Genomic DNA, 72,089 nt, shown 5'->3' on the forward strand with positions numbered 1-72,089 from the left:
TTATTGGGGGTGTATAGTGCCCGTAGCTTGTTGTATTCCAGGATGCACTGACTTTGTTTGCATCAAAGTTAACTAGGAATAGACCATTGAGTGTACGCAGACGTGAAAGTGCTATGTAACTCATACCTTATTTAAAGACTGTGTTGTCAATGTCAATCAATGTTTGATCTAGGGTTAGACCTTGTGATTTGTGAGTAGTGACAGCACATGCAAGAGATAGAGAAAAGAAGAAAACTTGCTTTTGTCCAGCCAATTTAGTGGATGTTGACAAACAGAATGTTGTTGTCATGTGGTTATGTTTGGAAGACAACAACTGTACCATTTGCTCCATTGACTAAACCTTGTTCTATGCCAACTTTACGTTTTAGAATACAGTCAATATTTTCTCCAATCCAGCTGTGTTGGAGATACATTTTTCTAAGCTATTTAGTTGTGCTATTGCTTGTTGTCACATAGGAAGTGTCATGCCCTGCACTTCTAGTTTGTCTGTGGGGCTGATTTGCAGTATGGGTTGCATTTAGTTTTTCAACATTGTCTCATTGAATTGACTACAGCTTGCAAGGGTTGGCATTATGGACACACATTTTAGATTTTTTCGAGTTAATTGTTCCATGACATCAGGAGCAGATGTGTTTCATCCATATACCTCATGGATTAGTCTACTAATTAAGATGTATTTTGCATCTTTAGTAAGCAGACCACTTCCAATGCTCTTTGAAATGTTAGCATAGGTGAGGTCTACTGGTGGATGTTTTGAGTTAGTTCTCTGTAGTGAAAATGTTGCCAGAGATTTACACTTCCAATGCTGCTGGGGGTATTGCAGCATTGTTTGTGCCCTAATGTTTTGAAAAAGGGTTCACCTTTCACTGGTGTTAACTGTATCAGGTCTCTGAAAAGAATAACATGTTTTCCTACAAACAGTTATTTGTAGTTGGTTTTTAGGACTTCTTGCATTCTGAGATAAATTAAAGCCACCACAAGGTTGGACACCATGCTTACTTCATCTATCAGGAACACTTTCATTTGTTTTAGAATTCTGTGTACTTCAATAGCTGCTTCTGCTGATACTTTGTAGTAGTCTAATTTGTTTTGGTGTTCTACAGGGAGGAGCAGTAGTCGGTGTAAAGTTACACCTCCTATGTTGTAGGCAACTAAACTTGAGGGGGCTGTTAGTACAACTGAAAGGTTGTTGTTTGATAAGTTTTGTAGACATGTTCTGATTATTTTAATTAAGCAAGTTTTACCAGAACCAATTTCACCATTTTCATACATGAACAGAGGTTTATAATTTTTAGAGCTACAGGTTTAGTTTCATGTTTGAAACTATGTACAATTTCTTGAGTGACTTCTAGATAAATGGTGAGTTGTTCATCATTTAGCTGTGATTCCAGCACTGACAAGTCTTCCTCATTTTTTTTAAATATTAATAAATGTTATTTTCTACCTCAGTGATGACTATTTCTGCTTCATTTTGAATAAGTAGTTCTCCAAGTGGTTCTTGGCTTCCTGTAAGGGAAGGTTGAATACCCTCAGGATTGTCTTTGTCTACTTGAGCTTCAATGTCTTCCTCTTGTTGGCTTTCTTTGTCCAACATGTGCTTGTATTGTTTGAAATTGTCATTTCTTAAACTGCTTTCATTTGCTTTGAAATTAGCTTCAAATGCATCATAGTCACCTAATAATTATTTTTCTTTTCTCCAAGGTTTAAACAGTTGGGGTTACGGCCATGTAATACAGTGCTCTCTGTTGTGGAAAATTAAATTATAACTTTGTATATGATTGATTAGACTGGGTTTGATGAGTTTCACTAGGCTTCCTTCACAAGTTGAGATTGAATATTTTCCATTCATGTCATTTGGTGTGACATTGTTTTTGTGGGTGCAGTTTTGGGCAATGTCATACAGACACATGTTGTTCAAAGCAGTGCTTCTGTTTGGGTAGTATGTGGCTATTACATTGTTCTTTAAAATGTCCTCGCTGTTGGGATCTTTTGTGGCTAAGTTTTGATTTTAGTATTCTTTTTCGGCTTGAAGCTGAGTGAGGATCTCCCTACCTGTGCAACCCCTAAATTCAGTTCAAAAAGACTTTTATTCGACACAGAGTCGTATTGCCACAGTTATATATACAAAATCACAGTTTTACCTTTATAAATAACACAAGTATACAACCATTTTTATATTCATTGGTCAATATTGCAGAATCCAAATTAGTTAAATCCATTTGAACCATATTAAGAGGAAATACTACCAGCGTTGTGTAAATTCGAGTTCATAAATGTCCCTTTTGAATATTATGGGCTCCACCAATACACACTTTTAACTTTTTCGCCCTCACTCGCAAGACTTGAGTCAGATATGTGGCAACACAATAAACAACTTTTATTACATCACATTTTTTTGAGAAAAGGAGTGCAGAATCTGTGTTGTGTATGTCATTGTCATTCAGTAGGGAAACTAAGAGTCTTCTTCTGGGGACTTCATAAACAGTACAAAAAAATAAAAAATGGGTCATGGTCTCTCCTGCTACCAAACACGTGAGGCATAGGCCACTCCAATGTAGGGCCCACTTCTTTATGATGCTGGCCAAGTTTAGATTAGAAATTCTAAATCTTATGTAGAGATTACACGGGTATTGAAGCGTTATGTCCTAATAGCTCTCAAAACCTGGGCTTAACTTCCCAGCTAAGTAGATGGGACCCCTTGAGAGTAGCTGGCATTTATTTTCCAATTCAACTTCTAGCACAGATCTAGCGAGATTCTTAGCTTCTGTGTGGTGTGCTCTAGTGATGCCTGGGGATTTTACCATAAATGGATTGAGCCCAATTTCTGCAAGGTTTTTGTAACATGTTGGAACCATGGTAAGGATTTACCTCCTTTGGTCTCCAAGATGTGCAGAACATCATCTTGGTATCTTTTTAACTCATTGGTTGACAAGAGCATCAACCAGAAAAATACCGGCCTGAGGTTGGCCTCTCTGGTTCGGTCTCAATCCCAATTCAATATATAGGGGAGGGGTTGGTGTGGATATAGGAGCCCCAAGAGCTTTCTTTAAAAAGGCTCTCTTCACCAACCCTTGTTTGTTACAATCCCCACTACCCCAGACCTCGGCCCCATACAAGGCTGCAGATTTAGCCTAGGATACAAACATTTAAATGGCTGGTGAAATCAGGCCTTGGTCATGTAGGTACAAAAATCTGGCTATCCCTCTCCATATTTTTCTAATTGTAAGGATGATTTCCCCACTTGGAGAGGCCAGGGCCCCAGGTCTTTAAACTGTATGCTGAGATAGTCATACTCCTGAACTTGGTCAAGGAGAATGCTGTTGATCAGCACCATTAGTTTAGCAGATTTGCTCTGTTTTGGACAAAAGACTAGCACCTTGCTTTTTGCCATGTTCATCGTTAGGCAAAGTTCAGAGCATTTTGTTACAAAGGCCTCCAGGGTAGGACTGATCCCCCTTGGTGATGTAGCTACTATGACAGCGTCATCAGCGAAGAGCAGTACGGGGAAGATCTCAGAGCCCAACTTGGGGGTGTCAAGACAGTTTCTTCGTACGTACCTTACCACCCCATTGATATATATCAAGAAAATGAGGGGGGGCAACATACAGCCCTGCCTTACCCCTCTTGAGACTTCCAATGAGTCAGTTAATTCTCCATCTAATCCCATCCTGACCCTGGCTGTATTCCCAGAGTACAGCTGAATAATTATCTGCAGGAGAGCGCGAGGGATGACCCTCCCAGCCAGGATTCCCCATAGGACCGGTCTTGACACAGAGTTGAACGCAGTCTGGAGGTCGACAAAGGCTGAATAGACCCTCATCTTCCTCAGGGCCGTATACATCTGTGTGACAATATGCAGGCGAAGAGCCGGATCTACAGTGCTAATTCCAGGCTGAAATCCTGCCTGAAGATGGTCGATGATATCATTTTGTTGGTCCCAATCCTGGAGGTGCACAGAGATGGCTTTTGCAAAGATTTTCCTGACACCATCCAATAGGGAGATAGGCCTAAAGTTAAATGAGTCATTTATACCTCCCTTTCTTGTAGATTTGAATGATGATGGCTGTTTGCCAGGAGGGTGGGACCATGTTTTGGCTTAAGCAGGCATTAAGAAGGAGCTTTAACACACCTCCCCATTTAAGCAGCTCATCTTTGAATAAATCTAATAGGATGTAGTCTGGGCCAGGGGGTTTCCCCCACTTTTGAGTATTAATAACATTGCAAATTCCACCCAAATCAATTTGAAGCAGTCCCGCCCCTGTCCCATCCACCAAATGTGCTTGGGACTCTGGTTGGTCCACTGAGCCCTCAACCAAACCATACAGCTCCCAAAAATGCCTAACCCAAGCATTAGGACTTATTTCAGAAACCACCCCCTTATCCCGCACTGCCTCCTAGCAACCCTTGCACTTGGGTCTGTATCTGCAACCCTCCAGCCCCCTTACCTGCAATTATCGACACCCTTGTCTGTGCTTAATTCCTGCACTTTCCACCTGCTGGTCGCACAACCTTTTGTTGTTTTGATCAAGTGTTCAGCACTTTCCACTCCTCCCCTGCCCCTTGCACTTTCCCCCTTCCCTCTCCCCTGCACTTGCGCATTCTCAAAGACACTGGGCCTAGTAAGATTTTTGTTATTTTCTCCTTTGTACCCCTCCCTTGCCTCATCACGCCTTGAAACACTTATGTATGGGTGCAATATAAATAAAATATAATATCATATCACGTCCATCCTCCAGGCCACTCACCAACCTCCAAAATGTACGGGAGTCACCTGATTGGCCTGCCTCATGTTGGTTCTCCCATTTCTGCCTATTGTGGGCATCTTTTTTTAGCATTTGTCAGGGATTTAAATGTTTCCCTAAATTTCCTAAATTCTCGACTATCTATTGTTGGTTTGTTATTTAGGCAATTTCGAATCGCAGTCTTAGCTATCCTGCAATCCTTGTCGTACCACGGGCAGGTTTTTAAAGCATGCTTTTGTATGCTCTTACAGGGTTTCGTGACATGAGGTTGGATAATTTCTAAAAGTCTACTGATAATGGGCAAGATCTCAAAGTCTCCCACGTCCATCTTGGAGCAGTGCCCTAAAAATGGCAAGATAGTGGCATACATCTGGGGTTTTATGTGACTTAAGTCTAGACCTAACCATTTTATTCTTTGCTTTGATGAACCTTGTATATCAATGGACACACTATTCACAGAGGGTCTTTAAAGTGATCTTTATGCCCGCCATCCCAGCCAGATGACTTCAAGTATAATGGTTTGTGGTAACTCCCTTGTATGTCTAAGACTTCAAAGTCTATGATTGTATTCCACAACTCCATTGACACAAAGATGTAATCTATATACAAGGAGCCCCCATGACCTATAAAGGTCGGCTTCGGGGGCTGATCCTTGTGAAAGCACAGATTGCAGTCCCTAAACCCCAAACCCAACAGGGTCGAGGAACAGCCTAGAGCCAACGGGTGGAGTCTCTATCTGGGGGCGGGACCAAGATTGAAATGTTCTATGCCTTAAGGTCCCTTCCATATCTTTTTTTTTTTAATTAAAATGTTTTAGTTTAAATTTTAAACTTTTCATTCATTGCTCATACATAGAACCTAGTTACAATGTGTTAATGTAATATGTCCATTTACTCATCAATCTTAATTTCATGATTATCATGTCCTCGTCGTTATTTTGCGTTTTTATGCTGGTTCCATGGTTTTGTCCCAAAATTTAATAATGGTGAACACTAGTTTTCGGTTGTTTCCCAATATAATTTGTACCCAACATTCTTCAAGTTCCAGTTGATTGCTCGAATTCATAAACATTTCCCGGAAAAGGTTAGTTCTGTACATTCCATTATTATGTGCTGTAAGCTTTCTATACTTGTGGACAGAACTGTTGGGATTTCGCTATTTGTCTCCTTTTCGCCAGCACTTCCCAGGTGGGCAAGATATTTAGGCGCAGTCTCATAAAAGTATCTCAAGTCTGTCATCCTGGAAAGTTCTTTAAGTAATTAGGGGGGTTGTTAAGCACTCTTATCTTATGTTTACAGGGAAGGTCGAGCTGATATTTTGACTTTAGGTGGATCGTATTTATCCAGTCATTATTGGCCATTTTCCTATTCACTTGTTGTGGACGATAGATGAGCATTTTGATAGAAATCCCGGCCTCTATTCTTTTGTTTTCTATGTAGCTTTTCCACTTGTTTAGAGCTGTGTCATTACTTTGGTAACATAACGGGTGGAGTCTGTGTCTGGGAGGCGGGACCAAGATTCGAATGTCCCATGCTTCACGTTCCTTTCCATGTCATTTAGGGGCTCTATTTGGATATTCAGGTTCCCCACAAGAATGATATGATGGTTTGGTAAAAAATGGCTGTGCTATGTCAGAATTAAGTCATGGGCCTGATTGACGGCACAACTCATGGCCTCGGGGTCAGCTCTATTGTAAAGATTACATATACAAATTGGGTTGGTAGTGCTGTGACTCAGCACTAAACACTGGACTCCCAGGGAACCAGTATCTATAGGGTGGATCCGGAGGTCCAGTGCTGCGTGGACCCATGTCACTATTCCCCATAAGGTCTTCCCCTAGGTCCCTTGCTAACCAATACCTCAAAAGCCTTGCATCCCTACAACCTTTCACCACTATAAAGTATTGAATGACTTTATTAGTCAAGACTTCTGGATTTTCTTGTGTCCCTGGTGCCAATTTTCCCACATCTTGAAGGATTATCGAGGGTCTCTCCTTGTCAAATTCCATGGGAGTGCAGGGGCTGCAAAGAACTTGCCCTCCCAAACTTGGGCAGATAGCCTCCCCATGGTGGGGCCCGAGTGGGATAGAATTTGGCTCAGAGATCCCCTGCCTTTGCCACAGAGGATGGAGGGGAGGATGGAATGTGTCTCTTAACCACTCTGACATCCCAGCCCTCCAATCTCGGTGAACCTGCATGGGACCGCTTGAGGTGTTACTAGAGTCACCCATCTGGGCCAACCTTATAACCCTTGCAACATTCTCCCTTGGTGGGCCATTCAAAGTACCATGGCTGTCCCTAGGTTGGGTGCTGGGTTTCTCAATTTGGGGAGGCAGAGTAGTTTTAGGTTCAGTCAGGATCCGCTTATCAGAACTCGCAGTGCAACCGTTTGCTCCAATGCCTGCAGACAACCATGCTCTAATAAATGCTAAGTCTGCGACAACCTGGGCCAGGTTACTTTTAAATATAATTTCCACCCTATCACATATCTGGTAGATCAAGGCTAATAGGACTGCCAGCACCTCTGTACCACTCATTACGCCTTTGTTTACAAAAGGAGGGGAAATCTACTCCATCCGTCTGTGTCCCCATATCTATATGCTTAAACTTGGCCTTTGAGATACCCAACCTCTGTGATTTGTGATGGGCCTCTTTACTGAGATGAAGAGGGGGGGGGCGAACAGGTTAGTGTTGGCTACAGTTCCTCCCTTAGACGAATCCTCTCCCAAGACCAAATACTGGTTAGAGTTGGGCGCCATAACTGTGCAGGGATTCATTTACTGTGATTATATTATCCTCAGTCCTGCTCGCACCTGGGTCAGGGCCTGCAGGCTTCTCTTTCCCAGGTGAAACCACTAGGCTCTGGATGATGGAATGTTCTATGGGCTTGTTATGTAACTCTATAACTTGTACAGCTATTTCACCCTGTTGGGCAGTTGGCAGAACGTAATTCTCCCCCCACCCTCCTGTTCCTCAAAATGCCCAATTTCATATTTACTCAATGGGACCTGCGGTCTTCACCAATCTATTTTTTTTAGTAGTTTGGGCCTGCACCATTGATTTTAGGATGGGGTAACAGATTCTGAAAGAATTTCAGTATCTTCGAATTCCAAAAAGCAGTTTTCGGCAGCTGCTGCCTCTTTGGTTCTGGAATTTTCAGAATCTTGGCCATAGGACCTTCAATATCATACAAAAAGCCCTTAATTTCCGTAATGAGAATATTAACATCATCTAGGGGTTATAATAATGTATGAGCCATTTTACTACTATCTGACATTGAGATAGATTGCTCCGCTTTACGCTTAGACATGTTAAATGTGGTGTGTAAAGGATGCTAATTCAGAAATATGTATGGTTTTAGGTGATGCAAAGGTGTATGTCTGTGTAAGTTGGACCAATCACTCAAAAGGCAGTACTCAAACCAACTAAGACCATATACGCTCTAAAATTGCTGGAGTACCGTTTACAAGCACGACAAACATATAAAACACTATAAAAGATGCTTTTTTAATAAAAAATCTTAAAAAGTCATAAGAAGTGATTTGATTTGATGAAAACAAAGTTTAAGATTTGTTAAAGTGTGGGTACTTAAGATCCAAATGGACCCAGGTTTGTTGGGACTCTATAGATCAACAAGGGCTTCCAATTGCCCCAGCTGCAAAGCCAGAAGCGTCAACACACAGCTGTCAAATCATTGATCCAGGGGAGAATCTATAGGTGGGCAGGGCACACCTAGACATCTTGAGGAGTTGCCAGAGTCCGAGTCTTCTCCCTGCCCCGCCTTTTCTACTCCTGTTCAGTCTCCACTCTCTACGCTAAACAAAAATATCCACTGTGGAATGGATCAGAATGTACCACAGATTTCGTGGGAGTGCCACACTGGTAACAGCCACTGGAAAATAGCAGAGAGAAGAGCAAACTGTAGTGGTCAAATGGGAGGAAGTAGCTGATGTATAAGTCCTACTTTAATGTTGTTGTGGAGTATGACAAGGTCAGCAGAAAGTCTGGTAGGCAATCATGTCGTTTGTGGCCTCAGGTGTTTTAGGAGAGTGGTTCTAGTGCCGAGGAAATTTGAAATGGTTTGGCCGCGGGAGCACAAGCGTTAACATTCACAAGGCAGGTCAGGAATTGCAGCAATAAAGTTACCTATAGCCGCAAACATCCACAGACAACCTGTGCCCATCTGTGGGCTTCCACCAAAAGGATAAGTGTGTGGGGGCTATGTACCCTCCTCTTCCTCCTCTTCCTCAGTCACAGAAGGAAGGGGCGTGGCTAAGCTCAAACTAGCTGCACAGAGACCCAAGGTACCAGGACAGCCACATAGAGCCTGTGCCCTTCACCTGCGGGCTTCCGATGCAAGGGTAGACATGTGGGGTTTATGTACCTTCCTCCTCCTCCTCTTCCTCAGTCACAGCAAGAAGGGGCCATGGCCAAACTCAAACTGGCTGCACAGAGACCCAAGGCACCTCGACAGCCACAGACAACATGTGCCCTTCACCTGTGGGCTTCCGCTGCGAGGGTAAGCATGTGGGGGTTATGTACCTTCCTCTTCCTCCTCTACCTCAGTCAAGGCAAGAAGGGGGGCATGGCCAAACTCAAACTGGCTGCACGGAGACCCAAGGCACCAGCAACAGCCACAGACAGCCTGTGACCTTCACTTGCGGACAAATCGTAAGGAAAAGTTAAGGTGTACCATGAGTTGCATTTTACAGCCCATTCAAAATATGTTCATTAATAGTCTGCTTCTCTTCCTACAGATCCCACTACCGCAAAGTACCTGGGAAGCCACTGGGGAACAGGATCCAAGATGAATCCCTGGATGAATCCTTTTGATGGATGATGCTCTTCCTCATCAAAGTATCTTTGGTACCTTGTTAGGCCAAGTGATGGAGTTTCTTGGCTTTACTTGATGAGACCCCTTGAGGATGGACCCACCTTGGAAGAAGGCGTCGCTGGGATGTTGGTGTCAAGAAGAAGAGAACCAAGCAGTGCCTGAAAGGCAGCAATGCAGGTCTTTCACAGTCATCTCCGATGTCGGATTGCTACGCCGGCTGTGGATACCCCACAAAGATGAAACTTGCTGTGGACCTCGAAAAGGTCTGGCTGAACAAGATATATCCTTTGGTGGTCATTGGTGACCTTTGATTGTGCACAAGTAGAAGTAGGTGTCAGATTTGGGGATTTTGCAGTTCACTGCCTTTTGGTTCTTCGGTGCTGCAGCTGCATCACAGACCTTGGGATGTCTTCTGGCAACCTGGAAATGACCATTTGACAGGACTGCGGATCCTCACCAAGTATGGGTACTAGGGATGTGTTCTTTGGTATTTGGTGGTGTGAAACCCACCAGCAGACACTTCTGTGCAGGCAGTGACCCTGGATCTTCTCCGGCATAGAGAAATGGATAGATGTCATGGCAGAGGTGCCCCTTGGTGATTTGGATGGTTGGAACATTGGAAGCTCTGGCTGTCGGGCAATGGTATGCTGGGGTACCCCCTCCTCTGGGTGATACTTAGCAACTTGGCTTACAGGGGTCACAAAAACTCCTCTGGACCCTGGGTGACAGAGATGGACTCCTTGGTTTCAAGATGTCCAGTCACTCCTCTTCTGGAGCCATGAAGATCCCTTTTCTGGACAGCAGAACTGGCTTCCAGGACACTTTGGGTGAAAAGCAGCAGTTGCACAATGTCCCCTCGTAGCTAGGGGAAGCGGCCACCTATCCACATGCTCTCTAGTTCAGTCCTTGAGTCAGCACAACAGCTTTTGGATTACTTGAAGATTGGCAGCCACCGACTTCTTTCTCCAGCTGGACCCAGGATACAAGCTTAAGATGACTTTAGATTCTGCATTTCTTGTTTCAACTTCTGACAAGGAGGTGAGTGTGAGGTCTCCAGTGATACAAAGCACTCCCCATTCACTCAAGCTGAACCAGGCACAGCCAGCCAATCACACACAAGTGCATTCATGCAGGAAGCATCCAATCAGGTTCACAGGCATTCAGACCATTCACCCAAAACCACACACCCACAACACAGTATGTGGATTGGGGATTACTCCCCTGCCCTTCAGAGCACTACACTGCATCCATTCCAGTTTCAGTCACGGTGGACTCAGACATTGTGTCACACAACTAAAACCAAACAGCCCCAACACAGAATGCACATTGACTCCATACTACATTCATGCAGGCTCCACCCCAAGGGTGGACCCACAACAAGCAATCTCTGGGAAGGCTCCAGCCAGTAAAACAACAAAGGCAACATCGTCATAAGCAGTAAATTTGCATAAAGCATCCACAATAGAGGTAGAACATGTCCAATGTTTGAGGAAGATGGGGCAATGCCGTCTCCTCCTTGGCTTAGCATACACAGGGCAAATCAGCCAGAAGTACATGCCAGATTCAATTTCCATGGTGCATAATGAGCAAAGGTTTACCATTTATGAGTAAATGCTGCAACAGGGAAACGATTATGTATACATAGGATGTATAGAGCTACATTTGAGCTTGGGAACATGCATTTAAGGAAGGTTTCAGGATCTGGGTTGGTTTTGAATATCAAATAACCTGAAAAACTTAACAGATTGATAAATTCAAAAATCAAATTTTCCAAAAACAGAATGTCAAGTTTAGATTGTATTACTACTCTCTTGCACTCTTCTGTGATAGAAGCGTGTTCTGTTAAGTGATGCAGCATCCCTAGCTTTTGCAGTATATTATAAGATGTCTGTATCCTTTTCCGGATTTGTAATTAGAAGATTCTACTACATCTCTAAATGCCTCATTTTATGAAGCTTGATTAGACAAACAATTCAGGTGTAGCCAAAAAAGGAGGGGTCTCGAGAGGGCCATGAGTCTAAGTACTCTGAAACCAGTTTCCAAGAGTAGCAGAATAGCATGGGTGCTGGTAAGAATATTTAAGGTTTTCTTTACAAATCTAATTTCTATCATGGATCAAGAGGGGGTGACATCCTGCCCCCAGATTTCGCTGCCATACAATAAAACGGACTGTGCCTTGGCTGAGTAGACTTCTAAAATGGTGAGTGAGCGTCAGTATCCTGTTTGAGTATTTAGAGTATAAATAGCACCCAACCATCTTAAGAGTGAGCTTTTATTCAATTGACCAGACCATTTTGCATTATCTTGGAATCTCACGTGCAGGTAGTAATAGAAACTGACCTGCTGGAGCCACTCTCCTTCAATGGTGACGTTAGTGGACATATTGTGTGAGGCATGGCATAGCATTACTATGGTATTAGAACAGCTTATTGAACGTTTTCTTTCCTTATAGATCTCTGTCAATAATACAAGTTGTTTTAAAATGCCTATTTTTGTCTTTGATATTTAAACCATGCAGGGACATACATTTCACCAAAATGGCAGGGCTAGTGAAAGTGACATCACATGACCCTTGACCTCGGATGACATCACATGTCATTGGACCCCACCCCGAAGTGACATCACAGGAAGCAATGGGAAACAACCGCTTACCCCTTGACAAAACAGGAAGTGGTCACGCATAGTGTTAGGCAGAATTGCAGGCAGTACCCTCTGGGGCCACTACACTCAATTAGGACTACAGGTGTTAGCCAAAGCAACCTTTGGTATAAGTCTGTACCACACAGTTTTTGGTAGCAAGGTGAGGAGGCAGGCATATCTCATGAGTAAATGTGAGCAGTACAAGTAGTTACACAGAGGACTTTCAATCACAGTAGTTCAAGTAAGCACTTATACTCAAGGTTTCTTGGTAAAACACTTAGGCCCTCATTAGGACCCTGGCGGAGTGGGTTTCCGCCAGCGCTAATCGCGGCGGACCCGTCCGCCGTACTACGAGTTCCCTTAGCGCCATGGAGGTTTTCTCCGCCTGGTTTTACCGGGCGGAGAAAACCATGGCGCTAAGGGACCTCATTGTTAATTACGCCGCCGTACTTTACGGCGGCGTAATTAACTCCTTCCCCACTCCCATTATACCCTATGGGGCAAGAATGGGAATGGGGAAGGGTAAAATGGGGATTGGGGATTTACCGCTCCGCCAAGGTCGGCATGGGGTGGTAAATCCGCCAACCCCCATGGCGCTATCGACGGCTTTCCGCCGTGCTTCGCGGTGCATTTAGCACCGCGAAATCCGCCAGGGTCGTAATGAGGGCCTTAGTAATTTATCACACAATCATTTAGAAAACATTTCACTAGAAGAAGACAACTTAATATTATAAACCAATACACTTCAGTACACAATTCTAAGGTTTTGAGAAAATTTGAGCTCCCCTGGAATAGAAGCCAAATGGAAGTTCAGTTACTTAGGAGCAAAAGGCACAAGGTAAGTAAAATAGATCATATATACTTTTTAGACAGTGCACATAGTTTCAGTTCACCTCAAGAGTTCAGTTCAAGTCAATAGGTCATGCCAAAGTCAATGGGCTAGTGTTCAGGATAGGAAAGAGCAGTTCTGGTATCAAAGGTAAAGTCTTTGTGAAAGTTCTTAGAAGTAGTTTAGGCGAAAAAGAATCATATGTCGGGTCACAAGCTGATAAGGCTTGCAAGTTGGGAACGTTTCACGAACTTTCACCCTAAGAGTGGCGTTCTCTCAATCGGGTTGGCACAGTACCTTTGTATGAAGATACAAATGCTGCTGAAGTTGTGGTTCATGGCAGGTCCTGCAGATCTCCCTGTTCCTGAGCATCAGTTGTGGTACAAGAGGGAGGACATCGGGGGACTTGTGCACTACACAGGATTGTTGAAGAAAGCAAACCAGATGGAGTCACTTCAGTTCCAGTAGCTGTAGATTCAAGAACACAAACTGGTGTCCATCTCCCTGGTTAATCCTAAACAGCCTTGTGAATGGTATTCAGGTGTCATATGAGTTGATTGGTCCCACCAACTCAAAGGAAGAAGCCGTCCGTTAAGGAGCTTCTCTGGTGAATGAAGTTTGGCAATTTCGGATCTGCAGCAGGGCTTCACCGGGCAAACCAACAGCATACGAACAAAGGGACCAAACCTAGTTTGGCACACAGAGACAAACACTAGAAGGACATTTCCAAAAATAAACGCCGAAAAAAGAAGACCGGGACCTGTTTAAACAAAGGGGCTTAAGGTGTCATTTTGAAAAACATGGCTCCCGTGATTTTTAGCTACCGGTGTTCGTGTTTGGGAAAAATCATGATAGTTCATTGTAAAACCACTGCAACCAGCCCTTTCAATAGGAAAGGGTAGCATTTGACTGCTACATGAGTATTTAGACAGAGGGGATACTGTGTATCCCCTCCAGCACTGCATTGTAAGATGGTGTGTCCTGGGTTTAGGAATTTGGAAAGACTAGTGTTCCAGAGGAGAGGAATTCACTGACGGGCCCATAGGTCAGCGCTCACCCTCTAGAACTTGTAAGACAAGATAGCTGCACCCTGTGAGGAATGGGGGTGCAGGAGTCACATACTCCAACACAACTCAATAATAAGGTCTCAGTAAATTGGCAAAGGGAAGTCCGTTTAATGACAAGTACATCAAACAGAGAAACAAATGGAAATCAGCAGCATTGCCATCACCTGTCTCGCTCCGACTTCCTCGAACTTCAGTTGAACAGCAACTTATATGCATCAAACTCGTCATCATTGACGTCTAACTCTACAAAACTCGTCATGCAATATAATTGGTTAGGAAAGGTAACTTAAGTGTAGGTGCTATATCTGTATATGGTCACAGAGCATGCGGATTGGATAACTCTTATAGGGTGGGCGTCTACATCCAACCCTCTACATCACGCGTGATAGACGTCACTATAACTACGAGATCCCAGTGGTTCTACGATCTATAGGACCCCAGAAAACTTGGTCCATTGTGATTGGGCGGGTTACACCCCTAGACATAAATCCCCATTTCAATTAGCAGCATGCAGAGTGGACACCCAGGTGCCTGGTGTCCCAAGTTTCACCCTGCCTCCGTTCCATAAATCAGTATTTTAGGGCTATTTGTCAATTAGTTGGCTGGGTATGGCCTCGGAACTGAAGCCTCTTATCAGGAAAAGTCATGGCATCCTCGGGTTCTGGATGACATCAGGCGATGGTACCTCTTTGCGCCTGGCTGGTCACATGTCTATTCACCATGAATCTGCTTCAGTTTCCAGTTTGTATTGTATTTAATTCTGCTTCGGCCCTGCCACCTGCCTGGGCCTCCCATATCTTGACTTTCACGGGCAAGCTGGAATGTTCCGAAGTTTGATTCTTGCGAGTTGGCGCTCTCCTCCCTTTCTCTGGGTGACCTCGATTTCCCAAGCATGAGCCGCTCTCTGTTGAGTTTCGATTCCACTCTTCCTCTCTGTTCTGGCTGGGTTGTGAACTGGGCCATTTAGGCCTCGGGCAGCCTGGGCACATGTCTACTTTACAAAATGGAGTCGCACTTGTATAATGTACTTCTTGAGGTAGATATATATTTGGCACATGCCGCTTCTATTATTCTACTAAGCATAGCAAGCAGTATCGTTTTCTTAGCTTCTTGCGTTCCAAGCCTATTTACACATGTTTGACTGGTTGGTTATTTTCATCCTGTCCTGTAACACGTTTCCTTACATTTTAGCATTGTCTCTCTCCTGTGTCCATTACATCTATTTTCATAATTGCTCGCGCTGGAGTGTTATCTTCGATAGCTGTTTTGTTAATTTGCCAGTCAGTTCAGGCACTTATGTCACTTCTACTCGCCTTCCATTAAGGCTCTTGGGGTCTCTTCGCTGACCAGGTGTAGGTACTCCTCATTTCGTATCAGTGGCTGGTATGGCTGTCTGATAGGGTACCGTGCTGCCCAGGGTTGTCTGGTTATGGGCACTTCAACAGGTACAGATCTTCTAATGTACACTTGGCAGAGTCCCAGTGCGGCTCTCTGTTGGTTCATTTGCTCTTCATACATCACGTACCTGGCGAGTACCTTCCTGGTAGTTCGAAATGAGGGGCTGGGGTGCAGGTCATGTCTGGGACCTTCTCTACACTTCCCCCTCTGTTCGGATCATCGACCACTTCTGCTTCATTTTTCGTCTCTACTTCTTTTGATTCTTCAGTGTTTTGCTCATCGTCTTCAGGGTTGATACATGATGGCGTGAACATGTGCGTCTTTGCTGTCCATATTTTTATCACGCCTTTCAAACTCCCTGCTGTCTTCACATGTCATTAGCTGGCATCGTCCATTTGGGCTGCAGTAGATCCATTTTCCTTCATACCTTCTTCGTTTCTTAGGATATGTGAACCTTGTTCCCTCTGGTGCAAATTTGCTGGCTTTCACAAAGTCTCTTATTTCTTCATCAGTTAGGTCTCTGGGCTTCCACCCTGGCTCGACATCAACCATTATTTTCATCCCCAAGGCCTTTCTTCGCAATTTTCTGGCACTGTGTAATGATTATCTTGATAACACAGAATCCTAGCAATACCATTGCTAGTAGAGCTCCCAGAAACTTGAATACATCTGCCATCGATTGTGGGACCCAGGAGAATCGGTCTCCAAACCAGCTGTCATCGTCCACTTCATCACTTTCATCGATCATCTGGTTTTTCAGGCTTGTCAACATGCTTATGGCCTCTGTTAGGGTTCAGTTTTCTTCATCGTGTGATGATACAAATGTGCAACATGATTCTCCGATTTTTGCACAAACACCTCCATCCACTGCAGTGATCATGTCAAGCACATATCTGTTCTGGAGGGTCATCAGTCTGATTGCTCTCAGCTCTTCTTTGATCGCGTTGAACCCTTTTATAGTGGTATTGATGGTCTGCAATAACTCCCATCTGGTTATCTGCAACCATTTAGTATTCACTCCAACTTAAATGTGGGGCAGGAGCAACGTTGTGAACACAGTTGAGGTAAGGCTGAATGGCCTGTGTTCATATGGGATTGCATGAAATGCCTCTTCTGATTTGGCAGAAAAGTAATTTTCTCTTTTCATTCTGGATACTAGTTCCGCAGATCTCCTTCTCCTTAAATGAGCATCTGCTTTCGGAAAAAACTGTCCAAATTTAGGTCATTCTTGGGGATCACTAGTGCAGGAACATGGACATTCACCAGTGTGCATATACCTCCCCAATTCTTTGGTAGTCTTATGCATGCCATGGATCCACACTCCCAGTAATGGTCCATAATCACTGCAGTTCCATGTACCATTCCTGGGCCGTCAAAGACTCGTCCACAGTTCTGATTGTCTCCCATCTTCCTCGTGCCATTTTTTCTGAAGCATAATTTTGGGTTCTTCAGTGGCACTATCTGCAGGGGTCCCCCTCTGTCTTCGACCCATGTGAGTAATTTTGCAAGTTTTGGCCATAATGGCTTGCATCCATACCGCACTATGTTGATGTTAGGTTCGTATTGACCAATGACCATCCAGGCTCTGCAGATCACCACTCCTTTCTCCCATCCATCTGGTGAAAGTACTGTCCCCCAAATCTGCATTTGGCCTCTGTTCTTCCAACTTCGAGCCCCCTCTGGAGTTTTTCCTCGAACGTTTAGCATCTGATTCACTTCCCATCTAATTCCAGCCCCTTTTACTCCAGGGTTCTCGTACCTGATTACATGATTCTTGGTATGGGCTCTGTTTCTTGTCTTGAACATAATCATCCTCGTCGGGGTTTGTTGCTTCAGTTGCCCATTTCAGGGAGGCATCACTGCCCATGAACTGGCCTCTGGTCTTGCACATTGCTACATGTGACATGCAGTGTGCTGTTTGGACATCAATTTCTACAGCCACAAAGATCTTGGATTTTCCCATACTGTATGGCAGGAGTGCACAGACAAAGCATTCTCCTTCTGACTGCCTTTGTCATACTTCCTTCATGTGCTGGTACCATATGTTGTTTCCAAGATGGGCTGTGCTGTCCAGGTAATCGTTAAGATCATTGTTATCTTCGTGAGGGCTTCTCTTGATCCTTAACGTTCTTCTGTAGTTTGCTATGACTATGTCTCTAAATGCATCTGTGCTGCTTTTGCACTTCAGGTATCTCGGTGGAGTAGGCTGTCTCGACTGCATCGCGGTAGTAGGAGACGGTTTTGTGCTTCCTATCCTTTCCTTTTGTAGTCTGTCATAAACTTCCCCTAACCACCATTTTTTTGCCAACCTCCCATCACGTGGCTGTGTCGTAGGCCTGCGGCTTGTTCCTTGCGTTGGAGCAGGTGTGCTTGCTGTCATAGTTTCGATAGTCCTGTTTTTCAGTTCCTCGTGCAGTTTCTTTGCTTGGACTATGAATGGGAACAAATAATCTATTAGCATTTGTGTCTTCTCTGTGAATTCTTTCGTGGCCACTTCTGTTCTCTTGAGGGATTTTGCTATTTCCTCTGTCTTTGGTATTTCACTTGGCTTTTCTTGGTCATTTCCACTATTCTCTGGGATTGATTTTTCGGCAGGCAGTCTCTCTTTCTCCGCTGCCTTCGTTGTAGGCCTTGTAGCCATTGACCCTTGCCCTTGTTTGTGTGCATTTTGTGTGTGGGTGCGTGCCGTGGTCGGTGCTACATTATCATTCATTCCGTGCTGACTCTGTCTCCAGCTTTTCTCTCCATTCATCACCTCAAGTGTGTATGTATCACTACTAATTATGTTTAGTTTTAGTTCGTTTGTTTTATCATCAGCCTTTCTGGGAACTGGTATCACTATATAGGGTCTGGGTGCTTTCGTAGGACCCAGGCGTTCATTATCCAGTGGGTGTACTGATAGTGGGACACTTTGTGCACCAATAAAGAAAGCAGTTCTGATTGTTAATGACAGAAAGAAAATAATAATCACTGTACATATGCACATTATCATTCGGAACGACAATTTGCAGCATTTTCTTCCAGGGATGTGGGGACACCCTTCTGCGGGGGGTAAAACTATGTTACTGTTCTGGGCCCCGATTTCGACCGAGTCCATAGTCAATTATTTATTCTTTTCTTGCTCCGATCTCACAGTTCAAAAGTTTATTATTACTAAAGTGACGAGTGCTTTTCACGTGTCCCCCCTCTTGCGGGTGATGACGATAGTCTCTGGGTATGCAGCACGGTTCTGTTTGCTAGACTATGGAAAAAGGTTAGGCTAGCAACTTTGGTACATCACATTCATGTAAGCATATCTATAGTAGGTGAGGTCCCAGTGAACCCCTCAAATTTGCTTTGGTCCTGAGGACATGCTGGAACCTGTTCAATGCGAAGGAATGAAAGGATGGAACTGCTAAAAATCACACACAAATAAAATGTTGTAAACATAAGAACAAAAATAAAAATAAAAGTGAACATATGAAAAAATATGAAAAAAGGAGAAAAATGAAGAAAAAGAAAAATAAGATGGTGAAGTTCTTGTGTCTGCTCCTTTCGCTCGGTCTCTTGGCGGCAAGTTGAAGAACAGCATCTCTCTCTCCTTGATCTGCTTCACGGCGGAAATATGACAGAAGGATAATAAAAATAGAAGAAAGCAAAAAATAACCTAGGGACAAGATGTCGTAATCCTCGTTTCTGCTCTTCTCAATCTGTCCTTGGTGGAAAGTCTCATTGTGGATCTACTCCTTCTAAGGCTCTCCTCAGCAGTGGATGACCATAATTACTTCTCAGTTGCGCTATGATGGCGCTCAGGAGTTTGTTTAATTGTGCGTTCTTTACTGCGTCTCTGAGGAATGTGGGTATGTCAACATTGTTGCGTCTACCCACTAGTTCTGGAAAGTTCTCAATGAGGTGGAAGAAGACATGGTATGCATATCTGCTATCTTCTGGTGACAACGACATTCGCTCTGATTTTTTGGTCTATAAATCACAGGCCTTTCTTGTGACGTGAACAGTCTTTACACTTTCCTGCTACATGGATTATGCCACGTGATTCAGTTTGTACCACACTTGGTTTAGGAATTTGTTGTTTCTTGGATCTCTGATAAAGGATAAGGTATCTGTGGTTCTCCCGACGAGTCCTGGGCATTCCTCTATGATGCGAAAAAACAAAGTGTATGTCAGTTCATCGATTATTACTTGAGGTGGAAGCATTGGTATCCTTATTCTCCGTACTCTGGCAGATCAATGAAGGCTTCCGTGATGACAGTCAGTAGTTGCCAGATTACTTTCCTGTTGGCAGGATCTTGAATAAAGTCTGTGATACTGGTAACTCTCCCTACAAGCGATGGTTATGTCTCTAATACTAGCCGGAAACAGGAAAGCACATCCTCTGTGATGTTTCTACTGGGGGATACCATAAGTTCCGTGAACACAGTCTCAAGACTTATAGCTTCAGGATACTGTGTTAGACTCTCATGCAATGAATGGGCCTCATTACACGGAAGGCGGTGAGCCATGGCGCTATTAGCGCCATGGCTCATGCCGGTAAAATACCGGCACCGCCTTGGCGGAAAGGGGATTTACCGCCCCATTCCAAGGTTGGAGGGGCGGTAAATCCCCTTTCCGCCATTGCCCTTCCCCATTCCCATTTCTGCCCCATAGGGCTCTATGGAAATGGGGAAGGCGCTAATTACGCCACCGCATTTTTGCGGTGCCGTAATTAGCTCCGAGGTCCCTTAGCGGGTTGGATTTTAACGCCTGCAAGAAGCAGGCGTTAAATCCTCCAACCCGCAAAGGGACCTCGTAGTACGGCGGTAAGGGTTAACGGTCACCGTTGCCATTAACGGTGACCGTTAACCCTTACCGCCGTCCGTGTAATGAGGCCCAGTCTTATTTTCCACTTATCAGAGTCTTAGGGCTTTTCAATGCTTTGTGTGGCTTTAAAAGTTCATATGAGTAGTATTACTGCAGCTTTGGATGTGCGATTTTCTTCTTTACCCTGCACCTTTGGCTGCACAGAGTGTCCATTTTATTGTCTTTTATCTCTTTCAGTGCTTAGAGGAAATGTTCAGTGTAAGGCCAAGATTTTTAGAAGGAGCTCTCTCATCTTGTCTTTTCTGCTCATGCATCCTTCTTCCTCACCATGGATCTTGTCTGCATGTGCTGAGGTTCTTCCCCGTGGTCTGTAGATTCTTCGCAGTTGGATGCAGCTGGAGGGCTCTCTCCTATATAGGGTTAATGTCATTTAGGAAGATCCATGCTCTTCTGCCCTGGAGCTTGACGCAGACGGGGTGCAGTCCTCTACGATAAAGGGACCATTAAGTCTTGGCTCGTCCCACCTTTTTCTTGTGTGGTTTCTCACCAATACTGTATCGCCAGGGAAGACGAGGGGCACACATAGGCCTTCAGTTGTGCCTGCTTCACCACTTCCTGTTGTTTTTTGTACTGTGCTGTTCCCTTTTCGCCGTCGCTGCAGCTGGCCTGTAATGACAGAGGAGCTGGATGTCATGCAGTGCAAATACTCCTGCATCTCTGTTCCCAGAACCTCCCTAGTCGGCTGGGCATCACATCTAGCTCTATCTCTGTGTGTAAGAGGGGTCCTCATCCTTCTGCATGTAACTATCTCATGCGGTGTGAGATGATAGTCGGAGCCGGGTTGGTTCCAAAGTGCATACAATGCCAGTGGAAGACAGTGCAACCATCCCTTTTTTAATGTGAGCTTCAATTTGGCTATCCTTTCCTTCAACAGGCCGTTGAGTCTCTCACATATGCCATTTCCCTCAGGATGATACGCCAACGAGAACTTGTGCTTTATACCAAGCAACAAGCTAATCTGTTCGAAAACTGAATTTACAAAGTGAGCCCCGTTGTCTGATCTCATTACCTCGCAAACCCCCCCTCTAGAGAACACTTCCCTCGCCAGGAACTTGCAGCGTCGGGGTGTGTGCAGGGACCTGCTTCTATCCATCTAGAGAAAGGACACACCACCACAATTAAATACCTGTAGCCATTGCAATCTTGAATCATATCGATGTAATCAATATGTAAGTGCTGTAACGGCCCATTTGGTCTGGGAATGATTCCTCTCACTACTTTTAATGTGTGCCCAGCGGTGAATTGCTGGCAGATTATGCAGTTCACCATGAAAAATGCAACATGCTCTGCTAAATTCAGTGTGAACCAGTCTTCTGCGAGCGTTGCAGCCAGGTTTTCTTTCGACATGTGGATGGGGTAGTGAAGTAGTTCTAGCGCTACATTTAGAAGGGCGACAGGCATTACTGGTTTACCAGTGCTGTCATGCCTCCACAATCCGTCAGTGGGGTTTAAAGAACACCCTTGATGCTTCCACACATTTTTCTCCTTCTGAGGTGCCTCCCCCTGGAGCTCAGTTGGCTGAGTCTGCCCCATATTGCTATAGGCTTCTGGTGTGGCTCGCGCTACCATCATCCGCTCATGGGTACGTGCCACCTCCATGTCCATGATTGTTTCAGTTTTGGATGCCATGCGCTTGGCTTCCGTGTCCGCTTCATAGTTTCCATGTGACACGAAATACGTCCCCTTGGTATGAGCGCCATATTTCATGACTGCTATGCCCACTGGTAGCTGCAGTGCTTTTATCAGCCTGTCCAATAAGGCTGCATGTTGCACTGGCGTGCCGTCTGCTCGGAGATAGCCCCTCCTTTGCCAGCGCACTACTCCTGCGTACACTGTGGACGTCACGTAGGCGGAGTCACTATACACCGTTACTTCCTGGTCTGCATGATTCTCAATGACGAGTATCAACGCCAATAGTTCTGCAGCCTGTGCCGAATAGTGATATGGTATTCGTGCACTAACGAGTACTCGAAACTCCCCATTCACTAGGTGTTTTTCCACGCCCATGCCTGTATACCTTTGTCCGTCTTCTTGGTCGATTCTCGAAGACCCGTCAATGAAGACGATCTCTCCACTCGCCAGGGCATTTTCCTTTACCCTGGGGATCTCATCATAGAATTCCACATAGTTTGCACAGTCGTGTATAGGTTCTCCCTCTGTGACTGGCTCAGCTATGAACATAGCAGGGTTTACAGTTTTACATCGCACTATTTTGATCGATGGATTAGAGATAATCACCTCGTAGGCGGATGCTCTTTGAGATGTCAGTGTGCCCTTTGGCTTCTCTAGTATGGCGAACAATGAGTGCTCAAAATACAATGTCATGGAGCACCCCATCACAATGGATGATGCCTTTTCGATAGCGAATGTGGCAGCAGCTAGGTTTTGTTCGCATGGGAAGTGGCCCTTCACGACCGGGTCCAGATTCCTGCTGTAATATGCTAGGGGCTTGTACCCCAGCGAGGTTCGTTGCGCGAGCACTGCTGTCATAAAATTACCATCGGAGTGTGAGAACAGGTAGAATTCCTCTGCATAATTAGGAATCCTGAGAACTGAGGCCTTACACATTGCCCCCTTAAGTTCTGCAAACCCTTTCTCCATTGCCTCATTCCATTCAATTTCTCCTTTTGATGCCTGGGCTTTCTTCAAAGCCTGAAGCAAGGGCTTGGTATATGAGCTGTAGTCAAAGACCCATGCTCTGATGTAATTGCACAGGCCTAAGACGCTTTGCATTTGCATTATCGTGCGCGGCTTGGCCGTGTTCATGATGGCTTCAGCCCTTTCTGGGGTTACCTTTTTCCCCTCATGTGAGATCAGTTGCCCTATGTACAACACTCCTTGTTGACAGTACTGCAACTTTTCCTTATCAACCTTGTATCCCTTTTCAGCCAGTATTGTTAGTAGCTGGACGGAGTCGCGCCTGCATTGCTCTTCAGTGGTGCTGCAGATCAGAATGTCATCTACATACTGCAAAACAACACTGTCCACCGCAATATTGCTTAGGTCCATTTGCAGGACTCTGTTGAAAATAGACGGGGACTCGCAGTATCCCTGTGGCAGCCTTGTGCTTTTCAGGTGCATTTGTCTGAAAGTGAATGACGTCTGGTCTTGTGAGTCACAGTGCAACGGAATCGAGAATAACGCATTTTTCAAATCGATCACGTGAAATATTTTTCCTCAGTGGGTATATTGCATAGAATTGTAGAGGGGTTCGGGACTAGAGGGAACTCGGCTTCAACAATATCGTTTAATGCTCTTAAATCTTGGATTAAACGCCAAGACCCTCCCTTTGATTTTTTGACAGGTCAAATAACCATGTTGCAAGGTGATTCTGACATCACTAGGATCCCCTGCTCCATCATGGCGGAAATTGTCTTCGCAATCCCTTCCTCTGCCTCTCTGGACAGCGGATATTGTTGTGCTCATGGTAAGATCGCTCCTGGTTTCAGTTTACTTTTCACTTCACCTGCCCCCTTCAGGAGACCTACATCATAGGGCCCTGTAGTCCATACTGCGGCAGGCACTTGGGCCATGTCGTCATCAAAGTATTCTGGACGTACCAGCACCAACATCATTCTCTGTGGCACCTCCCGTTTGATCATTTTGACCCAAAATATGAGACTCACTTCCACCTTCGTCTCCTCTAGGTCAGGGTGCTCTTCGAACAGATCATCATCGGTGACGTCAGTCACCCGATACCCTTCTTCAATGGCGATAATCGCACACCATTGTCTGCCTTCATCGTCATATCCTTCGACCAATACCACTTTCCCTTGCACTGCGGCTGATTGTATCATTAAGGGAAATACTTGTCCCTCCTCTTCGTGCAGGGGTATTCTTGGTCTGAAATCTATCAGGGGTTCTCATAGTTTTGTCTGCGAGGCCTGGCAATCCCGCCATAAGCACCCGCACGCCATATGCAAAGACTTCTGTTTCTAATGGTATAGCTCTCATAGCTCTACGTCCTGAGTATGCTCTGATCATTTTGCACACATTTGAATAATGCATTCCTGGGGTGGAGCATACTATACCATTCTCGGTAAACGAGATGGTCATGTTTAATTTAGTCATCAGGTCCCGGCCCAGAATATTTACTGGGGTCTGACGTGAATATAATAGGGTTACATTCATTTCACGCTCTCCCACTGAGACTGGGAGTGCATCTGTAAAGGGAACTCTACTATGAGCTCCAGTGAAACTCTGAGTATCTATAGCCTCGTCGGAGAAGGAAAACTTGCCTTCTCATATGCACGAACGCATCGAACCCGTGTCAACTAAGAAGGAATATTCTTTACCCCCTATGGTGACATTCACCTTAGGTTCCCTATTAGGGTCTGGTGTCACTGATAGGATAGAGCACATCAGAGTCTCCCGTGAGCAGTCCTATTTCATATACAGATTCGGGCCACTGTATACTTGTGGGTTTCCCCCATTATTCCCCCTCTGGGATTAGTGCCCTGAGCCATTTGTGGCGGTGCCTGCTGGGGTTGTCCCTGTTGCAAATTCCCCATGTTCAATGGTTGAACCACTTGCTGTGCACCTTGCTGTAAGCCTGCCGCCTGCTGCTGCTCGGTATAATTTTGAGCACCGCCCTGTTGCGGGACGGCAGTTTGATTCACCATGCCTGCCCCCATTCTACTGTGGCTACTTTGCCACATGCCTTGGTTTCTGTACAAGCGCGCCACGTGTCCTGTCATTCCACACAGCCAACATACTGGCGGTGGTCGGGCCATCTGTCCATCTGGCCTAGCTGGACCGCCCATCTGCGCATTCTGCAAGCCACCTTGAACATTCTGTAAACCTCCTTGGTTACCTCGAAACCCTCCCTGATTACTCTGCCATCCTCTTCCTCCAAAACCCGTTCCCCTCGGATAAAATCCTGTGTTATCTTGATTATTCTGCAATGGGTTAGTCGCTTGCTGTGCACTTGGCTCGGCTGGGCTGGTGAGCATGGCTCCCTCGAGAGCATACTTTGAGAGCTTCTTTTGCACCAGCTTTGCCTCCTCTCCCTTACGATTTGCCTCCTTTTTCCGATTCTTTTCTTGCAAAAATCTACAATAGTGCGCAATTGTCAACTGTATCAATTGTCAACTGTAAGCCCATGGTTTAGCTTCTATTCCTACCAATTTCTTGAGCTGTTTTTGCACCGGTTCAGGTAACCCTTGGCATAATATGTGGTAGAATACATGGATTGATTTCGTCCAAGACTCATACGTTTCGAGCACCCACGCGTCTTGAAAATTCTGGATATAAATCAACGGATCCTCTGACTCTTTCATTTTTCGAGTCATTATAGCTCCCATATCAGAAGTGTCTGGATATAGCGTTCACAGCGCTTTCCACACTGCTGCCCAACAGTTATTAAATGGTCCTCCATCTTGGGTGGTGTTAGTTAGGGTTACCCTAGGTTAGCCTGCCCGTTTCCATACATCATCTGCTCTTTCACCAAGTATGGCAATTAGGAGGCCCTTCATGTCCCCTATAGATAAGGTGACACCCCCCGTCATTTTCTCTAACTCATGTATCCACTTTCCAGCTACCGATGTCAGCATTGGAAGCTTATTTTTAAGGTTCTTTCGGTCCATGTGTGGCCATGGAATATATTGTGGTCTTGCTCCCCCCTTTTCTAGCAGCAGGAATTGGAATGCGCAGTCCTTCTTCTGTTTCCCCATTGCCCTCCGCTCTATTGCCAGGGTGGCATTCCCGCCTTGCCATCTACCTGGCAATGCCCTTAATCTGTCTGCATAGGCAGGTGCTGACGCCCCCCTCTGACCGTGGGGTGTTCCTTCATGTCGGCCGGACTGCGCTGCAGACTTCGGTGCCCTACTTGTGGACCCGCTAGCGTCTGACCATCATACTCCTCGGTCCCCTGGGAGCCGTTTTTCACACCGTCTCCCTTCTTCATGTGCCACATCCTCCGTTTTCCCACCGGAGTCGGATTATGAATGTTCCCAGTTCACACAACTCCTAGCATCTTCTTCATTCTGCCCAATCTCCAGCCTGTCTAGGGACAGCCCCCTGCTCCCACTACTTCGGGTGACATCCTCAGTGTCATATAGCTGAGCGCTCATCTTCCCTTCCCCCATCGGATATATGTTCTAGCCCCATCTCATTGTATATTTTATCGATCATTTCCCCGATGTTTCTGGTGTCGAAGCCATCTTCAATATTTGTCCCGCTCGTACCTGGTACCGCATCGCTTGCAGGAAATAATTCTTCTATGTCTTCCCATTGTACTGTAGGATTGGGTTTAATCACTTCCCGCTCCAAATATTCAAGATCCCGTGCCCTCTGTCTGTGCTTACGTTCTACTTCCTCATCTATTTCCTTTCGCTTCTTCGCTTCTTCTCTAGCCTTATCTACTTCCCTCATCTGTTCATTTGTACATTCTTTTGCCCTTCTACTTTCCTCGTCTTCGTGGTTTTTTACCTTCCTTTCGTGCACTCTTCTTTCTTCCTCTAACTTTAGCATGTTCTGCCTGTACTTTTCATAGGCTACGTATTGTGTGCGACTGAGCGGTATTCCTTGCTCTTAGCGAAATAGTTGTTCTTGCCTTAGTCAATCTTTCTTTCTTGTCCTTTCATCCCTTACTTCCTTCTCCTTTCTTTGCGCCTCATCAGGCCTTTCTCTCGGCCTTACCTCATCACTTCCCTTTCCAGCTAATTTCAATAGTATCTGTCCTGCCATCCATTCGTCTTTTGCAAATGCTAACTCATCACGCCCTTTCCATTTCCTACCCTCTTTCTCTTTCTCGAGAGATACGCTAGTCTGTGTCTGATCCTTTTCTTCATTACTGCATCTCTCCTTGTCCCTCGGGACGGCGTAGGCAAGATTACTTTCTGGCTCCTTTTCTTTGTTTTCGTCACTATTGTATGTAGGTGACTCATATGCCGGGTTGCTATACCCCGTGGCTGCCTTGAGTTCTCTTAGCGGGTACAGACCCTCTGAATTGCTTCCTTCAATGATTGGCTCAGGCGGGGCTGGTTGCGCGGTAGGCGTCTCACCCCACTCTGTACATATATTTAGTATCCAATCTGTGGGTGGTTCTTCCAACATTTTCCACAATTCTAGAACAGCAAGACGTTTCTCTAGCTTCTTGCCTGTATATGTGGCATGTAGGAAGGTAGTCATATGCTGTAAAACAGCCTTAGAGAATGACCCATTCTGGGGCCACGGCATAAACATCTTATTGGCGGTACCCTTGACCCACTCCATACTGTATTTTTTTAGTTTTGGTGCATGCTTGGGTAGCTGCTTGCACAAATGCGCAAGCGGGGTAACTTCCTCCATTTTTAATTTCGTCACTAACAGTATTTATGCAATTCTTTAACCTTTCAATAGTATGAGTGAGCACCACATACGCAAGCTCCAATCCAATCTTTTCCCGCCAAAATTTATACCAACAATTTACTCATCAATTCAATGGCAATTCCCTCTTAGTTACAGAATCGCGTAAAGCCATAATGCATTTCAATCAATCATTAATACACTTATTTTACATTTGACTTACAAGACACATAATACAGACACACAACAGACTAGACGAACACCAGCTGGACACACGTATACCTGCCTTCTAATTAATACCCCGACATGGGGTGTAAACAAACCCCTTTGATGCCATCTTTAGTTGTCACCGTAGCCTAAATTGTCCCCCCACTATGGGCTATGAGTTCACGTTTCTTCTGACCACTCTTTAAAGTGCAGGAATAAGGCAAATCCTTACGTTTTTATCTAATGTGCCTCCCTGGTATTCCTTACGTTTTGTCTCAGGTGCCCCCCTGGTATTCCTTTACGTTTTATCTCAGGTGCCCCCCTGGTATTCCTTACGTTTTAACTCGGGTGTCCCCCCGGTATCCACTCTTTATTTCTTATGCTCGAGTCATTACCTCCTGTATATATACAGTCTTTTCTACTTCTAACTACTTTATTTTTTCTCTGCCACCCTGCGTTATCTTTCCCTTACTTACGCTAATGCCTACAAGACAATTGCCAAAGTAACGAGTTTGTTGTTTCACTCACCAATTGCATCTTTTCCTCTCTGGAACTTCGGGATCACGCCCCCTTCCTCTTTCTGCTTTCAAGGTTTTCGTCCGATCCGCTGCCCGTGGGAATAAGAAGGGTTATGCTTGGAAAGGCAGGTTCCTTCAGACCCACTACAGATTTTTGAAATGTTACTCTATCATTGTCCACAGGGAGCTTCTCAGTCTACTCAGACGGAATGGCGAAAGGACTTGTGATCTTACCGAAGGCCTAGAGTTACTTTGCGCCGTCGGTCTAAAGGTGTCTTATAACTATATCAATCGATAATCAATAATCAATGGCCGAAACCATCCTCACACTACCAAGTGTTTCGGAGGAGAAGAATTCACTGACGGGGCCATAGGTCAGCGCTCACCCTCTAGAACTTGAAAGACAAGATAGCTGCACCATGTGAGGAATGGGGGTGCAGGATTCACATACTCCAACACGACTCAATAATGAGGACTCAGTAAATTGGCAAAGGGAAGTCTGTTTAATGACAAGTACATCAAACAGAGAAACAAATGGAAATCAGCAGCATTGCGATCACCTGTCTCTCTCCGACTTCCTCGAACTTCAGTTGAACAGCAACTTTTATGCATAAAACTCTTCATCATTGACGTCTTACTCTACAAAACTCGTCATGCAATATAATTGGTTAGGAAAGGTAACTTAAGTGTAGGTGCTATATCTGTATATGGTAACAGAGCATGCGGATTGGATAACTCTTATCGGGTGGGCATCTACGTCCAACCCTCTACATCACGCGTGATAGACGTCACTATAACTATGACGTCCCATTGGTTCTACGATCTATAGGACCCCAGATAACTTGATCCATTGTGATTGGGCGGTTTACACCCCTAGACATAAATCCCCATTTTAATTAGCAGCATGCAGAGTGGACACCCAGGTGCATGGTGTCCCAAGTTTCACCCTGCCTCTCTTCCATCAATCAGTATCTTAGGGATATGTGTCAATTAGTTGGCTGGGTATGGCCTCGGAAAAGTAGCCTCTTATCAGGAAAAGTTATGGCATCCTCGGGTTCTGGATGACATATGGCGATGGTACCTCTTCGCGCCTGGCTGGTCACGTGTCTATTTACCATGAATCTGCTTCAGTTTCCAGTTTTTATTGTATTTAATTCTGCTTCGGCCCTGCCACCTGCCTGGGCCTCTCTTATCTTGACCTTCACGAGCACGCTGGTATGCTCCGAAGTTTGATTCTTGCAAGTTGACGCTCTCCTCCCTTTCTCTGGGTGACCTTGATTTCCCAGCCATGAGCCGCTCTCTGTTGAGTTTCAATTCCGCTCATCCTCTCTGTTCTGGCTGGGTTGTGAAACTGGGCCTGTTATGCCTCGGGCAGCCTGGGCACATTTCTGCTTTACAAAATGGAGTTGCACTTGTATAATGCACTTCTTCAGGTAGATATATATTTGGCGCATGCCGCTTCCATTATTCTACTAAGCATAGCAAGCAGAATCGTTTTCTTAGCTTCTTACGTTCCAAGCCTATTTACACACGTTTGACTGGTTGGTTATTTTCATCCTGTCCTGTAACACGTTTCCTTATATTTTAGCATTCTCTCTCTCCTGTGTCCATTACATCTATTTTCATAATTGCTCGAGCTTGAGTGTTATCTTCGATAGCCGTTTTGTTCATTTGCGAGTCTGTTCAGGCACTTATGTCACTTCTATTCGCCTTCCATTATGGCTCTTGGGGTCTCTTCATGGACCGTACTTAGGTACTCCTCATTTCGTATCAGTGGCTGGTATGGCTGTCTGATAGGGTACCGTGCTGCCCAGGGATGTATGGTTATGGGCGCTTCAACAGGTACGGATCTTCTAATGTACACTGTGCAGAGTCCCAGTGAGGCTCCCTGTTGGTTCATTTGCTCTTCATACGTCACGTACCTTGGCGAGTACCTTCCTGGTAGTTCAAAATGAGGGGCTGGGGTGCAGGTATTGTCTGGGACCTTCTCTACACTAGAAAAGTCAATTTCACTTTACATTCTCTGGGAAACAGTAGTGTAACCCAGAGAAGGTATTTAAACCAGTGGGATGTTTAAAAGACACCCCTGTGTCACTGCACTGAGGGTGCTGTGTGACACACATGAAAAGATGATGCCTATGGAGTTATCTAAAACTCCATAATCAAAGAACGCAAATGTAGAACACACCTCAGAATACATGAAAGAGTGGGAAAAAAGGCTCACACTCTTTCCAGGTAAGAAAATCAAGTCCTCAAAATTCCAGAAAAGTTGTTGGGGGTCTCTAAGGTGCAGGGAATTAGCACATTTATGAGAATTCTCCCTAACACTCGTCCCCCCCCCCAGACTAAGGGACATGAGGATTTAATCCACCCCTGGATGAATCTCTTTACTCCAGTCGGTCAAACATTCTGGAGAGACGATCAGAATTTTGGTGATTACACCATGACCTGTGTTCAATGGAAAAATCAAACCCCTGTAGGCTAATTGACCAGTTTAAGGGTTGGTGGTCAGTCTGAATCCCAAAAGTAGAATACAATACATGGTATAAACTTATTCAGTGACCACACAATAGCAAAACCTTCTCTTTCAATGGTTGCCCACCTTGTTTCTGTTACCTTCAGCTTTCTGCTGATGAAGCAGGTGGGGTGCTCCCCACCTTTCTCATCCAGCTGGCTCAGAACTGCATCTATATCTGTATTGGAAGCATCTGTTTGCACAATGAAGGTTTGGCTGTAGTCAGGAGCTCTTAGGATTGGAGCTTTACAAGGGGCTTTCTTAAGTCCTTCAAATGCCTTGTTGCACTCCTCATTCCATCTGACCTTTTTAGGAAATTTGGGTTAGGAGACCACTTTCAAGGGAGAAGCTATGGACCCATAGTTCTCAATTAAGTTTCTATAATAACCAGTGAGACCTAAAAAGGCTTTCACTTGGGTTTGAGTAGTAGGGGTGGACCATTCTTGTACAGATTGTATTTTGCTAGGCAATGGCCTTATTTCACTTCCTCCTACCTCATGTCCAAGGGAGACCACTTTGCTCTGACCATTTTGGCATTTACTTGCCTTTATGGTCAGATGGGCCTGCTCAAGAGCCTGTAAAACATATCCTAAGCGGTAAACATGTTCTTTCGAAGTAGGGCTGAACACTGCAATGTCATCCAAGTATGCCATGCAGAAGTTCTCCATCCCATTCAGAACTTGATTAACCATCCTTTGTAATAATGCAGGTGCATTTTTTGGTCCAAAAGGCATTACCTTAAACGGGCAGATGCCTGCTGGGGTTGAAAATGCAGTTTTCTCCTTGGCATTGTCTGTCAAGGCTATTTGCCAATAGCCTGACATTAGGTCAAATGTACTGGGGTACTTGGCTGAATCAAGTTTGTCCACCAGATCATCTGTCCTAGCTAAAGGATGGGCATCAGTCTTTGTGCCTGCATTTAGAGCTCTATAGTCCACACAGAATCTCAACTTCTTAGATCCTGCATTTATTGCTAGTACAACTGGACTAGACCATGGGCTAGTAGAGGGTTTTATTACCCCGAGATCAAGTATCTTGTTCACCTCTTCCTTTATGTGGGTTCTGACACTATCTGACATCCTGTAACCTCTGCTTTTAACAGGTAAACAGTCACCAGTGAGAATATCATGCTGGCCCCAAAGGGTCAAGCCTGGTGATAGTGAAAACAGGGAGCAAACTGATTTAACAGAAACTTGCACTCCTCATTTTGTTCCAGTGCCAGATTAGAAGAGAGATTAACTCCTTCTATTTTCTCATCTAAAGGTTGTCCCCTGAGGTGATCAGGTAGAGGTTTAATCTCTTCCTCATCTTGAGCTGAATCTAGAAGCAAAGCTCCCACTTCTGGTCTGGTGACATAAGCTTTCAGATGGTTGGTGTGAAAGACCCTGAGGGCCTCCTTGGGATTTCCTAAGTCCACTAGATAGTTGACCTCTCCAAGTTTTTCCACTACCTTCAACGGTCCTATAAATTTGTCCTGTAAGGCCCTCTGCCTTGTAGGAACCATAACTAAAACTTGCTGTTCTTCAGTAAACTCAACCTGTTGGCCTTCTGGTCATGCCAATGCTTCACCAGAGCCTGACCGGCTTTCAAGTTATCAAATGCTTCTGTCATCATGTGTGTCATTCTCGTCAGGAGACCTAAAACATAGTCAGTGACTCTCACTGGCTTGGGAGAAGGAGCACTATCCAACCCCTCCTTAATTAGGGCCAATGGACCTCTAACTGGATAACCATCGAGAAGCTCAAAGGGACTAAATCCAACTCTCTCCTGGGGGACTTCTCTATAGGCAAATAGAAGGCATGGCAGGAGAAGGTCCCACTTTCTTGTAAGGGCTTCCTCTAAAGCACCTATCATGCTCTTCATAGTAAGGTTAAACCTCTCTACCAATCCATTTGTCTGTGGATAGTAGGCAGTTGAGAACTTGTAAGTCATTCTACAGTTTTTACACATGGCCTGCATTTAGTGGGACATAAAGTTTGATCTCCTGTCAGAGATGACTTCCTTAGGAAAACTTACCCTGGTAAAAAATACCAAGGAGGGCCTTAGCAACAGCCTGAGCTGTAACAGTCCACAAAGGAATGGCTTCAGGATACCTAGTAGCATGGTCTACTACAACCAATATAAATTGATTGCCTGAAGAGGTTGAAGGGTCTAAGGGACCAACAATGTTGATTCCTACCCTCTCAAAAGGGACTCCCACCACTGGGAGGGGCACCAAAAGTGCTATATTCTTGGCTCCACTCTTGCCAGAGATCTGACAAGTGTGACAGCTCCTACAGAATTTATCTACATCAGACCCCAACATAGGCCAGTAGAAATATAGTGAGAGCCTTTCCTTGGTCTTCTTGAAGCTCAAGTGACCAGCCAAAGGAATCTCGTGGGCTATCTGTAGGAACTGGTGTCTTGTCTCTAGAGGCAATACAAGTCTTCTGTAGTCCCTGGGATATACTGTTGGTTCACTGTAGAAGAGGCCATCTTCCCAGTACAACCTATGCTTCCCTGGCTCTTGCCCATCCAGCTGGGAAGCTGACTGTTGTCAAAGACCTCTAAAGTCGGACACTCTCTCTGGCCTCTGCTGAAGTCTGCCCTACAGGGGCCACCTTCTGCCAGTAAAGACTACAGCTCAGCATGGTCTTTAGGATCCATATCTCCAACAGGGGTCAGGTCTTCTTCAAGCGTTGAATCTTCAGCAGCTGATTCAACCTTTCCTGGTTGTTCCTCACACTCAGCCTCAGCTGGTGGAGCAGTCACAGATGTGACTGTGGACAGTCCTCTCAGGGATGTCCATCTTGGTAGCACAGTAGTGCTTTCTGATTTTTCCTTGCGAGCTTGGATTTCCCCATTGTCTCATTCTTCCTTCAAATAGCAGTTAGTAGCTCCTTTGGGCTAGGTGTTATAGATTCTTCTATAACATCCTCTGGAGAGCCATCTAAGGTACTCTCCCTGGCCCACCTTGTCTGCTCCTGTTTCCTTTTGCAGGGAGGCCAGGGGTGCTTGATACAACTCCAAGAGTGTTTAAATTATTCCCCAACAGGACTCTCCCAGGCACCTCAGCCTGAACACTAACAGGTATCTTGACAGTCGTGTTGTTGCACTGCAAGTGAGCTGGTAGTCTAGGAAGCATTTGGACAGGGCCTCCAGCAAGCTTAGTGAGGCTTTTGGGTACCTTAGCAACACCCTCAGCCTTGAAAAAAGATTCTTCAACTACAGTAATGCTAGCCCCAGTGTCTCTAATGGCAGGGGTCTCGTGACAATTTACAAGTACACTGTCCTTGTAATATTCTTTGGTGTTATCTGGAATCGAATTATAGACATCTAAATTCTGCTGTTCCCACAGACCCAGGGACACTAAAGAAACACTGACAGAGACTCCAATGGGGTCTTCAGCCAGGACTTGAAAGCTGCCACTTGTCACATGTACTTCTTCCTCTGAGGAGAAGGCTAAGGAGAAAGTGTGGACCCCTGAAGGTTTACCCTTCCATCTGGGATCCCCTTTCACATGGTCAGTAGACCTACAAGCATAACATTTTCCAAATGTTTTGACAAATGGGTGTCTTTGCTAATCTCCCTCTGGTTTGGCACCAGAGGTTTCAGTAGCCTGATTTGGTTTCCCTGGTGGCTTACCCTTTTTATGTTTGGGGCCCTCTTATGGATTGGAGGTATTAGAATTCTCGTTGCCATCTTTCTTTTGCTGCTTCCCATCATTCTTCTTCTCAGTTGCCCCAGAATCCTTGTGAATGGCTCTGTTGGCAGCCCACAAGTCAGCAGCCTTTGCTAGCATCTTTGGACCAATTTCCTTAGAGTCAATCAAGTGCTATCTCAGCTCAGGAGAGCAGGCATAAAAAATAGACTCCAACAAAAATAGATTTCTCATTCCTTCAAATGTGTTAACTCTGTAACCATTTACCCAACCATCTAAGTTTTTCCAACATTCACACACCCAGGTAGCCCAATGTGTACCATCATGCTTTTTGAGGGCCCTAAACCTCTTAAGGTACTGGGAAGGAGTTTTCCCAAATCTAGCTATCAAATCTAGAGTCACGTTTTCATACTCCCATCTTTCAAGTTCCCCCACCTCCATCACATCATCAGTTGCAACCTGGGGGAGCCTACACAAAAGCCAAGGAATCAACTGATTCCCTGTGAAACCCTGAATCCCATAGTTATATTCAAAAGCAGCAAACCAATCTAAAATATCAAGTTTCACCTCATACATACTCACAGCTTCTTTAGGCATGCATTTAGGCACGCAAGGCCTCTTAGGACTGGAGGACCTCGAAGACTCTGGGAGAGAACTATTTTCAAGAGACAATTTCTTCATTTCAAGTTCATGATTCAATTCCATTTCTCTGAGCCTTGATGTTCACTTTCAGTTTGCATTTGAATTCTTTTGAACTCTAACTCAAGTCTCATCTTTTCAAGAGAGACACATTCTGAACTCAGTACTGGACCTGGTAGCGTCACTGTGGTTATAGCTTGAGGACTTAAAGCTATAAGAGGTGCAATGGGGCTCACATCTTGAAAATCCTCTGACTCTCCTAACTCATCAATAGCATCTGAGCCTGACTCTGAATCATTATCATCCTCATCAATAGTATCCCCATTTTCTGGGGGATAGGGGTTACAGCTCTACCTCCCAGTCTTTGATGATTCAACAATTTCTTAATCAATTCTTTTTCTAGCCCTTAACAGAGAAAGACCTGACTTTACACACATCTTTCAGTTGATCTACTTTTAGAATGATCAGGGCTTCCTGTTTGAAGTTATCCATATCTGGCATTATAAAACAATTGCTTTTCCGGTGGTGCTTATCCTTGTGAAAGTTATTTGAACAAAGGTAAGAGCAGCACTCTCAATGTAATAACTATATGTTATCCTCACCGCTGTACACCAGTGTTAGGCAGAATTGCAGACAGTGACCTCTGGGACCACTACACACACTTAGGACTACAGGTGTTAGCCAAACCAACCTTTGGTATAAGTGTGTAGCACACAGTTTTTGGTAGCAAGCTAAGCAGGCTTATCTCAAGAGTGAATGTGAGCAGTACAAGTAGTTAGATAGAGGACGTTCAATCACAGTAGTTCAAGTAAACACTTATACTCAAGGTTTCTTGGTAAAAACACTTAGTAATTTATTACACAATCATTTAGAAAACATTTCACCAGAAGAAGTCAACTCAATATTATAAACCAATACACTTCAATACACAATTCTAAGGTTTTGAGACAGTTTGAGCTCCCCTGAAATATGAGCCAAATGGCGGTTCAGTTACTTAGAAAGGAGCAAAAGGCACAAGGTAAGTAATATTGATCATATATACTTTTTGGACAGATAGTTTCAGTTCACCAGAAGAGTTCAATTCAAGTCAATAGGCCAGGCCAAAGTCAATGGGCTAGTGTTCTGGATAGGAAAGAGCAGTTCCGGTGTCAAACGTTAAAGTCTTTGCGAAAGTAAGTAGTTTAGGCGAAAAAGAATCAGATGTCAGGTCACAAGCTGATTAGGCCTGCAAGTTGGGAAAATTTCACAAACTTTCACCGCGAGAGTGGCGTTCTCTCAATCAGGTTGGCACAGTACCTTTGCATGAAGAAACAAATGCTGCTGAAGTCTTGGTTCCTGGGCCTCAGTCGTGGGGACAAGAGGGAGGACGTTGGGGGACTCCTGCACTGCACGGGATTGTTGAAGAAAGCAAACAAGATGGAGTCACTTCAGTTCCAGTAGCTGTAAATTCAAGAACACAATCGGGTGTCCTTCTAACTGGTTAATCCTAACCAGTCTTGAGAATGGTATCCAGGTGTCTTAGGAGTTGATTGGTCCCACCAACTCAAAGGAAGAAGCCGTCCTTGAAGGAGCTTCTCTGTCGAATGGAGTTTGGCAATTCAGACCTGCAGCAGGGCCTCACCGGGCAAACCAATGGTCCAGGAGTTGCAGCAGCCATCCTCTTCCAGCTCATCTTCGGTTCTTTCGTTCCAGTGGTTGACTCTGCTTTCCAGTCCTGGAGAGTAACCTTTTAAACCGTTTTCACCCTTTCATTCCAGGCTAGCTGTCACTCACCCAGCAGGGTGGCTGTCCTTGCCGGACAGTCAGCCAGCCAATTACGCCAGCGTGCATTTGGGTCTCCTAGGAGTCTTAGCACAGAAAGTTTTGGGCACCTCTCTCACTTCCTGCCCACCCCAGACACACAGACGCCTGAGGCGGTCTTCAGTGCTGAAGCCCGCCAAAGGCAAACGAAAAAAGGGACCATAGTCTGACCCAATACAGGATAGGTCTAAAGGCAGTCACATGCTCTACACAAGGCAGTCCTGTTTCTTCTTGTATTAAGATTGTTGGAGTGTAGATATACCAGTTCCAAGGACGACATTTTCTTTCAGAAAGCCATTCTCAGTTACTGGCATCAGTAATGTTTGTTTGCAATGATGATGACAGTGAATCACAATTCCAGGAGCAGGGAGGGTACTTAGTATAGTTTGAGTTTCAGGGATTAAAACATTAGCATCTTCTATGGGTTTGCTGATGACTGCTAATTTCTTTTTAGCTTTACTTGAAGCTAACAACCAGGTAGCCTTCCTCTTGGTTATGTTTGCTATACAAATGCACTAAAACAACCACCTGCTGTTCACTGCAAAAACATTAAATAAAAAAATATAAAATGCACTATTTATAATGATTACATTCCCTTGGAGTTGTTTTTGACTCAATTAGCCACAGGGAAAATTAAGTGCTTGTTGCTAAAAATAAAACAAAAAAATAAGTTGCCACCTATATAGATTTACGGTATTTCATATATTATGAACAACAAATTCGATGTCATGCTACAAATACAAAATACCATTCAAAACCACTACCCACTAAAATTAAAATGAAAACAATGTGTTTTTTTACCCCTCTTTGGTTGATTAGGACTTCTTCAGTACGATCCATATCTACCAGATATTTGTGGGAAATATTTACAACCTTCAAATGAAAAAAACTTGCCAGCCAGCACGGTTTACTAGAAGTACGGGGCTGAGTAGGAGTTTAGAAATCACTATTCATACGTGTACTCCTGCAGAGCAGTAGTCATGTTGTCACAGCAGCGCGTAGCTTGGTGCTTTTGTGGTAAAATAACAGGCCGCAATGAAATTGAAACCCCATTGTGCACAGTGTCAAGATGACCAGAAGCTTTCACATCCGATTGTCAAACTATGATTGCAAGATCTGCAAAATAGTCTTTACCCTCACATTTTATGAGCGAATAAGAGCACAGCTGTGCTTCTATGCTGTGGGCTTTGCAGTATAAGGTATCCAATGATTTCATGGTGTCTCTAGTTTGCTATATAACAGCAATTTCAAGACTATAAAGGCTTGCCAGAGGCAATACTGATTGCTTAAAAGGCCCTTGTGTTGTGTAAAAAATGCACTGGAGAATGTTTAAGGAGCAGAAACATTATGGCGTGATATATTTTTTTGAATAAATTAGAACACTGTTAACATTTATTTGAATAATTAATTGAATGAATTAATCTAATTACAGCAGTTGCCATGTTTTAATTATTCTTTCTCGTTGGAAGGTTACATTAACCTAGAGCTTGTGGAGCTTGTAGAAAGCCATCGGTTATTACATTTATTCTACATAAAGCGCAACATTTGAAATAAACCAATAAAACTGTCTAGCTTCTGTTTTTCAGTTCCCTTTTCAAAACTCTTTTCTTGTAATCAAAATTAAGCTCATGGGGTCAAATGACAAAAACTACACTGGGGAGTGCACAGTAAGATTATTGTGCTAAATTCCATGTTTGTGTTAATTTGCTCGATTGTTTCTGCACTGCACAGAACCACATTGCAAGCAGTACCGGTGAATTGTTCAGCGTAAAATGTTTTATCTGTGCCATCCATTTCTGTATTTTGATATGATATAATATTGTATTTATAGCGCACCTATACACACGTGTTTGAAGGCGAGGCAAGGGTGAGGACAAGACGATGATCTTACTAGGCCAAGTGACATTGAGATCGCGCGAGGGAGAGGGAAGGGGGGAAGTGCCAGGGGAGGAGGAGGAGAAGTGTGGGGCATAGGATCAAGTGCGGTCAACAGGTGGCAGTGCAGGGGTCAAGTGCAGACGAGAGTTGGATAAGTGCAAGTAGGGGGACTGTAGGGATGCAGATACAGTCCTAAAGTGAAGGGTTGCCAGGGGGCGGTGCAAGTGTGGTACTGGGAGGGTTGGAACCTGGGTCCGTGCTTCAGAGGGTGGCCAGGTAACCAGTGCATTATCAGACAGGAGATCAGCAGGGAAGTGGAAGAAAGAAGGCAGAAGCAAAGAGGAAAGTCTTGAGCTGCTTCCGGAACCGGAGATGGTTCTGCTCAAGTTTCAGAGAGGCAGGGCGGCTGTTCCAGAGGGAGGCAATTAATGGAACATCTCCTGACACTAACGCAATTTGACCACAGACTCCAAACAGGCTTTTATCCATTCCCCACATAGAACACTGCATTCAGGATCAATTGTTGTTCCTCTGCCTCCTGAAACACCAGATGCATTGGCACCTCCTTCTGCTTCTCCTCACAATGATCCTTCTGCAGAAATAGCTGATGCGGTTCTGCACCCCCCATCCTGATTGGCAAAAATGTGTGCATCCATGCATCCTACACACTATGGCATCTCAACCGAATTTAATTGACCATCCTTAAAGCCACTGCCATTTCCAGATCCAGCAGCAATCTGGTTAGCATGCTCTCCATGTGTTCCACCTGATGCTCTGACATCAGCAGTTACTGGCCAAGCATAGCCCTCTGCTGACGTAACCTTGGGAGAAGAACATGATTATCCCACTCGATGATCAGGTCTACATTCACCTGAGCCTGTACTTCCACTTCACCCTGAACTCTGGCTCTGACATGCAGGATGTTCTACCCTCACAGATGATGTCCCATATCAACCATCTTCTATTCAGGATTCTTCCACTTGTTTTGACCTACAGAGGCTACAGGGAACTGGTTAGTGTACATTTTCTCCCAGAGTCAACAGTGGACAAAAGAAAAGTGAAACTAAATGAAAGCACAAACAAAAAGAAAAAATCTGAATAATAATAAGGGGACAGAAATTAATGAAAAACTGGGAAACTACCAAAGAGAATGGTAGTAGAGGAAAAGGGAAACATTGTTACTTTGTTACTTATATTCTAGAGGAAAACAGGAAAAGAACACATTTATTTTTGTATTTTCAGGAGTGCTAGGGGAAAGCAGGGTTAAGAGGAAACCTTTTTTGTTGTTGTGTGTTTTTCCAGGAAAGTAAAGGGAAGGGTGCCAACTGAAAGAAACAAATTAAGCTCATACACAAAAACACATACACACCCCAAAGGAATACATACAACTATTCAAATACTCTTATTGCAAAACCTATCAAAACTCTGCAACAACTATAAAGACACCTCATAATCTTCTCCAAAAGGCTTCAAAAATATCTTCAACACCCTCAAAGTTTGATCTAGCATTGTTCAACCACCCACCAATAGCCTACCACAAAGGAGCAAGAAGTGAACTCGGCCATTCAGGAACGCCTGTACTTTATTTTTGGAGATTTGGGGCTTTTGTGGCTACTCAAATTTTGTTATGATGTTCAAGATCCCGATTGGAACTCAAATCATTCTTCAACTGTCCTTTAAGAAGTGAGCAAGACTTCACACAGTGTTAATCCACAATGAAACATGCAAAAACTCAACTTTGCTTCATGATCTGACCAAGTGTTTGAGTCTTGTGAAAACTGTGGGGTTCTGCAGTCCTGTTCAAACTCCTCCTTAATAATTTCAGTGGCCTGTGGATCTCTTTTTGTCAGGTTTGTGCGTGCTTGCTTAATTTCACAGGACAATGACATTTGTTGACATTGGTTGAATTTTCTCTTAAAGTGTTTTTAAATATTATTTTTATGGCATTTTTTATTGGCCAAAGAGCAAAAGAAACGGCCTTTTGGGGCTTGCAACCAAGGATCATGGGAGAAAAGATAGGATCCAGTAGAGGAGAAAAAAATATAATTGAACGGGGGACAGAGTAAACTGTAGGCATTGCATCCTAGAAAATGGGGAGGCTGTAGGAAAAGACTGGAAGATGTTTCTGATTGCTATCCTGAAATAGAAGAGGAATTTGATGCTTCTTGTGTGGGGTTAGGGAGGATTTTTCATTGAGGAGTGACGAAGCTAGGGAATAATCAGTCTCCTTAGTTTCTGCAGCAGACTGAGGGCACTGTAAGAAAGTTATTTTCAAAACAATTGGGGGATCTTGGTGTTTAATAAGAATGGATTTTGATTTGCAAGCAGTGGGGATCACAAACTTGAATGCTCTTGGAGGTGAAGCATAGGATCTTGAACCTGAATCTGGATGCCACTTTAGGCTTCATAAATATTGAATGATGTTTTTGGATATAGGTGGAAAACCTGCATTTTAACTCATGAAGGCTCCTGATTTTTCCACCGCAACATCCTTGATGGCCTTGCCTACATGGTGGGGTACCCCAAATGTTTCTGTTTTTTTCACTACCCCTGTGAACACACATAAATTCATGTCAAGAAACGAAAATGGCATGGGACCAAAATACCTCCAGCTTTCTCTTCAGAAGTATCTTCCTTCTCGAGCCCTTCGCTATTCCACCTCCAACTCCCTGAGGGTCCGTTGCTTTTCGAACTTGGGGGTTCTCAGTAGAGGGGCTCCTACACTCCTTTTCAATTTTGTAAAACTTGGGGTTTCACCCTACATTACCCAGGGTAATCCAGACGTGGACCCCTTGATCACTGTGCTCAGAGAGGCACTGCTCCACCTCACTGATGAGGCCCAACAAGGCTGAAACACGAGTCTGCGGTTGCTGTTAGTACACTTATTCAGAGAATAATTGCCTAGCATTTCGGTGCTGGACTGCCTAAGTGGGTAGGATCAGACTGATATGCAAATATATAGTTCTCCTCTGTGAAAGGTACACTGAGCTAAAACATGGTTTTGGGCCTTCCAAGGGGGCACCTTCCCATAGAACCGGTTATTTGGCCATGTTCGTACTCAGTAGAGGGGCTCCCAGACCTTTTTGTGCATGTTTTGGAACTTTGGATTTCACCCAAAGTTATCCAGTGAAATCCAGGCATGGACCCCTTGCTCACTGTGCTTAGAGAGTCACAGCTTCACCTCACTGATGAGGCACAACTAGGCCAAAACACATATCTGTGGTTCCTGTTGGTACTCTTGCACCAAGGAGAATGGCCTATAATTTCGTTGTTGGACTGCCTAAGTGTGTGGGAACAGATTGATATGCAAATGGTTACTTCTTCTGTGTGAAAGGTACAGTGAGCTAAAACATGGTTGTAGTCACTCCTGAATGGGTACCTTCCCACAAAACTGGTTATTTGGCCATGTTCGTTTCATGGTAGAGGCCTCCCAGATCTTTTTTTGCATGTCTCTAAATAGGCCTTATTATAAGGGGATGTATCTGCCTTTTCCAAGTACTTTCTGCTCTAATTGTGATAATGTGCTACGGTTACTAGGTGTTGGTTTCATGTTGACAATTATTTATGTAATGTAATTTAGCGGACAGTGTTCTTGCATAGAACCCTTCTGTCATTGTGTTGGTTTTATTGTGATGCCTCTGAATGAAGAAATGGGTTGGGAGTTAGTGGGGTAGTAGGACATCAAATGTGAAAGCTGTGGTGTAGATGGGTGCAGGTCAGAAGAATATTAGTCCTGAGGGATTCTATGGGTTTGGCTGTGACCTTTGGTAGTCTTGTTTCTGAATGTGACAGCACACAATCTGATAGGATAAAGGGATTACCGTAAAATGATAGAATAAAAATGTCCTACTGAGAAATTGACACATCTTTGTTTTAATAAAGTGGGGGGAAGACCTCTGCCTCCAACCCCCAACTGCCCCTACCTTAACCTATCACATTACCCCACCCCACATCTATTTTTAATAAAAAATGAACAAAAATACCTAATGAATTGGACCCAAAAAATGTGGTCATTTCTCATAAGGTATTTTTGTATTCGATCATTTATGCAAAAACTGGATAAAGCCCTTTGGCCTGGATTTACCACTAATGTTGGGGCATGTGACAGTGCTGTGACAAATCTAACAACCTTGTCACTGATTCTCTGTAGGGACGCTTCCCCTACGTGGACAGGCAAAGGCAGACACTACCTGACTTTGGTGTGGCTATCCTTGGGAGGATAACATAGAGGAAGACAAACTCCAGACAGACAAGAAAATATTCAACCAAAATAATCTTGCAGCCATAATTTCTAATGACATGCATGTGGCCATACAAAATACCTATCTGGCAAATTGTGATGTAGATGATGAGGATCCCAATATTCTCAGTCAATCACTTTATCCACCCCCCTTTTTAGTACTGAGATGAGTAAGAGGGATGGAGCAATGAAGATGACCAGAAGTGGTAAGCCAATGCTGTGGTCTAGTCTATGGAAATTGCTAAGCCATACCGGGAAGTTTTAAACTGCCACAGGTGACAGATTTACGAGAGAGAGGCACATATTGAGTTTGATGGTAAATTGTTCTGACGCTAGTCAGAACGCTGAAGGCAAACAAGCTGTTCGAAGCAGCATGGAAGCTGACCCGAACAACGCACAGCTCACTGCTCGTGAGCCTGAGGCTACAGCAGCTGTATGCAGCAAAAGAAAGAAAAACGAGTGCCAGCCAACTAATTGGAGGCACACCAAGTCAGCAAACTGAAGTGGATGTCGAAGGAGAGATGCAAGGGACACTGAAGCTTCCCGGTAAACCCAGAGAAAGTGGATGGTTTAACAGAGCACCTGATATTGTATGCTGTGTCATAGAAACAGCACGAGAGAGGGAAAGTGAAACATTTGTAGGAATTGGAATATTTGCGAACAATTTTGAAAATGGGTCAGCGACCCAATGCTTCAAAAGAGAAGTTAATGTATATTCAAACAGTATTGGAAAAGAGGCAAAAGCCCAATGTTTGAAAGGAAGAGTGGAAGCTGAGACAAAATTTGCAAAACAAAGGTCTGTAACCCAATATTGGTCCAATGTAATATTGTGGAGATAAAGAAATGTGATAGGAGAAAGAAGAGGCCCTGGCAAGTTAGTGAACCAGGTGCACAGTCTCACACCCATGAGAGAAAGATAAAGAGACTTACTAACTTGAAAGATATGAAAGTGTAATTTAATATGCTGGCAGGAGAGTATACCAGGAGTAAGAAGAGAAGTGGATTTGAAAGATATGAAATTGTAATGGGACATCCTGGCAGGAGAGTAGACAAGGAATAAGAAGCAAAATGAGTCCGGAATTGCAAAACTGTGAGAAACAAGTATAAAAGGGAGGACTCGTACCCATTATTGGAGGACTGATAAGTACGTTGCAAATACCCTGGCAGGGGAGTACACTCGGGATATACAGAAACAGAACTGGTAATGGAAAAGGGAAGAATAGTAGCCAGTTAACTCATGGAAACACTAAATATGAAAAGCTGAACAATAAGAGAATTACATGAATGAAGGAAACTCATGGGAATATTCATACCCCTTAAAAGTGTAAAAACCTAAATACATGGAGAAGCTCAAGGGAGAGACTATTCCCGCTGAACTTATAAAGCAAAGACCAAGTGACTTGTTAATTACCAGAATTAATCTAGGGAAGGGAGACCCCTTTTCCTGGTGGAACTTTATTTATTTCTTTTCCACACTTTAGATCTTTATGTTTTGGAACTCTGAAGGAAAGCTACCAAAACACAGCATATAGAAATCCCCTTGTGCACATTATGTATTTATTTTAGAGTGCAAGGGTCAGTTTAGGGTTTGGACACAGGACGGAGGATACACCCCATGTCACACATTTTGTTTTTTATTTCCCATTGATGGTGACTGAGCACCCTCATGTCCTGTGTTACTTGAGTGCTTCCTGCAATTTTTACTAGTTTTGCCCCGGTCCTTCCCTTCCAACAGTCAATGCTGGAGTGTACATTGCTCCATGTCATTCCCATTCCAAAGTAACAGTGTTTTACTTCCCCATTATGGGTGAGGATGTATTTCAACTGCACAACGGGTCTGGTGAGTCTTTTTAATTTGCATTCCAACACTTCCTTCTGCTTTTGCTGATGTAGACAATATTATGGCTAACAAATTGAGACATTTTTGGAAAAAAGGTCTGCATGATGCTTTTTTGAGTGGGCACATGTATCCATGGACAGAGCAAGGTTATGGAGGTTAAGATGGTCAGTTGTGCATACAGTCTTTGATGTATGGATTGAGAGAGCATCTGCAAGATGTTGTTTCCACCTCTAAGCTTTTCAGTCACTGTTCAGGCAGCAATCAAGTGTATAGCTATTTTCCAGAAGTAGCTCAATTGGTCAGCAGGTGATTTTTCAGTTTGAAGAATCGACTGTCAGAAGCCTCAGCAATTTCAACAGGAGACAGTGAGAAACATTTCAGGAAGGTACAGCCTTTCCAAATCAGATGGATGAGAGACAAATTAGGGCGACAGGGGCTGTTAAAATGAATACAGGTAGTGTAATGGGGTGACCACTCGTGTGCAAAAAGGGGCTACCAACCTCACAAGGGATAACTTTAATGTAATACTTGGCGTATATTTCCAAGGAAATATGACATGATTAGATCTGAGCTAACAAAAAACAGCTCCCTAAGGTGAAATTCATTGCCTTTATATTGAAAATGCTCCATTCCAAAATGGCCACCACCATGAACTTTGCAGTCTTGTTTCCATTTCAATAACAGGTCAGCATCATGTCCATAATGCTCTTGCAGTGTTACAGATTGAGAAATTAAGGGCACCACTGCACATTTCGAATCAAGGACCAAAGTGAGCCATTGTGCTTCAGGAGCCCCCCCCCCACACCCTAGGAGTGATACCACAGAGTGCTGGGGGATGTATATCTGCAGTAATCATTTCAGTACTGATTTCTGCAGTGTTAAGTGTCAAGCCCAGCAAATGGTACCACCAGCTCCACAAAGACTGCTGTGCCAGAACTTTGTCATCTGAATGGCCTCCAACACCAAGCCGGCATATTGGGTGTGTAGTATGGCTCACACAGCATAATGCAGGGGAGAATGTAACAGGAGCGTGTAGGTGCAAATGTATTTGGCTCTCTCTCACTTACGCAGTAGAAGAAGAACAGGAGCAGCTGACCAACCTTTCAAGGTGTGATGAACTGCTGACATCCCCTGGTAGATGTTGGGATAATGGCTTCATGCATAAGTGGTTCAGCGAAGCAGTGTTCTGAGCTCTGACTGCATGAGAGATGAACATCTCTGATTCATAGAATCCATGTGAAGCTAAATAGGGAATGTAAAGGAGGAATGGCAGAGTCTAATCAGCATCCGGGAATCCTTATGGCATGCTGAGGGGGAGCAGCAGTGAATTACTATTGTTTGGCAACCATTCCATTTGCCAAGCAAATGCTCTTACCTTCACGTGTGTAGGGTAATTCAATGTGCTTTAATACCACAGTTTTACAGCACCATATACTAAGGAATGAGAAATCAATGCCCTGAAACAGGCAACAGATAGATTATTTTTGCAATCGTCCAATGGGTGTATTTTCATTTTAATTATAATACAGTTTCCCAATACCACTATAGTTTTCCAGAAAACTACAGAAACCAATTAAACATTTGTCCATTTTGTGGTAATTTTCCTGGCATTCAGAATGAATCCCCTCCTCCGCCAGTCGCTCTCCTGCACTGCCCTCCCAGCAACCCCTGCACTTGGGGACTACTTTCTGTATCCCTACAGTCCCACTACCAGCACTTGACAGCTGATGCCTGCTCTTTACCCTTGCACTTGCCACCTGCTGGCCGTACCTTACAATTGTACTATTGTATTTATTTTAATTTTTTTTATTGACTAAATTGTTTCAGTTGACTTAACAACTTTTTCAATTATTTATGTTGACATTTCATTTCACTTTTCAATTACACATTAGGTTTGTATACTACATTTGAACACCGTAATTGTTTTAGACAGTTTTTTCTTCAAAAAAGACGTACATGGTAATAACAGAGACACAATTTGCACAATTAAAACATTATATACACTTCAGTAAACATTAATATAAAAGATTATATACAACACATAATAAAAAGGATGCAACTAGGTTATTATTTAAGGTGCCTTGGCATTAGCTGGTAATTGATGCACAAGACCAGATTCATTGTGACCAAATTGCTACTTATACACAAATGACACCATGTAACTAAGTGAGAACCGATTTACATCCTATTGTCATATTTAACTGAAGGAAATCAAATTAAGTTCTTTCAAAAATTGTATGGGATCAATAATCAGCGATGTATTGGAAGTATTGAATATTGCGTCCCATAATTCATTCTTGGTCAGAGACAAAATAGGTTTAAAATGTTTGTAAAGATAACGAGTTCTCATGTCTAGTAGTGATGGACAGTCAACAAGCAAGTGTTTATTGTCTCGATAGAGTCGTCTTTTTTGCAATAAGTACATGTTCTAGGTAGATTCGCTTTTATATTTTACAAAGCAACTTTATCTTTTGTAGGTAATAAATTAAATCGAAAATGTAAAAACGCATATAATCTGTCTGGGAATTTGATTAAATATTGGGATACTGTGTTGACCGCTCGTATGTGGAAAGCACCTTCTTTATATGCTTGGTATACCTTAATTAGTTCAGTGGTATTAATCCAGTCGTACCTCCACAATTTCAATTTGGCCTTATCTGGGAAATCCAATAGCTGGTCTAATGAGATATCTGCTTCGTGCAGTATTGACAAATAACTATTTTTCCATTCTAAGAGCGGTTTAAATATAGATTTCCCAAGAGCTTTTTTAAGTACAGGAAATAAATTCCTGCTCGAATCAGAGGCCATTAGACACTTTCTATATAAAGATAGCATAAACCAGGAGACTGAAGCATTTAATGATGTAAGTCCCAGTTCAAATCTAATGGGGCAATCGGGGTACACTGAGGAATCGGTAAAATATGTTTCCAAAAGATGCCCTCAATAAAATCCCATTTCATAGCTTTGGGATTTGTCTTAGTTTGGCTTCCATAGATTACTGTTGGTACCACTTTTTGTAAATAAAAAATCCTGGTTGGGATAGTAGAGAACTTTCCATAATTCTTTTGTAAGGCTTTGGCTTGAATAGCAAGCAGCCTCATTTTAGCTCTAATCTCATCTCATCTATCTAGGGTGTGTCAACAGGGTGAGTATTCAAATTCACACCTAAATATTTGTAATCTTGCACACAATCTAGAATGTAGTTTCCTAATTTCCACTTAAAGCCAATTTTAGTTGATAGAAGACTATGTTGAAGTACGAGTATGTTGGATTTGGACGTATTAATTGTTAGTTCATTCTTTGTGGCATAATCTGATAATGCTAACAGTTTGCTTTGTAGCCCAATTGGGGTTCTATCAATTAAAACAAGATCATCTGCATATAACAAGTATGATATTTCATGTTCATCTACTTTAGGTGGAAAGCAACGAGTGGAGTTAAAAGCAGCACAAATATCATTTATATAGAAATTAAATCAAATCGAAGAAAATGGACATCCTTGTTTCAGGCCAGAGTTTGTTCTGATAGCCTCTGATAACAGCCCATTTGACGTAAACTTAATTCTTATACTAGTTTCAGAATAACATTTATGAATTAAAAACCGAATGTATACAGGGCAATCAGAGTCTCTTAATTTCTGCCATAAAACTTGTGTCGAAACGGAGTCAAAAGCTTGTTTAAAATCTATAAAAGCAATAAAAGCGGTTGCTTGGTTAAGATTACTTGACGTTTTATAATAGATAAAATAAATAGATTTAATGATGTGCCAATGCCCGGAACAAAACCTGATTGATTGATGTCAAATAAATTGTGATTAGTCAACCATTTAGAAAAGTCTCTGAGTATTCATTTTGCAAATATTTTCCCAGGAACAACTAGAAGCGCAATGGAACTATAATTTGCTGAATCAGATCTATTCCCTTTTTTGAATATGGGAATAATTATGGCTTGTTGCCATGATGGTGGAATTTGGTTCGTATTTATAACCCTCATGAAAATAGATCTTGTTATTTATTCTATCTTTCCATGAACTGCACTGTGCCCTCCCCTTTCCCCCTGCAATTTCCGCTCATCCCCTTCCCAGGCACTTGCGCGATCTGAATGACAGCTGGCCAAGTAGGATCATTGTCTGTCTTCCCTTTGTTCCCCCTCCCCCTTGCCTCGTTGCACCTTGAAACACTTCTGTATAGGCGTGTTATAAATGTCATGTCATATCATATCATATCATATCATATCATATCATTGTTACTTTTTTTATGTTTTGGTCAAGTGTTGGGAAAAATCTGTCCTCTAACTTGGTACTGGAGGAATGTGTCAGATCTCGCAACCACACTGTTCCCTTCACCCAACTCCTCCTCACCTGAGTCTTCAATGGAGCTTGTTGGGGGTTCTTTCTCCTGTTTCTTTTGGGATCTCTTTGCCTCCTTCCCCTTCTTAGTCTTCTTCTGATGTAAATAAGGACGTGACTCCCCGGAGGCCACAGTGACCGGATGAGTACCAAATCCGGGGGCCCCCCAGGAGCCAGTCCCAAATTCCAGGGAAAAAGCCATTAGGCTGAAAAAACCCTGCGTGGCAGATGAAGTCCTTGAATTTACTGACTTGGTAATGGAAAGACGTCTCCAGGTACTATTTGCAGGTTCCGGTTGGATACAGAGCGGTTCCTGCTTGCGGTAGCTGAAATGAAGTCTGAGGAGTGACTGGATTCACTGGAAGGCTACAGAGAATACCTGCAACCTGCTGACTGTAAGCGCAAGTAGCGATACAGGGTAACCCAGAAAGCAAATCTGCCGTCCGAGAACTTCGAGTGGAGCAGCCGGTTCCAATGAGCACCGTGAGAACTGGCAGGGAGGAAACTGGCCAGGACACAGCAGAAGCTCTCACTCCGGAAAGTTTAAGTGTCCAAACACACAGAATGGGCAGGGAGAAAACAGCCGAAGCAGAATAAAAAGGTAAGCGGAGTCAAGATACAGAATGAGGTGAAGAAAACGAAAGGACAGAGGCAGAAAAACAACAAAACTAAAACAAGGAAAGCGGAAAGCAACTGAAAGAGAAGGCTTACCTTTCCGTGAATCTATAAGGTAAATACGGCTAAATATTAAACCCGGAAGAGTAATAACACCGCAAGTGTCAATAGGAAAAAAGGCAAAAGAGAAAGGTAGCATGTAAAGGCTTCCTAGAAAGCAGAATAACGAACACTGGAAACAGTGTTGAAGGTACTGGGAATACGATGATAAAATGCACCATTGTTGTGGTGCGTATGATGTAAATACGTTCCGGACGCCATCTTGGAAAAAAGCATAGACCGTTGCAGTGTGCTAATGGCATCCAAGTTAGGTGTACTTCCATCATTACCAAATCCTCCACGGCTGATGCATGACAGTATGTCTGCAAGACAGGAAATACAGCAAGAGTTATGAACACCAATGAGGTGGTACTTGGAGGCAGCGGAATAAATCTCCTCCATCCTTTGGGCAATGGCCTAGTGTAAGTGTTTTACTCTCAGCATCTGAGTTGATTATTAGAGCTGTTTTATTCAGCTGGTCCTTTGTAGCAGCTATATTCTAGATTCTGGTCCATAGAAATTCCAACAGAAATATAAGAAGGGTTGTCTGTTGCAATGGTGTTTGACTAGAAACCCTGGGGTTCATCTGCGGCCATAACCAGTGAGAACAGAAGATTCTGGAGTTATTTGTGCACCAAAGACCAGTTCGGTAATGCAGGAAAGCCACCATAACTGATCGATGAGAACAGATCTCTGCAGAAGGAAGAGTAAGCAACACTCACAGGCACAGGGGCGATCTTTTATTGTATGATATGTTCTGTATATTCATTTTATTCTCTTTCTGACATTGATACTTTTGCCCTTGTTGTTTGTGCACATCCTACTGCTCCTCCATCAGACCCTCTACCTGCCACTCTTAATCCTAAAATCTACCCTCACCCTATCTCACTTGCCATATAATTCTTGTTTTCCCGCCTTATTCAAACATGTGTTCATCAAACCCTTTCCTGATCCTTCTATGCTGGCTAATTTCCACCCTATTTCTCTTCTTCCGTTTCTCTCCAAACTCCTTGAGTGTTTTGTATACTCTCATATCACTTCTTATCTCAATCTTCACTCCCTCCTGCCACCACTTCAATCTGGTTTCCATTTTATAATGTCACCTGGGCTTGCCAAACATCTCCTCCCTGTCCCCTTCCTTATGGGGTCGTTCAGTGGTCCGCCCTAGTTCCTCTACTTTTCTCACTTTACACTATCCGTATCTCTGTGCTCACCTCTCTTGTAATCTCTCTTTTCATCTTTACGATGACAACACCCAAATAGTTGTCTCCTTCTACTTTTTTCTGACACATTGCACATAACTGTAGATCAGCTATTCAATGTTGGAACATTGGATGGCCTTCCATTTCCTCCACCTCAATCCCTCAAAAACTGAGGTTCTTTTCTTGGGCTTCTTCGATTCCTCTTCCTCCTAACTTTCTTCCCCCTCTTTGCTTCCTTTTTCCCCATCAGCAAGCAACCTAGGTATTATCTTCAACCCCTTTCTCTCATTCTCCCTCCACATTTCTTCCACTGCTCCTTCTTGCCGATATGCTCTATTTAACGCTACTAATCATCTTTTCTGTCTGGTCATCTCTCGTATCAACTACTCGTCAGCTCAGCTCTTCTTCTTGTTGTGGCTGCTTCTCATCTTGCCTCTCTGCTTCGTATATATAACTCGGCCATTCATCTTCTCTTCTCACTCCCACCACGCTCGTCTTCTACTTCTTCCCTGCTTTCTATACCTCGTCTTCCTCTTGAGTCTCGTCTTCTCTTCAATTTTCTTTCCATTGTCTTCAAATGTATCCATGGTCTCACCCTTCTATATCTCACTTCTTTAATATCAGTCTACTTCCTTTCCCATGTGTTATGCTACCAGAAACAGTTCCTTCCTTCTGTCTCTACTGCCTCTTTGCATTGTTGTTCCTTTACCTTGTTTGCCCCCAAGCATTGGAACTATCTTCCTATGCCAATCCATACCTCTTTGTTTCTGTGTATCTTCCAAACCAATCTGAAAACACGCCTTTTATCTGTTCTATCCAATAATTGACTGTGCGGTTCTACTGTTCATTATTGCCTGGAATGTATTAAGCATTTTGATTGAATTGTTTCCTTCTTATTATTCTGTTAAGCGCTTTGGCGAAAGCATCATACAAATAAAATAAATATAAATACAAATATATGATTTCATGGAAATCTAGTTTGCAAATAAAGTAGAACTGTACACATGTAAGTATACCACTGACTTTTACTTCAAAGTCTGCCACTTGTTGGCCCTGTTTTGCCTAATGCTCAATCCAGCCAAAAGACCAGGTAGTCTTCCATATTGGTGCAAAGAACAACATCTCAACAGCCCTCTCTAGTAACAAAGTATTAGTCCACTTCTACAGGGAAATGAGTACCTCCTAATTTACCCCCAAGGCTGCCTCGTAGAACACCTCTCCTATACCAACTCCATCTTAGTATCACATCTTCAACAGACCAACATTCTCCCAATTCAAATACTCCTGTGGTCTATTCCTAGCACTATTCTTCTACATTGCAAGAATCTTAACAAAGTGGTCACATTTGTCATGCACATGGTTTCCAGTTTATCCACATACTTGAGTACTCTTCACCAGATTGGAGGGTTCCCTCCTGATAAGCAGTTCTCTTTAATCATTGCTTCACATTGTCCTCAAATAAATCCACCACTGCTTCTAAATAACCTCTCTCTCTGCCCCCTCAATAACATTTCCCAGTGATTCATCTCCAGCTCACTAACACTGCTTCACTCTAATATCCTGCCCCTTGAGAGTTAAGATGCATTGATTCCTTCATCGTCTCAAAAGCTGTCTTGTAAAGCTGAAGTGCATCCTCCAGATGGAAGCCAGTTTGCTATGCAAGGAACTCATGGTGCCAACAGTAAAGCCAGACACAAGTGATCACACTTCAAGGGTGTTTATTAAACTGGATATGCAGGTTGGAAAAATGCCTAATCTAAACCTAAAGCTAAGAGGAGAGCAAGTTACAACCATCAAATGAAAAATAAGACTGTCCTAATGGCTTCTTGTCAAATATAAATAGCCTTTGCTATAAAAAAAATGTGTCGCCAGTCCTTACAACGAGATACAAAATGAGAGTTGGATAGGGTTCACAAGAAAGAAAGAAGTGTTCACAAATAATAAGTCAGGATGTGGTAGACGAACATCTCCCTTCCCCATGTTTTGAGCACGGGACAAGGCAGGACTCCTGAGCACTGCACACACTCGATCTTTCAGCATGAGGCGACAGTTTTGTTCTCAGCTATCAGGAGTGTTGATGGTCAAGTCTCTTTTCTCTTAAAAGTCTATTGCCTTTGAGAACCTAATCTATCAAAATAACAAACATTTCCTTTTTGTAGGAATGTTTGGTGATGATTTGTCAGCCCCGGATCCCTCTCTTCCGGGCCCAGATTCCTCTTGAATGTCAGCCTCCTTCCATCGGGTTCACTATGGCTTTCCTTGCATTCACAAGTCTTAATGTCTTTTTAAACAGTTTACTGTGGACATCCCTCTGTCAGGTTCGCCTTTGTCAACACACTGTTCATCAGGACTTTTAGGCTTCATCCCTTTCCATCGGCATCCCTCTGTCAGGTTCACACTTGCCAAATTTGATTAATTACACAATTTCTTCTTTTTTCTCATGATGCAGATTTCACTTCCCTCAGCTTTACAATCTTCTGCCTTTCAAATAATTTTGACTCTACAGAGGATTTTGCTAGACCCCTGTATGACTACTTTGACCCCTTTTTCACCCCGTTCCCAAGGTCTAATGGTAATGGTAGTTATATGGTAATCACCCAGAGTTTCTTGAGTGAGCATCCAGGTGGTGCCGGACTCTTCTGCAGCTGGTTTCCCCTCTCGAATCAACAGTTCTTCGTACTTTTCTTAAATTAGCCTTTTGCCACTTTTCCTCAACACAGTTTGGTTTCTTAACGGTTCTCCCCTTGACTAACCAGCTGTGATGAACCGCTTGGCTTTTGTTATATCTGGAGTCAAAGATGCTACCCCGGTAGCAGGCATCCCTCTTGGTACTGCTTATCAGCATAGGCATGCTCCGTGCATCGTTGACATCTGCTCCAACACACGTTGGTTATAGTTTGCAGTCTTAAGATTCCTTTCAGAGAGGCTTCGCAGTTCTGTGTTGGAAAGGGCAAGGTTGCTTCCCTCCTAGTTACCCTTTCGGTTCTCGCCGCCTTTCTACTCCTTTTGGACTGCTGTACTTGGATAGCTCTGTTGTCGTGCGGTCTGCCTTGCTCGTACTGTGCTCTCGTGCTCCACCATTTATCCCTGTGGGGAAGGGAAAGGACCGGTAGGTGTGTGTGATTTTGGTCAATTGCCTTACTTTGCCTGACTCTTGTATTGGGATATGTCAGGTAAATGGCTCTGGTGTTAGTCCATTGCCTTTCGTGGTGTGCAAAAGTGTTATTGTGGAAAAGGCGGGGTGCAGTGTTTCTGAATGTCCTACATGGTAGAATGGGGAAAAGGTGTTCGAAGAAGGAGGATACTGCATCTCACCCGTTGGTGTCCTATTCCACTCCCCAAGGACCCCACATCTAGGTGATCCTCCCTCACTGTTCCAGCCCTGGAACTGGATCCAATAGCGATGGCTATGTCCTGGCTACCTAGATGACAGATCCCTGGGGACTAGTTAGGGTGACACCTCGAGGTGTCTATGCTGCTGAATTCAATGCTCAAACGCAGCCTGTTAATTCCTAATCCTTTTGTGTTCCAAATTGACTGTACCTTTAGTCAGGAAATCACTACACTTCATCAAAGCCAGGCACACCATTTTAATTCCTGAAGGTGATGTGAGAGAAATGTGTGGTTTTTGATGTTTTTTGTGTGCCTTATCAATTGCAAACCCAACACCGAAATCAAACATCTTTGAAATCAAAACAATATAGGGTCCGATTCATGGAACCTTTTTCACGTTTCAAAGTGACTTTAACCTGCTGAAAAGTCAGTGCAAAATCATTTTGTACTGACTTTGCACATGATTTGCACTGCAAAAATACACTTTGCACAGTTCCATAAATCTGGGTTTCTGTCGCCAGTGCAAAATCACTTTTCAGCAGGGCAAAGTCACACTGAACCGTGCAGACAAGTCCATGAATTGGGCCAATAATGTCCACTGATAAAAATAATCGGGAGATTAAAGCATGTGTACTGTAGTTGAGAGTGACATTTGGATATACTGCTCTTTTTTCTCACCTTAAATTGCCATTTCATGCACATATATCACAACTGTATCAGTGATGCAGCAGACCTAATCCTGCACAGTACTGCCTAATGTTTTACCAGTATGAGTCTCCTTTTCATTCAGGAGGGGTCATCATGCCTTCACATACATGTCCTGTCCACAAAGTGCATCAACTGGCACCTTTGTGTTTGGCATAAAGTAGGTTTATATGTTGTAAGGTGCATGTCTATGCCAGATGGCTGGAATCCCAGAAGTTAAAACACTTACTTTGAGTGTGAGAAACAACTCGAGACTTGGGTTAGATCCTTCCCAACATTGATCTCCTGTTGTTATTAATGTCATTATTTTCTATCCCATTATTAATAATAATGTGTTGTGTGATGCAAAGAGATCTTCAGAAAAAAGTGTAATTTGTTTTTAAATGTCTTTGTGGCTTAATATTATGGAAGAAGGGTGAGGTGGTGGAATTCACAATCACAATATAATACAGAATGCAGTGCATTCCTGGTTAATCATAGACACGAAACAGCAAACAAAATATTGCCAGTGCAATAAGGTAGAAGACAGCATGACTGGAGTGAAGGCCCTATTTGTAAATGCTGCTTCATGGCTCATTACAGGGAGACAGGGAATGCTTGTAGGCTAGCTTTCAAGTGAGCTGAAGGAGTGTACATTTATTTTAATAAAAAGTCTTTCAGAATTCATTTGAATGTGCAGTATTTGATTTCTGCTCTTAACTCTTTCCGTAACTTAGTTCTTAGGTGGTATTACTGCAAAGGCCATCTTTCAATATCACTGTTCTGAGGATCTTAATCTCCTGCCTGTGTGGTAACGCTTGAGAGGTTAGGTATCTGATGGACTTTTTCTTGGGGGGGACCTGAATAGACATATAACCTTTAATATGTGATAGATTTTGCTGAAGGAGCTCAGTTAGACAAACAGTAATAAATACAATAAATAGGACAGCATTGGTGATTTCAAAAAAGTAACACCAAGATCATTGACTCCCTCCAAGTTGAATCACTTAACAGCATATCAATTGACAGACCGCAGTAAAGCAATTTGGGATCAATGCTCGTTTTTATGAACAGTAGGTACTAAAAAGTTTAAAACAAAACTGACATGAAGATGTGGGCAGGATGATGGTAGTCTAGGGTGTCTGCAGTAGGTCATCACCAGTCTAAACCCACACATCTACCATGTTGTATCCCTCCTGGTGTCCAATGCTCCTAGGGGTACTAGCAAACTCAGCACTATACTGCTTTCACCTGTCACCCCCCAACAAGCAATGCTTTTCCTTTTCTTATACAAGCCATAAAGTATGACCTTCAATAACGTATCTGTTGAGGCGACAGCTACCCCAATAGTCTTCCAAGGCAATGTAAGTCTTATATAATCAAAACCACTTTGTGCTGTTATTTGCAAACACAAGATTCCCTCCTATGTATTTTCTTCATTGTTATTTGCCTAACCAAACCCTTAACAAAAGTCAATGCTGGCAGTGACCCCCTGCCGTCTCCCCCGCTCTACTGTCATATCAGAAGCTCTGACCCCACAAATAAAGGTCATTTCCTTTTGTAGTATCCCAAGAATTGGCTTTACTGCAAGGTGTTAATTGACACTGTCAAAGTGAATTAGTCATAGTTGACACTTCAATGAGTAAATAACTTGCATGATATTATCTCTGCCAATAAAACAATGGCCCATCTAGCACTTAAAATGATAGATTCCAATGCCCCACTATTTCAGCAGGTTCTAGTCTGAAAACAGTATTTGCCAGGACCTTCTGCTTATGGTGGCCGAGAAGTTTTACAGTAGGTGGAACATTTACCGAAGCAGCTGAAGTTCCTCAACAGACTGGTGTTGAGGTGTGAAGTGGGAGGCTTGAAAAGGAAAAGGCCTGAGAACCAGAAGGAGAGCATTTATGTAAATACCAAACTATTGCAGGAGAATGCAGAATTGACAATGACAGATCTTAAATCCCTCACACTTGTGGATCTAGAGGAATGAACTGTGCAGCCAAAGGTAGTATACCTTTGAGAGTGTTTACAGTTTCAGACACGAATAGGGGTGAGATAGCTTGCATTCTGTTGAAGTATTTGGTGAGTATTAAACAGTACCAACAACAAGCCCTCCAGGCCTCTCAACATGAGGACTACAGTGTTGTCCTTTGTTCACTCCTCATTTTTATGCGCTTGAGTACAATATGGTAAAAATAAGATAAACCAGTTCTTGGAGTTATAAAGATTCAGTTGATAGCTTCCCTAGACCATTCGTCAGTCAGCACCCCTCCACCATTCGTTCATCCAAGCGCAGCCCCACTTACACCTATGCAAAGACACACTACCTACATGTAAAGCCTCCCAATGACATATCTGTTACAGTACACTTAAGCCACTCATGAACACCTCATGACAGAAATTATTTTAGAGTACTGTAAATGTAATGCAATGTGCTTATGTAATTATTGTAAAAATAAGCCAAGAAATATGAATACTACATCAACAAGTACTGTGTTCTTTGTGCACGTGGGCCGTGGGGGTCTGGCTTGTGCAAAACTATCAAATAAAAGGCCTGTCACTGGACATTAGATGTGACCATATCAGCATACAGTGGTATGGAGTCTATGTGGTCACAGCCCCTCATCCATCATCATTCTCAGTACAGTGAGTGAAACAGTGCAGGGTTGAAGTATTCTCTGACCCACGAGTCATGATTCTGGGAGGTCTGTCCCACCGTTGGTGCCATAAATCCTAAAAAGACATTGGAGACAAAGACTATAAACATACTGCCTAAGCACTGTCCCTTCAATATGGCAGCATAGGGTTGTTGCTCAGCATAATGAGGAGGCTTATGGGTCAATTAGTGTTGAACCCTTCAACATGAGAAAGACTAACAAGTAGCCCATATCAGGTTTCACAAAAAACACTGAGCAGTGCATGCCACTTAATACATATTTGGAAATGGGCAAAAACTGCATCAGTGTTCAGTAAGAGGGTGATCCATTACTTTCATAAAGAAGGGGACATCTGTGATATCCTATCAATGTTGAGATGGAAGAATTTCCAGATTAGGCATGCTATTTAAAGACCATAAAATAGCAGTGAAAAACTGTGAACTATACAATAGTAGAGTACATTTGTTCTACATTACAGTGTGCACTTATCAGCAGACTGTGGGTGGAAACTCTAAAATATGATTTCAAGAATCCCACTATCTATGTTGATGATGACACATATATAAGGATCTTAGTTTGGTGACTTTGCTGGCCTGGGAACACAATACGTTCTTGGATGGAAGGTGATCTATTCAGGATCGTCGGATCCTTGTCCGAACTATAGTCTTGTTTGTAGGTCCTGCCCCTAGCACATTGGTGTTGTCTGTGAATCACATAAGAGACATGGGAATTATCATGGAAAAATTAAGGATGCACTACTTGAGTAATGATCCTAACAAATCATGGCTGGGGGAGTGACAACAGCCCTTTAGCAGTGCTTTCATTTCCAGGCCTACAGCCCACTTACCTCAGTTCGAAGGCACCCCGACCACTTGGAAAAATACACAAAGTATATTCAAGGGAGAGATCAGGTCAGGGCCAAGCAGTGCTCATGGCAGATTCTTGTTTTCTAGCTTATGTTTGTGGAGCCTCGAGATGGTCCACAGGGTGGTCAGTCAAAATGTCGAAAATAAAATGTCGAATGACAATAATGTTGAAAAATAAATGTAGAAAAAAAAAATGTCGAATTCCATTTTTTTTAATTATATATTTATTTTGGGATCCGGGAATAAAAAAAAATAGGTAAAACAAGAAAAAAAAGGGGGGTTGAGGGGGGAACCCCCCCATTTCGAATAAAAAACGTCATAAAATAAAATTTGACATTTATTTTTTTCTACATTTATTTTTCGACATTTTGTCTTTCGACATTATCACTATAAACCTCCCCACAGATCAACCTCGAACGTGTATCAAAACTTTAGTTTGGGAGAGCCCCCCAGTCACCAGACACACTTACATCACATGTCTTACACCAATCTCCAATATAGATAGCCTTGTTCCAGCCAATCTATGTTTTGTAAAGTGAACCCAACAGTGGGAATGGTTGGGAGTAAGGAGACGGAGAGCAAAGGTGCAGGTGCAGAGTACAACATCACGAGGGCAGTAAGGAGAAGAAAAGAAGAGAGATTCAAGAGGAACACAAGAGAGGAGACTAAGAGATAGAGGATAGCAGGATGTGGATAGGCAAAAGAAAGAGAGCAGGGAGTAGTAAGTGGAGGAGAGAGAGAAGGCAGAGATGTCTACAGAAGGAGAAGGAGAAATAGAGAAGATAAGAAGGAGGAGGGGATAAGGAGAGAGCAAGAGGGGAAGAGAAGGCAGAGAACTGAGAAGCGAAAGGAAAGGGCTAGACATGAGATTGTAAAGAGTAGAGACAGAAATAAACAAGGGAAGAAGGGGTGCGAATAGGTCCTGCAGAAGGGGAAAAAGAGATCTAGCCTGAAGGTCCCAGACTGTGAAGTCTTTCACAGCCTTGACTAGAAATAGTCTTATAACTGGATGACAATAACTTGGGGATTTCAGCCAGAAAAGACCAGGAGGGGAAGCAACCAACTCCTTAGGATTAACTTCTGGTGAATTGCCCAGTTTCCAACTCCTTCACGAAAACGGCTCCTCTTGTTTGTCCCTAGTAAGACAATCCAGGAGCAAGACATGACATGATGACATTGGCTACAATCAAGAAAGATGTAATACGTGCCGGACAGTAGAAATCACAGAGATGTGGTTTGACTGTTAAAATCATCAGGGAGAAAGTACCAACCTAAGGAAGAGATGGAAGGACTTGGAACCAGGGTCCTGAGGAAGGGAAGGAATTGGCAAAAGCATCATGTACTGTTATTATCAATACTAAACCCATTACGTAAATCCCTTATTTGAGTGGCCTAATTAAAGTTAGCGCCCTATCCATTATTATAATTCAAGTTATCTGCCAATCCCTCTACTGTCACATAGGTTGCTCAACAATTACAGCCTGCCACTAGATTGCTGTCATATTGGATGAGATGCCCTAGATTGTGTTTCTCTCTTAGTATGAAGGGGTTTTTGTATTGAAACAGGAAATGTCCATCCAAGTGGCCATCTAAGCCATACTATTGTCTTTAGCGTCTTTATTTTCCCCTGCATCTATAGTCAAACTGGCCATCTCCTCCATAATAGAGATGATTTTACCTTAAGAATGAAAAGGGACTAGACAATGAGTTTGTTTTCTGTGGGAGGACAGAGTGGAACCAGACCAGGAGAGTCCAATAAACCACACTATCATTGAGAAGCCAGCTATCTCAGATGTCATGCCCTCATTGCTTGTGAGATGAGCCATCAGGTTCCTTTCAATGCCCCAGGGACCAACCCATTGGCTGGTTGCAATTGAAGAGGCGGTACATTCTGAATGGTTTGCTTAAATCCTCACTCTGACAAAACAACCCTGTCCCGATGAGAAGTTCATAACCAGTCAAGCATTCGTACCAAGATGGTTTTGGAGAGGCTATCAAAGGAATTGGTGGATGGCCAATCAAAAGTGATTGAGGAACTGAAGGAAGCAGAATTCCAGCACTGGCCACACACTCAGAACGTACACTCTCCACCAGAATTCCTCAAGAAAAACCATGAGGGAGAAAACCAGAGTACATTTTTTAGCAACTTCAAGTGAGTAGTGGAGAGAGCAAAATGCTGAAAAGTACTTTGGTGAGTATTTATTGTGCCTTTGTTGACTGGCAAGTTGCAAGAGGCATGACAAATTCAAACATGAAATCTTGGAGAGACTAGGATACATTACTGGCAGAACATTTGGGATCAATGCTTGCAGTGTATTGCTACCCCTGGAAACTCTCATTGCCTATGAAAAGTTCTTTGAATAAGTGCATCAAAAGGCTGACCAAGAAGGAGCTAAAGGACTTGCTTAACTTACAAAACATGTTAAATTCTCTGCGACCTTTCTCCAATGAGCAATATGGCAAACGTGTTGGCCTACGCTGGAACAAGCTATCCAAACAACCATTGGAAATTAGAACCTGTACCAGCCCTGCCCTGACCAATGCAAAGCCTCATGTAAAAATAAAAAGGGAACTAGCTTGGGAAGTTGGCAGGAGAGAGGGCAATCAAAGCACAGACCACAATGAACTCCTGAGGTGCGGATCTGGTCAGGAAGCAATAGCGCCAGAGAATCCTCTCCATAAATTTATAGGAGTTTAAAAGAGCGTGGTCATCGACCTTCACCTGAAGGAATGGAGAGACTGGTGGGGAATGGTATCCATGTGGAAACATGTGGCACACCACTCGGGTGGCCCAGAAACTTACTTTTACCCCGACCATTTCACTGAAGAACAAGGAGAGCGCTTGAAATAACCCAAAGAATAACCAGTAGAATGACTACAAATGTTGACCCAGGATACAAGTGTCAAGGAATATTATGTTCCTGTAGATCTCATGGGCCAAGTGTTAATGGCTTTATTGCACTGTGGGAGCTGCCAAAAGGCCATATGAGGGGTCCTCATGTTACCCGAACAGTTGTTAAATAACTGGACCTTCTCTGTCACCTGTGTCCATGGGGAGAATGAGATGTATCCTAAACACAAGAAAGCCTGCAATTGGAGTCCAATATTGTCCCATATAAGCCTCTATGATGCCTGGACACCACAATAACTTATTTTTGGAAGAGATCTACCTACCCCCACTGGAAGTAGACAGCAAGGACAAGGGGACAAATCACTGCCTTGGAAAGCATACATTCAACAGAATTTTGCAATTAATTGCCAGAAGAGGGGTGCAGGACACTTTGGAATAGCATTGAGACTTTGCCAATGAAATCCCACATAGCTTCCTTGTCTAAGTAATAACTAAAGGAGGGTAGAGTAGCACAAGGGATTCCCATAGGGTGTCTGGTCCAGGGGAGAGGGGATTTCGAATTATGAAAGGTATGTGTTGAAGTCACAAACATTCTGGGTAGCAGGCCCTGGAGGGGGTAGATGGATGATACACCAGGCTCCCCATTCCATCAATAGCCTTGTGAAGAGTATATTCTCTCGTGCCCAAACTTCATTACTGCTGTCTGTGAATCACATGGGAAAGATAAGCTGAAGGAAGAAAGATACACAACACATGAACCCGCACCTATGGGAGTTTGCAAACCAACTGGTAATCCCATAAAATAAGTGTTAGTATAGAGACAGATATCTCCCCACATAACTCAAATTTCCTAGCCCTGGATGCACTCACCTTAGCTTGAAGGTCCCCGAAATTAGATGGGAACAGATAGGATTTATGTTCAGGGAGATGTCAGGTGGGTGGTGGAATGGGTCTCATGGAGATTCTGTCAAATGGCAGCAGCTGCAGAACTAGTTTCAAGGTGGAGGAGTCATGTTTTTTAACTTTGAGTCGAGGAGCCAGGAGATGAAGATATATTTCATGCAAACCCTGCCCAATCACCACACATGCTCATCAGATGCACACGGCTGATATTGATCTCTCATATTAATCTCTAACTTACTGGGTCAGACCCAAGCTCTGCTAGGATACAAAAGGCATGCCCAACAGAGGGAGTTTGTGTAGAGTTAGCAGTCTAAGTGCAGAGTTTTAGATGAAGAGCGGGATATGTTAGAACAGCAACAAGCCAAAGTGGATAGAGAGGGAAGAGTAGGAGGTGGAGAGGGAGAGAGCTAGAGAGAGATAGGAGTGATGAAGAGATGGAGAAGAGAAGACAAGAGTGGTGAGGAGGAGGTATAGAGGAAAAGGAGAAAAAGACACGAGGAGCAGGTTCTAAGGAGGGGAGAGGCCAATGAAGAGAAAGAGTAGATGAGAAAGCAGACAGAATAAGGCAGAGAAGGCAGAACACTGGGATGGCAACGGAAGGTTAGTGAATGACTGGTGTAATGATCACTAGAATAACTGTCAGCTCACTTTGATCACCTGTCTGCACAGTTGTACTTGACCACCTTCCCAGGCTCTTTGAATAACATTGAAAAAACTGTTCATAAAGTAAAGTTCAAGATCATGGAAATAAGAACTGCATCAGTAACATTATGGTGTATCTTCGGCTAAAAATGCATTTCACAGTATTTGTCCCTCAGATATTTCCATTAGAATACAATCTACCAAGGAAGGGGTGCATGTTACCTAAGTATGGAAAAGCCCACAGGGACTAGGGCGCGAGGTGTCGGCATCTTGCCTCATACCTATTTTGGTCCAGGAGGGCCTTCATCTACTGCCACTGCCACTAACCACGCCCCTTCTGACATTAAAGTCCGGCACTCTGCCCCACCAGGGTGAATCCCGCGGTGACAATTGTGCAGGGTATTGGCATCCCGCAGGGGTGTTAGCGGCCTGCTGGAGACCCCCACACCAAACTGGAAGGACTGCTGGCTCAGATAGTTAGGTGAGAGTGAGAAACTGGGTGCCGGTCAGGTTGGGGAGTTTTATGCTGTGAGGAGAATCGTTGGAAGATTTCAAATGTCAACAGCAGATCATTCCCCTGCATCCCCCTTTCCTTCCCTCTTTTTCTGCAATTCTGCTCTTTTGTCCAATTTGCAAACTCACCCTGGCCCCAAAACCAAACGCATGATTATGGTAGCGAGAAGAAAAGGGGGAGCTGTTGAGTGATTAAGGGTAATGACCATACTTCTGGCATTGACATTCATCAAGGCTCCAACATCATCGCTCTGGGAGGGGGACCAATTGTCCTCAACTAACCACTGCAGGGATTCTCCCTACCAAATGGCCAACCCATATGCTGAAAACCCTGGGGGAGGCTCCCCCTGCACGAACCAACAAAAGCTTGTAATCAACTCAAGCTTGCCTTCCAAACCTCAGAATCCAAAATGTATGGCAGCTGTTGAGATGTCTGACCCATTGGACAGCGTATCTGAGAAGGCATGCACAGGTTTATCCAAATTTCTCAAAGATCGCGCCTTACTGGCTTCCATTGCGCCTAGCGGTTTGCCACCTGGGCCCCCTTCTGGTATCGCTCATCTGGCTCCTGTTCTACTGGACTGCAAGGCAGCTAACCTCCCATCTACCCTTGCACTCCCTGCTTTAGGCTCTATGGACATGGACATGGACACTGAAGGATCTATTGAGGAAAAGACTTCCCCCAGCTCCATTGGCAGTTCCATTTGGATCTCCTGGAGTGAGACTATGTTAGCAGTGCAATCGGGTGGTAGTTCCTTCCACTGACTAACCCCCCTTTTGGCATGCTAGCCTCCCAACCAAGGAATTGTGCTTCCCTTAGATCCCCCCGAATTGGCAATTATCAAAAAACTGTTATTAAACCTAATCAACTCCCAGAGAAGGGGAGGGCTGGAAGAGAGGGCACATTGTGGGAGATTCAAGGTATTGCCACTGATGTTGTGGGGTTATATCATCCACCCCCACCATCTGAACATTGCTCCCAACGCCCCTAATGCCTCTAATCTGAAGAGTCAGGCCCAGACTGATCAGCTACTGAAATGTCATGCATCTGAAGAGCCCCCCAGGCCTCTTACTCTGTGCGGTAACCCCCCTATCTTGGCAGACTGTGCCCCTAGTATTGCTAATATTAAGCATCCCATGGTGACGGCAACTGGTGCAAATAATCATCTTTCTGGGGTGGGGGGTTTGCCGAAGCACCAAGCATAGGGGGGCCCAAGTGGGGTTATCGTATTTCTTCATGGGGTACCCAAACTGCCCCCTGATAGGTGATAACCAAGGGACGGCCTTTTGAACAAATTTAATGGAGCCTGCATTGGCTCCATTCAGTTGGGGACTGTGCCTTCGTGACCCGGGAGGGCATGGTGGGGTGTCATAGACTGATCAGTGATAAACCTGAGGACTCTGTTAAATTAGCTTTCAGGGATGGACAAATGGCTAGGGAAGTATTGCGAAGATATTGATTTTGATATTTTATTTCTATTGTGCTCGTACACAAGTGTTTCAGAGCGCAACAAGGCAAGGGAGGGGAACATGGGAGAACAAAACAGCGATCTTACTAAGCCCAGTGACATTGAGAACGTGCAAGTGCATAGGAGAGGGGGAGGGGAAAAGTGCATGGAAGACTCAAGCACTATGGCTGGACCATTATTGATAGCAGTATTGTTGGCAGCATGTCCCCTGATCATTGTACAGTGGGCGCCCCGAAAAAACACTTTTTTTCTGAAAAACGCCCTATCTGGCGTGAAACTCTTTCCCCTGGGTATTCGGCAATCTGGCAATTATTGTGGTACCGGGATTGTGGAATTATGATCAGAGAATTTCCTCATGCCACATAACAGGGTTCATGATTAGCTCATTTGCATTACCGTCACCTTTGAGTTGCTTGTATGCTGGACCTTTTCTTTTATTTTTTCGATTGTAAATATGGAAGCGCAATGTTAGAAATGTTTTGCTAGGATGTACTTTGATGGTCGTACAGCCGAATAAAGTTATTTGACTGACTGAAGTATGGAAGAAGCATTACTGCACCATGAGTAAACACTTATTTCCAGACCAGATCCCATTTTAACAATATGGCTCTACTATATACAATACAGAATATGTGGGAATTTACCTAATTATAATACATATTCCAAATTAGAATGATCAAGGTCTGATGGTGCACGCAAATTGTTTCTGCTCTGGACTCTGTTGCCAGTGACGCTTGCCTGCATTACAAGTTTGCCGGTATGGTGTTAGTGATTCCGTGGATCTGGTGTCACTGTTTCTGACTTCTGCGACCATGGAATCACCGGCATATAACAACATCGCGGGAGCATGCATTTCAGCATATTGGAAATGGTGCAAACTGGCATGACTGAAACACTCTCATTGCCTGCCAAAATTGGTGGCACCGCCAGCAGCAAAGCCGGTCGCACCGTTTACGTCATGTCACTCACAGAAACACTGACAAAGGAAGCACCGGAAACACCGTCACCACCGGAACTTGAAGCTCACTGGCGGTCATTTGGAACACACAATCCACTTAACATCACCCACCTCCTGCAGCCATCCGGATAAGCAAACACTGGCATTGCACCTAGCAGGCACTGACTATACTAACAGAATCATAGAGCATGCTGCAGAGATGTTTGCCATGGACCACCGGTGCAGTACACAGCTCAGGAAAAATGTAATCTGGGAGGGGCTGGTACAGAAGGTGTCAGCCGTGGGACCTGTGTCTGAACATGACTGCCTCAAGCGGTGTGATGCTCTCCGCCTGAGAGTCGACAACCCGTTGTCGGCCCACTGCAAGGAATGCCTGTCTACTGTCGGTGCAACTGCCTCACCAATCAAATTAATGCCCTGGGAAGAGAAATGCAGCAGTGTGGTGCACATGGAAGGGATAGAGGGAGTGGCAGTGGCGGTGGCTAGCACAGGGACACCTGGAGAGGGTGCGGAGTACAACGTGCAACACCAAAACAATGACAGCGTGCATGCAAATGTAGCACACAACTCATGGACACATGCCCAACTGCACAACAACAGACCACATCCAACCCATTCAGTGGCCAACTAATCATGGCCTTTGGCCAATGCTGCACTAACATTGCCCCCCAAACATCAAAACACACAGATGCTGGCCTCAGTACCGGTCATGTGCAGATATTGACCACATGAGAAACAACACATACACAAGGCACACACACTCCAAGGCAGAATGCATGCACCAGAAGCAATCCACCCTGTGACACACTCACATGCATGGACGCATTCAAAGCATCCTGAATATACCTGGCCATGTCATGGTTGACCGGCTACCTGTCAGACCAACACCCACAGGTGCAATAGTGCCCTACCCACCTATGGCCTCCCTCAGGGCATCATTTAATACCCATGGCTTCTGAACACCTACCTTGCCCCTTGGGCCCACTCAATTACCACCATTGCACCCCACTCCCAGGGTTCTGCTGATGACACACCGCCCACCTGTACACTCCCATCCTTTAGAATCCCACCCTTAGACTCTCCATCCCCTCTCAAACATGAGTGCCTAACAGCTAATCCTGCAATGTGCTCTGCTGACAATCCCTGCCTTAATCTCTACAAGACAGAGAAGCCTGGCATTGTGATGGCTGTGCCCTGACACCCGCCCCCCCATGGCCAACCTCCATGGGCCCCCTCCACACACACCCCTGAGAATCACCAGACCCTGTTGTCACCCTTGACTCATCCCACACCTCGTATCCACACATCACAAACCATGGCAAGAGGGCCGACTCACAGCACCACCACCTCATAGGCACCCGCCCTACCTCACGTTCCCCCAGAAGGCCAATGCCTCTGGAGCACTGGTTCCCACTGGGCTTGACAACAGCGACAGCCCTCCCTCATAGTACCTCTCACCTTGTTCCACTCATACTTCTCAGAATAGTAGATGAATCAACCTGGGCCTCAAGCCCTTTGACCGTTTCCTTCCAGCACTGGAATCCCTGCACTGGCTCCCTGTGACGGCAAGGATCAATACAAAGACCTCCTGCTCCATAGACAAGGCTGTCTGGGGCCTGGTCCCCCATGAGTTACACTGATGTCAGCCCATCCATGACCAGTCACCCCCAGCATCCCTCACAGGCATTTGCCTATGACCACCCTTCCATGGACTAGCCCAAATCTGGACCGCCACATCCCTTGCCTTGTAGCCGCCCCCACCTTTAACCCCTTGCACCTGCCCCTCTTGCTCCCCTCAACACATGCTCAGCTCCCGAGGGCCACTACCGGCTGCACTACACCTCCTCCCATCCCACTGCCCTCACCCCTTCCTCCCTTGCACAACATTGTGCCCTGTACTTGCACAGTAACAATGATACAAGGCCCAGTGAGACCGTGTCTCCACAAATGCCCACCATCATCTTGTTGGTGGCACCTGGAAACACTTGTGTATATGCACCATACCATTTGCCATTGCATGGCCCGTCGACACCATGCACAGGCATCATGGCACACGCCATCTGAACCGCATGTAGCAAGGCCATAGGACGGCACAGAGGTGACTAATGTTATGTTCATCTTGCCCCCACAGGCACATCATCTGAGAGTGATCTAGGTGGACCAAGCACCTCATAGGCACCCACACTGAGGAGGAGAGTGACACCATGCCACACTGCTGCCAAGGCAACACCAGCACCGCCAGCCATGCAAGGCACAGGCTCAGTGAGCATGCTGCCTGCCCCTACAGCAAATCCTGCTGCCCCAACTGATGCATAGCTGGCAGCCCCTGCAGCAACTCCTGTTGCACAGCCTGCAGCCCCTGCAGCAACTTATTCTGCCCCAAGAGAGGCACCAGCCCCTCCTATTATCCCCCCATGTACATGGGCACATTTATGGACAACAATGTCTGGCAGGAGGCTGGGGGACACAACTGAGGGGACATCTGAGCACACCCCCTACCACCGTCTCTCATTCAGCCCCTCCGGCATTCACAACCCACCTCCACCACCCTTCCTCAGCATCAGAGACATGGGTGCATGCCTACGGCGCATCGAGGAACGGCATGAACAGATGGTGGGACTCGTGCGCCAGCACCTGGAGGAGGCCAGGTTGATGCGGGAGGAGACCATGTTGATCTGGGAGAGTGCTGTGCACGTGCCCTGAGCGGATTGACATGCACAACTGTCCTGCTCGCACAGAGGGTCCCGGGAAGGGAACAAGGCCATCTCGGCACTGGCTGAGACCTTCACCTTTTCACTGTAGTCGGCACTGCAGCGCAGGGAAATGGCAGGTTCCGACCCACCCTCAACAATCACCATACCTGCCAGTTTCGAACAGAGCAGACCGAGGCGCCGATCTCTGCGCCTTTCAGGCTCTCCACAAAAGGGCAGGTCAGGTACTAAAAAGGCATGGAAGTGAGCCAGGCACAGACATGAAGTGACACTGGTGCTTACTCAGGGCTGTTGATGGGATGGTGTGTTCATGAGGCTTAGTCGGGGAGGGTCATTTGGGGGGGGTTTTGGGGGGGTAGTTGTGGAGGGTCATTTGGGGGATAGTTGGGAAGGGTCATTTGGGGTGATATTTGGGGGTGGTGGGCCACACATTTCTTGGTGTTTGTTCATGCACAAATAAACATGGTCTGCATATGAATTCACGTCCAGACATTCAGTTTGTGTTGTGGAGTTCTTTATTTTTGTGCAGATTCACATGCAGTGTGTGATATAGGTTGTGTGCAGATGTAGTGTGCTCAAAAGTAGTTCTGTATGAGTTCCTGGCGGGCTGAACACCCCTCCCTATCATCCCTGTGATGGTATATTCCCATTTCTCCAGCTGCATCCACTTCGCTGTCATTATCACTGTCCACAGGAGGCATCTTCATGTCCGGATGCAGGGGAATGTTTCACCTGATGCACATGTTGTGCAACATGGCACAGGGTAGGAGTATCTTTCCCACTTTCACTGGCCTGTACATCAGTGCCCCCCACCCCCTCCGAGCAGTCAAGGCAACGAAAACTGTGCCTTCAACAGTTCAACAGTTTTCTCAATTGTCATCCTTTTTTCTGATGTGAGCATTGTGGTACGCTGTTTGCTAGTGGCTCAGTGGATGTCTCACAGGGGTCATCAGCCATGGTAGTAAGGGGTAGCTGTAATCACCTGCATGGAAAGGGGCACAGGGAGGGCCATGTAATTTAGGTGTCTGGTCAGTGCATGCATGTTGGGATGTGGATGTGTGACAAATGCCTATGGGTCTGTGCAATTCCGGGCCCTCAATAACCTTGCAGCACCCTGCAACAGTTACAGGACATGTGTAGGATGAGACTCCAAAGGATGGGTTGGTGGTGGTGGGTTGGCCATAGTGAGGATATGCTGTGCTTTGTGACATGGGAGTGATGCATTATGGTACCTGTGGTGCATTACATGTGCCTGTCCATCTGTGCCCAGATAATGCCGGTGTATTCTTCCATGTACTCATGTGGTTCATGCCATTCATGGGCACGCACTATTGCATGCATATTCTGTCCCTCCATTTGCATGTTGGCTGTGGGCCATGCACTGGTAACAGTGAACCCCCCCACATGCGCAAGTACACATGTATTGTGGTGTGTGTGTTCATCCTTTGACTCACCCAATATCCAGGTCCGCTGTCCACTGTAACACTCTGTGTACCCAGGCAGCTTGGTATTGAGCAGGACCATGGAGCCATGTGTTGATCCCGGGAAATGTGCGCAGCAGTGTGTGATCATCAGGTCTGCATCATAGATGGCCTGCACATTCATTGAGTGGTACCGATTTCTGTTCTGATACACTTCCTCTGTGGCGTGGCCATCCACTAGCTCACTGTGTGTGCGTTGCACTGCTCCCAATACATTAGGGACCTTGGTGGCGTTCACCTGGGCCTGTGTCGTTAGTAGGGTGATGTGCTGGGACACATGTTGCAGGAGGGCATCCAGGACCTGCCCAAGCACTTTTGAAAATCCTAGATGGGAGATGCCATAGAGCTCCTCAACTGTGTCCTGGAATGTGCCAGTGGCAAAGGAAATTCAGCACAGACACCACCTTCAGCAGGGTGGGTATGGCAGTCTGGATGCCAATGACGCTCTAGATATTGGGCCTCATCACGAGTTGGGTGGTAACGCCTGTGCTATTAGCACCAGCGTTAATAGCTCTACCGCCAAACCACCCGGCGCTAATAGCACCGGATCACGGGTTTGGCGGAACGGGTATTGCCTATTCCCCACTGAGCCCATTCGGGAATTCCCCATTCCCCATTGGGCTCAATGGGGAATTTTCGGGCTCTTCCCACCGGCATTTATGGGTTACCGCCAAACTCGTGATGAGGCCCATTGTCCTGAATGAGATCCACTATTGCAAGGATTGTCTCCCTGTTCAGGCATAAAGTGTGTGGATCTGCCTGTCAGTCAGCGACCGGGGTTTCACCCTAAGCAACCAAGGGTAATCCAGACATGTACCCTTGCTCACTGTGTCCTAGAGAGGCTCAGCTTCACCTCACTGAAGAGGCCCAACAAGCCCGAAACACATTGATGGTACTCTTGTCAAAGGAGAATTGCCTACCCTTTTTGGTGCTGGATGGCCCTTGTTGGTATGCCAAAGACTGATATGCAAACAGATATCACTCCTCTAGGAAGGGTGCAGTGAGCTAAAACATAGTTGTAGGCCCTACTGAGTGGAAGACATTCATGCAACAGGGTATTTGACCCATGTTTGTTCTCAGTAGATGGGCTCCCACACCCATTTTTGATTTTGGAAAACTTGGGGTGTCACCCTAAATAACCAAGGGTAATCCAGAAGTGGACCACTTGCTCACAGTGTCTTAGAAAAAAAGTGTTATTTAGTGTTTTTCGAATTGAAGTTCCTGTCTTCACACTCAGAATGCTTCTCTTTTTTTTCTGTTTGTTCATGTGCCGTTTGAAAGGCGGGGAGGATCCTGCCTTAATTAGATTAGGCTTTGCCATATATGTTAGCAATCGAGGATGATAGTGTCTGGCATAAATTGTTATTTCAATGCCTATCAAATGGCCAAAACCATTGGCTTTTCCAATGCTTGTTCTGTTTTTGTGCAGGCTCCACATTTTGAGAGCATACCTCCACAGTTATCTGTTCCCAGCCCAATCCTCTCTGTAAGTGAACGGAAATAGAGCTGAACGTACATTGTAAAATCTGCTCTCTGAAAACGATTGCAATGCTTGTATATGTAGGTACTTATATCTAATAAGTCGGTGAATAGATTCGTATGAAATATCAACCTATGCTGATGCCATTTATTTTGGATTCAAACACAATAGCAGTTGTCTAATGCTCCCTCCGAGCTCTGTAATACACACTCACTGCACCCTTATCTGTATTGTTGCTCCACGCACGGATGTCCCCTCATGCAATTTGAAATTATTACTGTTTTGATCCACTGTCAGTATTTGCCAACTTTTGAAGTGTTTATTGACAGTGTAATCGATTTTTC

This window comes from Ambystoma mexicanum, chromosome 5p, assembly GCF_040938575.1.
Source record: "Ambystoma mexicanum isolate Mex_15411 chromosome 5p, UKY_AmexF1_1, whole genome shotgun sequence".
Taxonomy (NCBI): Eukaryota; Metazoa; Chordata; class Amphibia; order Caudata; family Ambystomatidae; genus Ambystoma; species Ambystoma mexicanum.